At 46.8% G+C, this 71,591-nt stretch overlaps 1 protein-coding gene and 1 long non-coding RNA gene across 2 annotated transcripts; both read left to right on the forward strand.

Moving 5' to 3' along the window:
• The first annotated feature begins 2,476 nt into the window (after window positions 1-2,476).
• Window positions 2,477-44,103, forward strand: BMP7 (bone morphogenetic protein 7). The gene is made up of 7 exons (XM_063172606.1): window positions 2,477-2,990; window positions 26,854-27,046; window positions 37,268-37,416; window positions 38,560-38,757; window positions 40,002-40,078; window positions 40,718-40,828; window positions 41,335-44,103. The coding sequence occupies exons 1-7, from the start codon at window positions 2,477-2,479 to the stop codon at window positions 41,482-41,484; spliced, it is 1,392 nt and encodes a 463-aa protein (XP_063028676.1). The 3' UTR covers window positions 41,485-44,103.
• Window positions 3,282-4,826, forward strand: LOC134426843 (uncharacterized). Its single transcript, XR_010030058.1, has 2 exons — window positions 3,282-3,367; window positions 3,889-4,826. It is a non-coding gene; the product is annotated as an uncharacterized LOC134426843 (long non-coding RNA).
• Window positions 44,104-71,591: the final 27,488 nt, after the last annotated feature.

A 71,591-nucleotide genomic window follows, 5' to 3' on the forward strand; every position in this document is an offset into this window, starting at 1 on the left:
CCATCCTTGCAGACTTTTTCATCTCATATCCATGCCAAAGGCGAGGCTCCTTGTCCTACTGCTGCTTGATGAAAGGCCAACACTCACAGCCCTGGAAAAACAGTCTACAAGGAGCAAAGAAGGCAGAGAAATCAAGTTGTCTGCAGCTGAAAGGGAGAGCAGGGAGATCCCAAATCCTCTGCCTGCCCTTCCTGCACAGCCTGACCCAGACACCCTCTCCTTGCCCCCAGCTGTGCATTCCTGTGGCCTCCCTCCTTCCACCACAACGTGGAGTCAGTCAGAACAAGGAGCTGATCCAGCAGAAAATTATTTCAGCAAAAGCAAGTACACAAATGGTTAAAAAAAAAATATTTTAAAAACAGAATCAGCTTTCTGACCTGTGTGTAAATGTTGGTACCAGCATTGCAGAGGGGTGGGGTTGCACAGCTGAAGGTCCAGGCTGGGGTGGGATGAGAAAACAAAGATCTTTCTCAGGGGGAGCCTGGCTTTAAATCAGTTTAAGTTGATCTAGAAACCACACCCTCGGCCAGGAAGAGATTTAGGCAAATTGCGTGGCGAAGAGCAGGTTAGTGCTGCTCCTCAGGAAGTACAAAAGATGCTGGAGAGTTTGATCTTGGCTGGGCAGCCAGAATTCAGCTGCTGGGCGCTGGTGTTTCCATCCGTGGGGAGCACTGGGAATGCAGCTGCAGGGGGATTTTTGAGCAGCTCCAGTGAGTGCAGCAAATGTTTCTTGTTACCTAAGGTGGATGGAGCTCCACAGCCTCTCTGCCCCCTCCATCCTCCCCGAGCTTGAGCCATTCCTAAACATGTGTTAGGTCTGAGCTGAGGGATTAAGGCCGGTTCCACCTCTATTTCAACAGTGCCATGAGTGAGTCATTTCTATGTGATGCCTCAGTTTCCCTGTTATTAAGAGGTGCACATGCATGCATACAAACACATTATATCATTCATCATGGCTCTCATGCAGTTTTTCACTGGCTACCTGCCATTCACACCAAGATTTGAAACATAAAGAACTTAAAGAAAAGCTGAATATTATTTTCCAGAAGAGTTGCAGGATCTGCTGCTGGATACTACCAGATGTTGCTTGTCTGAAAATATTAACAGAACAATCTATCAAAAAACACCTCCAAAAACACTGACCTGTTTTATATTCCACCCTTCTTCTTTCTCCTTTGCCCAAGGAAATAATGTCAGGATAAACTTAATGTATATATGCATGATTTCTGAGGTTATCTCAGGCTTAGTTTGGTGACCCAAATACACCATCCTGGCTTCCCCTTCTTTCCAAGTAAGATTTGGGAAGCATTAGTTTACATTTGTCATCTGATATTATTATTATTATTATTATTATTATTATTATTATTATTATTATTATTTACTGTTGCAGCAGACATCTACCTGGGCTAATTGGACTGTAACTCCATTACTGTAGATGTTGCACCCACTGAGTTAAGAAAGTCATTGTTTTAAGAAGCTGACAATCTATTTCAAGGCAAAATATCCCAAAATGGCACGTACCAGGAGCAGAAGGATGGGAAGGCAAGGGTGCAGGGTAATGGAATGGCATAAACCACCCATGTGCACAGGTTGATAGTTTCACTTCAAGTAAATGTTCCTGGTTTTACCATTCTTAGAGAATATCTCCCCCCTCGGATTTCTAACGCTTCTCCATTAACTCTCCCCACTGCCAGCTGGAAAAAGTGACCCGGGGCTCTGTGCACAGAGACACACATACGTGTCTATGTAGGTGAATATATAATCATCACGCTTTAAATTATTTAATGGAGTTTGTTGTGTCACGGGCAGGCTCTTCTAATCTGAACTTCTTAAAAAGAAAAGGGTAGGCAGGAAAAAGAAATGCGTACGCGTGCTTGTGAGACAGCCGATGCAGTCGCATCTATAAAGTCTGTGGGAGTTTGGGCCCCTTCCTTATACATAAACCGCCCTCTCTCCTGGGCTGTCTTCTCCTTAATGACGTTCGCGGCAATTTAGGCGCTGGGGACCGGCTCAGCCTCTCGCCGAGCCCGCAGCCTCCACAAACATCCTGAAAAGCAACCTGAGCAGACGTCCTCCCTCCTCGAGGCAGTTCCCGGGATTTTCTCTCCCGAGCGCTTTGGAGCGGGCGGGCGAGCGAGCGAGAGGGAGCGCTTGGGTTTATCCGCCTGCTCCTCCCACCAGAGCCACCCTCCCGCCGCTCCCCGCCGAGCGCGCCGCTCACACGGCTCCGCCGCGGCGTGCGGGACGCGGGCACCGCGCTCCGCTCCCGCCACCGCCGCCGCCGCCGCCGGGGGAAGCGCCTCGGGCCGCCGCCGCCGCCGCCGCCCCGTCCATGGGCCGGTGCCGCTGATCGGCCCCCGCCGCCGCCGCCTCGGGCCATGAGCGGGCTGCGGCGCCTCCGCGGGGGCTGAGCCCGTCCGCCCGCCCGCCCGCCCGTCCGTCCGTCCGTCGGTCCGTCCGTGCGCGCCCCCCGCGCATGCCGGTGGCGGGGCGCGTCCCGCGGCGGGGCAGCCCCGCGCCCCCCGCGCCGCCCCGCAGCCGCCGCCGCCGCGCCGCGATGCCGGTGGCGGGGCGCGGGCAGCCCGCCTCCTGGCTGCTGGTGCTGGGCGCCGCCGCGCCCGCCCTCTGGCTGCGCTGCGTGCTCGCCGACTTCACGGTGGACAACGAGGTGCACTCCAGCTTCATCCACCGGCGGCTGCGCGGCCCCGAGCGCCGCGAGATGCAGCGGGAGATCCTCTCCATCCTCGGCCTGCCGCACCGCCCGCGGCCGCACCTCCACGGCAAGCACAACTCGGCCCCCATGTTCATGCTGGACCTTTACAATGCCATGTCCGTGGAGGAGGGGGCGGCGGGGGCCGCCGCCGAGGACGGCGAGGGCTTCTCTTACCCCTACAAGCCCATCTTCAGCACCCAGGGGCCGCCTCTGGCCAGCCTGCAGGACAGCAACTTCCTCACCGAAGCTGACATGGTCATGAGCTTCGTCAACTTGGGTGAGTGCCGGGCTCGGCGGGGCTGGGTCGGGGGTAACCGGGCAGGGAACCGTGCCGGGGGGAGGCTGGAGAGGGGACCCGGCCACCGACGGGAGGACAGGGACTGGTGGCGCAGGTGGCCCCGGCTGGGAGATGTTTCCCAGCGGGGCAGGTGGGTGACAGCCCACCTGGGCAAGGAAGGGCAGGTAGCGGCCCTCGGCAGGGTGGCTGCTGTGCCAGGCGGTAATTGAGTGGCATCGGCGGGGAAAGAAAGAAAGGGCTCTGACTTCCCCTCGCAGCACCGGACAGCCACGAGCTCTCCGCACACGCCGGCACTCTGAGCTCTTTGTCGTCCGCTCCCTTTGATAGTGGCTGCGCGTCAGAAATGGGATTTGCAGGTAGGAGTTAAACGGGACGATGAGCAGGTCTGCCCCGCATCCCGCACCGCCGAGGAGGACACGAAAGGCAGGCGGAGCACGGCGCGGGTCCCGCACGGCTCCCGCGGGATGCGGTGGCACGGCCGAGACGGCTCCTGCGGCATCCCGGCCCGCGCTCCCTCGGCCGCGGGGGCTGAGCCGCTCGCACATGTTTTCCTAATGGCTTGGGAGGGATTCCGCAGTAAATCCTTATTTACTCCTGCAGCTTTTCCTGTTGACCCCAGTTTATGCCGCTAACTCGCCTCTTTTCGCAAGCACATGTGGATGGGTTTATGCAAACGATACGAGAGTTGGCACGCTTTGTATGCGACTCGCTAGGCCTCCCTAATTGGATGCCACGGCCCAATCTGATTTCTATTTGCTCGCTGTAGATTGCACACCCGTGTGGACTGACTTGGCCGGATTTGAGTAAAACATTGTCAGGGTGCGCATTCTATTTTAAATATATAATTATAGACCTGGCTCGCTCTCTCCGTTTTTAGAGCTCATCATGTGCGGCTCTCAAACCACACACGTACAGATTGGGTGCCTGCGAGTTCAAGGCAGAACCTGAATCGTGTTTCCAAAACAAGATCGGCTCAGACTTTGTCCCAAACAAAGGGAAACGCAAAGTGCAAGAGGAGCACACCTCTGGCACATAACCTGCCAGGAATTACAGACCCCCATCTCCAATAAATCCATTAACACCTTTATGGATGTCACTGTTCTGGACACTTCCACTGTCTGGAACTTCAGAGGCAGCAAAGATTAAATCACCACCTAAACCACCACCTCTCTAATCCTGCACTTTAACTAACTTGAAAAGCTCAGCAGCTGTAAAGGCTCTGTGACACACGTTAATAATTATTAGACACGGTAGCCATCCCGGCACAATTCCTGCATGATAAGGAGCCACGGGACGCTGTGGGAGAGCTTAGTTTGCATGAGCTGCGCCTCCTTATTAACTGCCATAAGCTTCACAGTGGGAAACTCGGAATTACATCTGGCCCGGGGGCTGTGCTCCATGAGGGCTGGTGCTTTCCATTTGGAATTACAGTGTTTGTCTAGTCACTGCTGGATACTTAAGCCGATGAGCAATGATACACTTAAAATCAAATATTTGAGCAGTCAAAAGTACCAATAGCAGTCAAATATTTGACTTTGAAGATAAGGGTGACCTTGCTAACACTGTTCTCCGTGGTTCTTGTGTCCTACACCGAGTGCAAGGAGAGCCCTGAGCAGAGGACAAAAGATGTTCAAATAACAATAGCGAAATTCACTCTTTGCTTTCCATTTCAGTAGAGAGGAAAGAACCTTATGAAACATGTAAGTACATAATGGCAGGGAGTTTAGCTCTGCTCCTCAGGTGTAGTAATTTACTGAATCACCAGTGAAACTGCAGCGCTCCCATCCCACATTGCCGATGCAAGTCTCTTGTCACCTCATGTAAGAGTTATAAGAAAAAGTTAATATTTAGGCCATTGATGGGTTTGAATACAAAGGAATGAAATCAATCCATAAATGTGAAATAAAAGTTACATTTTGGATATGTCTGTGTCTATGTGAGAACTTTGTATGGAGCAGGTTTCACCTGGATGAGCCATAACGCCCAATAATCAACATCCTGATGCAGTTTGGTGACTGCAGTGGATTTATTCATTCATTTCAACCCACCAGGGTTTGTTGTCAGCTTAGAAATGCAAGAGTGTTCTCCATGCAAAATCCTAAATGATTATTTTATTTAATTGCTGTCAGCATGGTCAGGGAGCAGTAAGAGCACAAGCACAAGCAAAGCCCAGCAGTTTTAAGGACAGGTGGAATTACGACCAGCAAGGCACATTTTGGAGGTTTATCTGTGCTGTTTTGTTCCCTTGTCAACAGAGCATGCCAGGACGAGTTTAAAAAGGACACAGATCTATAAGAGCTTTCTTCATCGCTCTGCACACCTTTCATCCCATTATAGTCATTGCTCTTTCATCTTTATAGGACAAAGGCAGGCTTGTTTATGGAGGTTTTAATGAATTAGAGCAGCCACTCACTCCGTATATAATCAAACACAACACCTGCTTTGAGACATACAGTTTTCTATGACATCCAGGGAAAATTAGAAGATCAGTTGTAGAACTGAATTTTTGTGGAGACTTTCTACAATGATCCCTTTTAAAGCAGAGCTGAATTCCTAAATGCAGACTGTAGTAAACTGTGTCCTACTTTTGTAAGAGATACTCTGTGAGCATTGCATTTCACAGGTAGGCTTTTATTACTATAGCAGAGCCATCACAATGAGGAAGTGTCACAGCATAATAAAGTTTCATTTTAGCATGGAGGAAGTAAAAGCGAGCAGAGAAATAATACTTTGAAATTTCAGTCAATAAAAAACGGTAATTCCAGGCTTCCAAATGCTAATCTACATAAGCACTTTTTTTGCCTTATTCATATTCCTCATCCATCTAGTTGTACAACTTTAGAGGGAATAATACTTTTTAAAAAACTACATTGCAGGATTTACTGGGCTTCATAGTAAAAACCCCAACAGCAAACCCCACACACATTGATTTCTATGGAGATACTGTGTATATTTAATGCAGAAAATTTATGCTGGGTATTGGTAGGGAGGAACCAGAATACAGGTGCTCCGTTTTAGGGAGCTTTGTACTAAGCACAGTTTTACTTACTGTAAAATCCTGACAACTAATTAGATTTAGATTTATAACCAGTTAATTTACAGGCTACATTTTGTCTTAGCTTACACCTGTGCTAAGATGGATGGGGAATGGAGTTGTGTCAAGAATGAAGTTATTTGTAAATTAAAAGAGAATTTAGCCACAGTGGTCTGACTAAGTTAGCCAGTTAATTACTGACTAATTTTGTAAAATTTATTACTATAATTTTAACATTTAGAATTTAATTTCAGATCCTGTCCAATACAGTTTACAAACTGATCCATTTTAGGAACTGAAAAAACGCAAAGGATTTTCTGCACAAGTTTAATTTCAGTTTATAAACAGCAGCTGAGGAGTAAACATCCTCTAGATGACTTAGGCCTTCCCTTCTAAAAATAATTGCGTTGCCCTTATGCTGGTAAACTTGCCTTGGTAAACAGACTTGCTTAGAATATTTTTAAAAGAGTCGGCACAAGTGATACGCAATTTGTTAATTTGTCTCGTGGTTGATTATAAAATGAACAACGTTGTTTAATCCTGGCAAAAAAGAAGTTGGGGGGGGGGGAATTAGTCATTCTTGGAAGGAGCACTTGAAAGTGGCTTTTGTTAATATAAATCAAGAAGCTGAAGAGCCCCCAAGTTTCCTTTTATTTCATACCATCTGGCTGTCCTTTTTGTTGACAAGTGTTTGGCATAGAGAACCATCTCTTTGCCCTTTAATAACAGGCTTTAACACTGTAGGGTATTAGAAAAAGATTCTATAACAGTTAAAAAATTTCCTTCGGGGAATACTTTATAAAGTGAGCACGGGCTGCAGGCATTTGCAGCTGTAACCTGGCTTGTGTTAAAATTTGGAAGGGGCTGCCTTGCATTCCAGCTCACTACAGGCCTTCATTGGTGTACAGCCAAAGGTTAATATAGATGTCACACAGTTTTTCTTTGGAGAGCCTCAGATATAAGAGTACGAGTACAGCTGTGTTTTTAGTAACCCTTTCATAATCACTTCTTTTAAACCTCATTTTCCTGCTTGTATAAATCAAAGATTTTCAAGGATATTTGACCTGGATTTGAACTTATTTGATCTTCACATATTTCCCACTTGAAACAAAGCAGATTAAAAGTTAGCCCTGGATGCCTGGTCCCCATCACATGGTTTGTCCATACATTAGGCCAAGCGCTTTGGTTTTTTTTCCTTCTCTTCCACCTCACGCTGTTAAAAGCTCTCAAGCCTGAACAGGTACATCCCATAATTGTTTTGGGCAGTGTGGATATGTGCAGCCCTTGGTGGTGTAACACTGGCTTAAGGCAGAAAGCTTGCAGCCAAGTCAGGGTATGAAGGAGCATGCAGCAAGTGACCAAGCAGGTATTCTCTGAATGTGCAGACCTATCCAGAGAAAACTTAATTAATTTTCTAATTTCCAGGGGTAAAACAGCAGAGCAGGACGGGAACCATTTACCTCTGCCATGGGGGTATGCTGGCAGAACAGAAAGGAGCCGCCAAGGACAGATGTCCTTACGCAAGGAGAAAGGAGCTGGAAATTGTCCCCATCCGCTGGCACACAGCAGATTTATCCCAGAGCAGGGTCTGTGCTCTGTTCCCACACAGGCTGCCCTGGGGGGGCGAATCCCCCTCTGTGAGCTGCAGTTTAGAAGCCAAAACACAGCAGCTCTGAAAGGGCTTTGAAGGAGACGAGCCTTGATGGCCAGGCCCTGTGATGCCGGTAACAGGAGCTGGGCACCAGTGGAGCGTGCAGGACCTGCTCCCAGTGCCCCCAGTGCCCCCAGTGCCCCCAGTTGTGCCATGCCTGCGTCTCTGTGTGTGTCCCAGCTCTCCCCCTGCAAAGGAGCTTTAATGGCCTCTGGACAGGCAGCACAAAACCAGGCACTGCGCTCCCTGGAAATCAGCCTGAAACACATTTTCGGGTCGGCGGGGAGAGACGTGTGAGGGAAGGTTACACAAGTGGTTGGAAACATTAATTAAAAAAGAGATTATAACTATTAAAGCCCAGTCAGAGCCGTTGACAGGCTCCTTTTAAATAGGACACTGTGATGTTTTAGTTTAATACTTTCTGGCAGTGTCACTGGGGTTAAGGCTAATACTGGGATGTGTGGATCCTGTCATGTTATTGTCAGGAGGAATGCAGGGATTAGGTTGGAGAGTGGCGGTGGGTGAGTGCTGCAGCTGTGTACACTTATTATAAAAGATTTAAGTCCCACTGGTAAAATCAATATATTAAATTGCAAGAGCCCCTGTTTTTAATTAGTTTAAATCAAATATACAGTTAGTGCCATTAGGGCTGCTATCCTTGAACCAAGTGAGGAAATGCTATTTATGTGGAAACTGTTAATTTGTAGTTAAAATGATAACACATTTAGTTTTATGCCTCTAAATTATCCTAACTGGATGAATACCAGTGAGAAGTTGCAATGATGGATGAAGTCATCTGAGCAAGAACACAAGTAAGCAAATTTTGATAGCATGCCAGATAAGGAGACTACCTGTTGATATACAGCATTAAGAGACCATGATATTTTAAACCTTTCCAGTCCTCCTCTCTAGGGCCTACATCAAAGTACTTTTATGAATTTACTACATATATATATATAAAAATATATACCATTACTATATATAAATAAAATATGCTATTTTATATATGTATATTTCTTCTCTTAATGGAAGAAACTTCTAAAGAAATGACAGAGCTGTTTAAGTTAGTTTCAGGATGAAGATTTTCCTTTTCAACTCTTTGAAATAAACGAGACTACACACAAGGACTAATCACATGGATAAAGTTCTGCACATGCTTAAGGTTGGAAAAATGGAAACCCAAGAGAAAATTCTTGGCTAGGTCTTCATTGGTGTAAATTGTCAAATTTCTACTGAAGCTGGCCCTGTGGTCTCATTTATACAACTCTACGTCCAAAGTAATTCCCATAAACTCCCTCTTGATTTACACGAGCAGCACTGAGAGCAGAATTGGGCCAAAGAAGTGCCCCTGTGTTGGAACAATGAGCATGCAGTAGTTTCTGCTTGAGCTTCACAGAGTTTCCTCTCCTAATCTTGAAATTGTTTCTGAGGGAAGTTTCCTTTGCTGCAAACAGTCAAAACATGAACCAGCTCCTATTAGTCACTGCTTATCATTATTATTAGCCCGATCCATGTTGTTGAACTACAGCTGAATTCCCATCCTTGCAACAAACAGAATTTAGCAAATAATGTTTGACAAAAATGTGAAACTGATATTTCTTAATACAAGACATATTTCATATGGAGAAACTTCAGTGCTGAAAGATTCCTGGTATCAAAATATCTGAATCATAGTACAAATAAACAGCGCCTTGTAAAGGCTGCGGGGCCAAATTCCGTGCTGGAGTAATTCCACTGAAGTTAGTGGAATTGTGCCAGGAGATAAACTGCCATCTAGATTTTTTTGGTGTTGAGGATTTTGTCAGTAAAAATCTTTGCTGCAGAAAAGGTTGCAGGTAGCAAAGATCACACTGGTTCTGATTCAAAAAGCCCTTTTGGAAATCTTTGTTTCATTGATGAGGACCACAAAGCTTGCTGAGCCCGCCCCCCGTATTTGGGTGTATGTTCTACAATTCCATTATTTATACATAAATATACCTGATTTACAGCAGGTAACAGAGAGGCCATGGTGGGTGTAATCCCCACCACACTGTGCCTTACACCTTTTAAAAACATTTGTGCCATCTACATCTGAGAGTCAGTGAAAATCCAGACTGAGTGGATTGAATTAATGGCAACTTTGAGACTACAAGTTTTAGTGTAATTGCTTTATTGTTTGGGAACCAAGATGCTTACAGTCCAGTTCCTGTGCAAACATGTTTAACGTGTGTTAATGTGTTTCAAAACCAGACCCTCTCCGCAGAATTCTGCTTTTCATTAATTGACATCAGTAGCATGGTACAGTATTTCAAAGCACTGGCCAAATATAAACTGTGTTTCTAATTTCCTTACTTTCCTGTGTTTGGAATGCCAATGTTAATTTGTTCCCATGGAAGAGTGAGAGCTGCCAACCACAGTTTTATATAAATGGCTTTACAGTGCAGGGCTGCCAACATTAAATGATACTTAGGAATTTTCATGACATTTTGTATTTAATGCTGTGTGTGTGTGAGAGAGAAATTGAGGGAGATGTATGGCATGTTGAACAGCACAAGCTCTGATGATCAAGGCAAATGTTTGAAGAAATTTATCCTTTGAGGAGCTGTTACTCAATGTTTCTTCTTATTTAGGATTTTTTAATAACCTGTCAGATACTACACAGCATATTCCTTATGCCTAGAAAAAAGCTGTTTTCAGGGAACTTTGTTGCTAACGATCCAAACAATTCCCCCCCCACACCCCCCAATAATTTTAGTTATTTATTAATAGATGAGCAGATGGACTTTAGTTTATGTTGTTCCTCTGATCATTCTGAACTGGATTGTAAGAATGTGATATTACTCAACGTGAGAAAATGCAAAAGCAGAAAAAGCTGCCGCTGCTAAGGAAGAGGGGAATTAACTGATTTTAGTTTAACTGCCAACAGGTAATTTTTCTTTAGCAGAATAGTAGCAGCTAGATAAAATCATTTGCCCCTCTTAAAGAAAAAATCAAGCATTATCATAGCTTCTTTAGTGGTATGTCTGCCTTTGTACATAAACCAAATGTGAAGCTCCCTTTAAACAAAGTTTATTTTAAACTGATAATGGTAAAAACAAAGTCTGTTTATGTATTTCTCCCTTAATTCCTGGAAGATATTCAAAATACAAATTGTTCACGTTTCAGTAGATTCCCCTTAATGAGTGCTATGGTTTATCTCTCCATTTCCCCAGTTTATTGGAACAGGTGCAGTGTCTGCCATCTGTGCCAGCCCCGTGCTATACCAACAAACAAAGTGTTGTTTTGGTTCACTGGATTTAAAAGTCTCCTGAGAGTAAAGAAATGAAAGAGAAAGAATTTAGAAAGTGCCTAGTGAAGGAAAGGCACTTCAAGTAATGTGCTTTGTCACTCAAGTCTTCCCGTAAATTACCTTAAACTATTTCTAAACTGTTTGAAAAATATTATCTGCAGAGGATTAGGTTTCTGTTGCATCTCAGAGGTTCCACACTATTCTTATCATCCTTATCCTACCACAGTAGCTTCCAAGTTAGAGTATTTTGTTGTCAGGTTGAATTAAATTGTACAGGAGTAAAAAACTCCTTTTTTCCTTCTCTTAAAGTGGAAGAACTGTGAATTTTCTTTTTTTTTTTTTCCCCCCAGTGTTTCTGCTTCCACCTCATTTAAGAGATACTGCAAATAGCCATCCAAGTTTAAACAAGATTATGTTGTAATTAGACAGACAAACTCATAATTATTTAAGGGCTAAACCAACAACAACAACCCTTTCAGGTTCATTTTGACAGTGTTTATCCAGTGTATCTGGAAAGGCTTACAATTAAAGTGCCTGAAGGGTGGGGATGAGATTTTTCAGCATGCAGTCAGTGCTATCGGGTCCACCTGGCCTGGGAAACTATGCAGGCTTTGTAGTGGAGAAAATCCCTTAACTTAGATCTTCATGGCAAGCTCTTAAAAGCTACCTTCCTTTAAAAAAACCAACAAAAAACAAGGAAAAGGAGGGCAGAGGGAAGGCAGCTTCCCCCTAAGCAATAATTAAAGCGAGCAGGAGCTCCCTCAGTGCTGGGGGAGCAGCAGATGAGCTGATAACCACACAGAGCATCACCCTGCAAGGTTTGCTGTGCTGGATGGATAACCACACAGAGCATCACCCTGCAAGGTTCTCCCTGCTGGATAATCACACAGAGCATCACCCTGCAAGGTTTGCTGTGCTGGATAACCACACAGAGCATCACCCTGCAAGGTTCTCCCTGCTGGATAACCACACAGAGCATCCCCCTGCAAGGTTCTCCCTGCTGGATAACCACACAGAGCATCACCCTGCAAGGTTTGCCCTGCTGCACACAGGAGCTTTCCAAAGGAGCACTGAGTTTGCTGTGCTTCTGCAGCAGGCTCCCCATGCTGGGCTGAATCAGAGCTCCTCACAGCCCCACTGATGTCACCCCAGCATCCTCACAGCCCCACCGATGTCACGCAGCCCCACTGATGTCACCCCAGCTCCTCACAGCCCCACTGATGTCACCCCAGCCTCAGTGATGTCACCACAGCCCCACTGATGTCACCTGAGGTCCTTCACAGCCCCACTGATGTCACCCCAGCCTGCTCAGGCCCACTGATGTCACCCCAGCTCCTCAGAGCCCCACTGGTGTCACCTCAGCCTCAGTGATGTTACCCCAGCCCCATTGATGTCACCACAGCCCCACTGATGTCACCACAGCCCTGCACAGCCCCACACAGCCCCACTGATGTCACCATAGCCCACTGATGTCACCTAAGTTCTTCAGAGCCCCACTGATGTCATCCAGGCCCACTAATGTCATACAGCCCCACTGATGTCACCCCAGCCCCAGTGATGTCACCCCAGCATCCTCCCTCAGCTGCAGCAGCCTGGCCCCAGGCCACCCTGGCAGTGAAGTCGCCAGCCCTGGCACCCTCTGAGGAGCTGGCACTGTGTGCTGTGCCCAGCCTGGGGCTGCAATTCACCCTGAGCCCTGGCCCTGGGGCCCCTGGGCCAATCCTGCCCCTGGCCCCTGCCTTGCCTTGGCACTGGGGGGGCTCCATCGGCTTTGCCAATTGTTCTTCCCACAGCTCAGCGGCTGTAAAACTTTTTAAAAGAGAGCAGAAGAGCTCTGGGAGAGGTACTAAAAAATGCTCACAAAATAATGCAGTGTTGGAGGTTGGGAGTTTTAATTCTGATGGAGAGGAGGGTTTCCTCCTGGGCGAGCACTGGGGATGGGGCTGGGTGGGTTTCCCTTGTCAGTGCCTGGAACACCCAGTGCCTGTACCCTGGTCCCTTTGGCACCACCAGGGAAAGCAAATTCAGCATTTAAACACAAAATTAAAAATTACTGTAATTTAGAAATTCTGAATTCCGGTGCTTACATTTGCTCTTTTGTATCCATATTTTAACAATTTTATTTCCATAAGACAATTGTCTGTAATGCCATGAATGATAACCAGTCATCACTAAGAGGAATCCATTCCTAATTGTATTTGTTCTACCCACAAGCTGCTCTTCCCTTGGTTCTCAAGGTTAATACTTACTGCTTTTTCCATCACTAAAAATATTCTGAACAATTTAATCTTGCTATTTTTATTTGTTTATTACTCTGCAGTCATTATAACCCCACAGGGACTTTTTAGATGTTAATAAAGAGCACTGCACATCACTTTTCCTGAGGCTTGTGTGGCACTATAAACATTATGCTGAGTTTAAGTTCCCCTTTCTGACCAAATCCTTAAAAAATCCAGCATTTGCTAAGAGAATGGAGGGGATTTTTTTCTTTTCTTTTTAACAAAAAGAAATAAAGGCAGGGGGGAAGAAGTAACTTTAGCCTCAATCTGCTAGCTACATAAAACAGTAAATGTTCAGCTGAGGCAGGGAAAAACCAGAACTGCTAGAGACTGCTTGTTTCCTTTTGGAGGAAACAATAAATGTGCCCACTTGTATTTTAACAACATTACTACTGGGCCCCCTAATTACACGAATATACTTGTAATAAACTGCAGGAGAGAAGAACTGAAAAAGATCTGTGATGAATAATTCTTTTTCCTCAGCTCAAAAAGAAACTTTTGGGTAACTACTCTTAAATCTTGGCCCAAATCAGGAGATGAAGATATTTCAGCACTATGTGATGAATCATTTGTCTCCTGAGACAGATGAAAAGGAGAAGCAAATCAGACATGTGGTGTAAAACTTCTCTCATTGGTGTGGACACAACTTTGACCTCTGAGTACAATAGTTCCTGCAATCCATGGCATGCAGTGTAATGAAATTACCAGAATATTAGAAAATAGGAAATCCCTGACATTTCTGCTGCGTTAAAGCCTGACACAGGGAATACAGAAACACACAAAAGAACCCAGAACGAGGCAGGGACTCATCCAAGCAAACCCCAAATATTTCTCCAGCAAACAGAAAACTGTCATTTTGCTCATTAGTCCACAGCTGTGAGATGAGAGGTGCTTCACTGAAAATCCTGCAGAGGAGGGAGGTGAACGCAAACCAGTGTGTGTGACAGACTGAGAGCGAGGTGAATCTACGCCAGTGTGTGTGACACACTGAGAGGGATGTGAATGCAAACCAGTGTGTGACACCCTGAGAATCTCCTCCCTGGGCTGGAGCTGCGAACCGAGCAGCGAGCAGAGCCTGGCAGGGATCTGGAAAAGGGATGAGCTGGAAAAGGGATGCTCTGTGCTCCTGCTCCTTCAGAGATGCTCTCACAAACTCCCACACTCACTCCTGTGCTGTTTTTGCAGTTGCACACCACAGGACTGAGCTGTGCTCCCTCCATTCATGCCAGACCCATGCAGGACACCAGGGTGTATTTCAACAGCTGATCTTTTACCCCAGAGCTGCAGTTGCAAAATTGTGCTTGAAGACACACAAAAACCAAAACAAAGCAGCAAATGCTGTTGTTAGGGGCTGACTCAGGAGGCCTGCGTGGCCCAGCCCTGGTGAGAGGCTCAGTGTCAGGAATCCAGCGGGGCTGTGGTATGCAGGGCTAGGTGCTGCTGATGTCACTGATGGGCTTATCTTGTACCAAAAGAAAATTCCTCTTGTATAAAAGGGATCGTGGGTGGGAATTAAACTGCAAATAAATCTCTGCCTCACCCTCAGATGCCGTTATGCCTGGGGCATGGGCCACCAACGTTTGGGGTGTGAAGAGGACAGACACGTGCCCGTGCCCTACACGTGAATATTTCATGTTTGTTTTCCTGAGGACATTCCTGAAATAGCAGTTTAACCTTGCCATCGCTCTGAGACACTAACATTTTACATCTGCAAACAGGAGTACATGTGGATGTCTGCAGCCCCCAGGTCCTCAATACTCATAGCTCTCAGGGCTGTGTAGAGTTAATAAAGAACAAACAGCTGCCTGCCTATTTCTCAATAAAATAAATGTGTTGCACAGCAAATGTTCCTAGAAAGCAAAAGCTGTGAGTCCCATCCCAGGGTGAAGGACGTGTGGTGCTGGCAGGGAGGGTCATGCCAGGCAGTGACTCCTCTCCAGGTCCCCTGTCCCAATCCCAGTGCCCCACCTGAGCTCGCCTCTCTTGGCAGCACAGAGCAAACATGATGATCTCAAAGAAAAATGTGAACTAGGTCATCAAGTCACACTTGCATGAGGAAGGGCACTCCACAGCCTCTCTGTAAGCAGCAACTGAAGTTTCTAAGGGTTATTTTCCAAAACATCCCCTCCAAACACTTCATTTCTGTCTAATAATTATAAACTGTGTTAATACCACTGGACCTCCCACATGCAGAACACCTGAGAAAGAGGCAATGGCTGCAGCAGATTTGGTGCAAGGAGAGCAGGGATCTGGCAGGGATTCCCCTCTGGGGCAGCAGGACCTTTCCCCTCCGCAGTTTGCTGTCCCCTAATCTCCCAGCTCTGCTGCCCGGAGCTGCAGATGTTTGTCAGAGCACAGACAAGCTCCAAAGGCCCAGCTGGTCGTGGGGCACAGCTCAGTGTGTACATTCCAAGCTGAGGTTTTGCTGATCACAATCAAAGGCTGAGATCCTTATCTGATGGCCTGTGCCTGATATCTGCTGCTTATTTTGTAATATCCCACAAACTGCTCTCTCAACAGCACCAGAACCTGGGATTTCAGCTGAGAAATCCAGCAAGCTGCATGGCTTCAAACCTGGGAAACTGGTTTTTAATTATTTTCCTTTTATCCCAGCAAACCACAAGAAAGGCTGGATTCCCTGCAAATCCTGCTGTGCTCCTCCCAGGGAGCCTGTGCAGGTGTAGGCCCACACTCCTGCAGCGTTTGGGGGGATGCTGGAGCTGTTGTGGCAATACAATATTAAAGGAGGATTAATTAGATTTGTGCCATTTATTTGGGCAGCTGTTCAGTAGATGAAAGGAAGTCTAATGCAAATTAAATGAATAAGCCTGAAGAGGCCAATGTCCAGTCACAGCTCCACTCGTGTCCCTCAGCACAGCTGGGGCAGAAATGGGCACATTCCTTTGGCAAAAATGAGGCATTTGAAGATTCCATCAGCTGAGCTTTCCCTTTCAAGTGTTGCCAGTAGATGCACAACATATACATGTGCTTTTAAAAGACTTTTATTTTGAACTCAAGATGTGAATCTATGGCATTAAGAAAAGCAGAACAATCCTTTATTTAGCTGCACCTGCACCTTAATGCCTAATGAGTTTAGTCTGATGGAATCCAGACCTCAGGAAGGATTATAAATTCTCATTTGATTTCATTTACTTCTAAAATACCTTAAACCAGCTGTACCAGCCCAGAATCCAGCCCTTCTTTCTCTATCAGTTTTCCAAGTGTTGAATCTTTGCTGTCTTAAGTAACTTTATGCTATATAATGATACTGCAATATTAAAAAAACAGAGAGCAGCTTGAAAAAAAATCATGCAGTAGAAGATAATTAACATATAAGCTTAAAAGCATCAGATTATGAGCACAAGTTTCATAAAGTTCTTTTGGCCCTGGAGGGAAGGTTTGGAACTCACTCTCCAGACACCAGAGGTACCTTTGGCCATTTCTGTCTGTTTTGTGTAAACACATCAGAGATGCTCAGGCAGTGACCATCCCAAAATTACTGACTCAGGCTGTTTAATATGAATAGTAGCTAATTTATTTAAAAACTTATTACTTTGCCCCAGTGTAGATACTGGAATGCAAGGGAAAAAATTTTGATCCTGTTACATCTCTGCATGATCAAATCATTGCATTGAAGAAAAAGTATTAACAAGATTTGATTTTAATTTGTGTGCCCTCTGCACGTGCCAATTGCAGATGGAGGTGCCTGTGCCCCCAGCAAGCTCTCATTTTCCTCTAAGTCCTTCCCTTGTGGGCTTTTCTCCCCATTTTGTTTGCCTGTGGCAGTCTCACAGCGCCTCTTATCTCCCCTGGCTGAATCCACTTTATTTCTGACCAGATCTGCGCAGCTCTCTCTCCTTCCTTGGGGATGTTTCCATTTGCTCAGGGTGTGCAAGCAGTCAGGGCAGGCTGCTGGTTTTTGCATCAGTGATATTTGGAGACCTGCTCAGTCTCAGAGCAGGTTGCAGGAAGCACCTTGGGCCCCATTTGTCAAGTGTCTGGACTGGGGGATTATTTCTCTCAATAAACCTTATTGCCACTTAACTTTTCTCCCTCTTTGTGCTCTGCAACCTCTTCCCCCCCTGAGACACCCATTACCCTCCTGCTTTCTCCTCCTCCCTTTTCTGTGCTGTGGCTGCCACCCCAGCCTGATCCTCATCAGGAATTCTCCCCAGATTGCCACTATCTCCGTGACCCTTGGATGCCCTGGCAAAACGTGTGACTTGCAATTCACACCTAAGGCTGGCACAGCTTTCCTGGGAAGCTGGCCTGGCCAGATGCAGCTCCCCGGTTCCTCAGCCTTGCTGTCCCCTGAATGACAGTCAGCGAGCAGTGTGGTGTAGCCATCATCTCTGCTCAAAGAGGGAAGAGAAAAATGTGCTCCTGCATCTTCACACGCCTCCCACAGCTGCGCCCAGAGGGTTTGGGGGATGTGTTAGCATGCCTCTGCTCTCAGGCTGTGTCGTTCCACACTGTGCAGACAGAGAAAAGAAAGCAGGAGCAGTGAGGAGCTTCTGCCTGTCCTTCTGCTCAGTGCTCAGTTTGCTGCAGGGACATTTCCAGGGCAGGGTGTGGAGCAGAGCTGAGGCGCTGTGCATTCACCCCAGCCTGCCCTGGTTCCCTGCAGGAGCTGCTGCCCAGGTGCATCCCATCCTCAGCTACACAGAGACACAACAGCCCTGCTGTGCTCTGTCAGGGATGAGCACCAGCCTGGCTTAACCCAGATCCCAGAGCCAGCACCAGAGCTTGAGACATCTGTGATGGCCACAGCACTGCCCAGCTGGGGGGACACAGGATTTACAGCATCGGCACAGTCCCCGGCTTGCCCCTCTGGAAAACAGCCACCCACGAGGCTTTGGGAATGGGAGAGCACAGTCCTGGGCTTTGGTCAGCACTGTCCTGGCTTCCCCCTTTGCTGTGAAAGGAGGAAGGGAAACAGGATCTGAGAGCCTGGAGAGGGAGGCCCTGCAGGAGATTTCCGTATAGGGGATTCCAGGAGGATGAAGGTAGAAATAGAGGCAGTCTGTCAAAAGGAATAAGTTCATGGACTCCCATTTTTTTTTCTTTTCGCTGTCACCCCTCCCTGAATTCTCCATTCCCTCACACGCTGAAATCCCACAGCAATCCTCAGAGCATTGCAGCAGCTGCAGCTGGATTGCAGCTCCATGTGCTGCTGTGTTTCACGTGACAGGGCTGTGAATTAGGAATTCTGTAGAAACACAACTCTTCCCTGCTTATTTAACTTTGCTTTCCCCAGATACACACGCAGACACAGCAAACAGCACCAGGAGTCACACCACCATGGGTCTGTTTACTATTAGGAGAGTTTTGTGTTCTCAGAGCAGTCCCAGGTGTAAATTTTTCACAATACCTTTCATCTCGTCTGGCTCTGCTTTCAGCAGAGAAAGCACAGCCTGAGCGGGCACCCATCAGGGCACACTCGGGAAGGAAAATGGATTACCTGTGCTTAACCTGCCCAGAAACTCCATGGATGTTCTTGAAAATGAAATGGTTTTACCATCCAGCATTGCTCAGAGTGTCTGCAGAGAAATCCCAGCAGGGAATGTCTCTGAATCCAGACAGCAGCATGCACGATTCCCTCTGTCATTTCCTCCCCAGTGGCTGTTTCCCCCTTTGCCATCTACCACACTTGGGAATTTTAACTTAAAGGGCTCCTGGGTGACACATGGGGTGAGGAGAGGATGTGGTGGCTCTCAGCATCCTCTGGTCCCCACACACATTCCCTGGTGGCTCCTGGGGCAGCAGGTGGCTCCTGCCTGGCCTGGGTACCACACTGACCCCAGCACTGGGGGAACACCCATTTAGGAACACCAGGAAGGGAGAAACACCCATTTCTGTCCTGAGCAGCCCTTGCTAGCTGAAGTTTGACTGAGTCAGGAAGAACTTGCTGCTGTTTGGGAGATAATTAAACCCATCTTCCCTCGCCTGGCTGTTTGCACACGCACAATGATACCATTGTTCAGAGTCATGCAACACACATGCTGACATTAAAGTGTTTAATCTTGTACTACAGTATTCCATTATTTTTTGGACATCTGTACATGATAGAAAGGCTTCGTATTAAGGGATTTGTTGACAAAGAAATGGCTAATGCTGATACATGTGTGGACTGAAAGGATCTTTCCAAGTTGTGTTCTGCAGTAGGGAGGCTGCTGCTTCCCAGGCCTGAGCCTGGCACAGATGTGATATGCACTGTTGCTATTACTACTTTTCAATTTATAACAAGGAGTCAGTGTTCAGAAGAATTTTGGAAGCTCCCTGCTGGGTTTGTGGCTAGGTGGTCTCGCTGGCAATACCAGCTCCATGCTGAAAGCTGAACAAATGAAGTGATGGCTAAAGGGAGAATATTAACTCCAGAGGGCTTTTTTTCCCCTTTCGAAGCAAAAATGCTCACCCCAGATCACTTTGCAGAGTGAGCACTAAAGAATTTCCAACTTCTGGGTTTGGGGATAGGGATTTATGGAGCCTGGTTTTCATCTTCTTGGAAATTAGTGCATTAGTGCTTCTCTCCACCCACGGATGGGGCAGGACTTTGCCCTGGCACACGCTGAATTGACCATGCAAGAAAGAGTTTATCACCTTCTCCTCCCTGTCCCTGGCTGTAAAATGGGTCCCTGAGCAGGGAGCAGCTGGGTGCAGGTTCCCTTCTGCTGAGCCCTGCCCTGGCTCAGAGCAGCCCCTTCAGCAAAGGGCACATGGGGACAGAGCACCAGGGCAGGGCTTGGGCACACGGGGACAGAGCACCAGGGCAGGGCTTGGGCACATGGGGACAGAGCACCAGGGCAGGGCTTGGGCACATAAACCCAGACCACCAGGGCAGGGCTTGGGCACATGAGCCCAGAGCATCAGGGCAGGGCTTGGGCACATCTGGGGGTGCTGAGCCTGTGGCTCAAGGACAGGCTGTGGTTTCAGAAGTGGCAGGATGGCAGCAATCCCCGGTGATGGGATGCATTAATGGGTTATAGAAAAACCACAGACTATTTTTCTAGTAAGCTTATGTCACAGGTCAGAATCTAGGCTGTATTTGTTTTTCCTTGGGTTTCTCCAAAAACCTGCACTAGCTTCTAGATGACTTGGAGAGCTCCAGCTATTCCATGTAAAAGGCCTGCCAAATACTGTTTTTATCACTCTTTAAAAAAAATTTTAAAATATATCCCATCACACATCCCAGGACATTTGCTCTACTCCATTTATAGAACTCCCAATTTATATTCTTCAACTATTTCTCCAATTATTTCTGTAACTGCTGCTTTAGCTGCCTAATGTCAGCATGTAAATCACGAAGCCAAGAGAATGAAACAGATGAAAACCAATCACAGAACTTTGCATTCCCAAATTCTTGCCATTATAAATTTCCTGCCACTGCCCCTGTAACTCTTGCTGTCAAGGACAATGAGGAGGGAAACATTCCCTTTGCTGGCTGTGGCCTGGCATGACATTATTGCAATAATCTTTATTATAGTCCCCCTTCTCCTCAGAAAAATATAAGGACTGGCCTCGCATTTCTTGCTCAACCAGGCGCCCTGCTGAGCCCAGTGGGCTCTTTCAGCTGCACAGACCGCTGGATCCTGCCCCTAATTGGTTTCCTCCTTCTTGAACCCCAGCAACATAAGGAGAAAAGGCCTATATTTCATAAGTGCCATGGTTTTATCCACCAATTTAGAGACAAAGAAGTGCAATTTATAGAGGGAACATTTAATGCCTGTTAATTAGGAGCCCATCGAGAGGTCTCGAATTTGGCATCCCGAAAATTTACAGCTCCATTTCACAAGCACCACCAGCAGGCCCGAGCCCCAGGGGTGAGCCTGGCCTCCCTCCCTCCGTGCTGGGAGGTCCCTGCTGCTCCTGCCATGCTGCTCTGGGGGCTGGCACAGGCCAGGAGCCACCCCAAGGATCATCCTTTGGGAAAGGGGACATTTCTTTCCAGCTGGATGCACTCCCAAGGGAGGCAGGAGATAGGAGTAGTGGGGCTCAGGTGGAGCTGGTTTCTGGGATTCTATTTTCTGGGAATTTCTGCACTGAAATGATGCAACAGAGCTCCTGAAGCTTTGGCTTCAGTCTAAGGTAGTGACAATGAAGGGAAAGAAAGGTAAATTTTCTTGGAAAATCCAAACAAGACTTTGCACTGCTGGATGCAAATGTGTCAGTCAGAGTTTAGAGATCCAGCCTGGATCTCGGGACAGTCCAGTCTCAGCCACCTCTGAAGAAACAGTGCCCATTTTCTGTAGCTCTGCAGCTGCTGGAGAGAAAGCAAATAAAGACTCTCCTACCCTCTAAACTCACCACACAGGTAGACTCTGAAAACCTGTGAGACCTTAATGCCAGAGCCTGGCAGATTCTTTTTGGCATTTGAATTTCTGTGGGGTTTCTCAGGCAGCTGCTGGTGGCTCAGCAGCAGCCTGGCTGAGAGGCTGAGGCAGGGGGTGTTGTCTTTTGGAATCTATTTTCCTTTGACTTATCTTTCAGTCTCTGGAATTCAGGACCTTTAATCTATTTGAGATTAAAGTCCTTAACAAATCCCTTCTGGCCTTTTTTGGGAGTGAAGAAGTTACAGACACCCTACTGCACATTCCTTCTGGAGCCTTTTTCCATTGTAAATGAGAAACAAGTAGCTCTAATTGTTGTAAGCACTACAATAAATGAGACAACTGCTCTCAAAGTGCCTTATAAAAACAATTAACATATTATCAGGTGAAAGCGTTAACAAGAAAATTTAAGTTTTTACTTGTTTATATATTCAAAGTGTGTTCTAAGTGCATCACCCAAATGTGCCAGGGAGGAAGAGCTGTGGAATTACCAAAGCTTTCCCAGTTTGGCAACCTGAGAACAGAGACTATTCGTCTGATGTTGAGTTTCTTTCTGAAAAGCAGTTTTTTGGCATCTTCAGAAAACAAGAGAGTAAAAATACCTAAGCAGGGAGATTGGCCTCCTGTGAAATCCATTGAAATTAGTGAAAATATTTCTATTGACTTGCCTGGCATCTAGATAAGCTCTTTAATTCTTCAATAATAATTATTTTTAACACTGTCATTCAAAAACACTGCAAGCTGTGCCTCGCCATAATCCCTGTGTCACGAGGCAGGCCTGGCCACCAGCAATCCCTGACACCACCCCAAAGTCCAACCAGGTTTGCAGAATTAGCTCAGGGTGGCTTTGCCCTTGCCAGCAGAGATTCACAAAGGGGCTTCAAAGAGTTGGAGTTGGTTTATTTCTAACCTCAACATACTTTGCTGTGAAAATGACCAAACGTGGGATCAGCTGAAGTTTCCAGTTTTATGCTGATGGGGTGCTAAACCAGGACCTCAAGGTTTTCTGTCCAACATTATTTATTTGGTACAGGCTTTAACTGTATTGCTGCAAGTTCCAAATTTCAGCAGCCACACTGTTTCATCCCTGTCTGCTGATGTTTTTAAGTTCTGTATCTTCAGCACACGCCACGACAAGCACCCAGTATTTGTTGACATTTTATCTCCAGCTTTCCCATATTTTTGGATCTGATACCTGGCTGCCTCACACCTGAGCACATGTGCCCATCCTGTTTGCTTTAACCATCCCTGGAGTTGCACAACTCTGTCCTGCCCCCTCTTGCATCACCACCAGGCCACAACAGAGCCTTGGAGACACAAAGGACTTCAGAGGGCTGGGAGCCCTCTCAGTGTCAGATAGAGCAGCACTCAGATCCTGCTCAGATAGCAAGGCCAGGCTTTCAGAGGTGCTGATCTGACTTGCATGTTTGTGACAGGTGTGGCCAAGCCACTGATAACCACCAGCCTGAGATATTCCTTGTTTTGGCTGCATCTCCTTAATTGTTCCCCCACGATTTTTGGTGTCTTACTTATTTTCTCGTGCATCTGATGTCCTCCCCCATCCCACAGCTCCCACTGTCTCCACCTTTCCCAAGGACTGTGCCAGGGGGAGTGCCTGGTGATCCTCATCCACCATAGCCCCAATTGGCTGCCACACTCACCATGCCAAGGGTTATTTCACAACAGCAATTTTAGAGCCCTGTGTTAAATTAGACCTTTTAGTTAGGCCAGATTAAGCCCTGTGTTAAATTAGGCCAAATTGAGTTAGAATTTGTCTGCAGTGGCTGTGCCTCCAGAATGCAATGCTGCTTCTAAGAATGAGGAGAGGCTCACACGCATCACCTGTGAGTGACTTGGGATTGTTTTTTAGGGAGAGGAAATGCCCTGTTTTCCCACAGTCAGGGCACACAGTCTGTTTCATAGCAGAATTATTTTTCAAGGGTGTTCTTCCTTTTCCTATTTTACAACCTTTGATTGCACATCCAGAGCTTTGGCTTCCTCTCCAAGCAGCTGCCTTGCCAAGGCATTTGAATTGTGAGCTGGAATTTCCAATGTTTGAAATTAGCATCTGAGCTAAAACCATTCACCAAAGCCTTTGGGTAGTAGATTTGTGAGAACTATGAGCCTGGGACAAAGATGAGTTGAAGTTCTGTGGGCAGAAGGGCTATGAAGCATATCCAGCAAATATTCAAAATGCTTGATGTGTTTTAAGGGAGCATTTAACATTAATTTAATGGTGAACAAACAGCTGAGATTAAGTCCTTCAAGGATGACCAAAAAGTTCTTCTTATGGTCATTGTGTCAATAGGGATCATGGATTTTATAAATCTAATGGAGGACCTACAAAATCACATCCAAAGATGCAAAGAATTGCAACTTTGCAAGATGCAAAACTACAGTCACATCCAAAGAATTGCTGCAGCAATTCTCTTGAACTGTTTCAATGAACACTTAAAATACCACTATTCCCCCTTGTCTTTTTTCTTAAGCTCTCCCCCCACTCCCCCCCTTGCAACTCCTCAGGTAATTAACTGGAAATGACCCAGTGGCAGCATTGTCAGAGGTCTAACACCCATCAAACCCAGGAAACTCAGGCTCCTTGAATGCTCCCCTGCTTACCCCGTGCTGTTGTGCTTAGGGTATTACAGGGGTCTGCAGAAAGTGCTTGATCAGATATACTGTACCACATGTTCCCAAATACCAGCACACAGCAGCAGCACTTGGGGATAGGATTTCAGCCTTCATAATGAAGAGTCTTGCTTTTATGAGTTCGAGTCAGACCCTTAACGTTATTTTAACATAGATTTTGGTGTTTAATTATGTAATAAGATTTACTGCAGTCATCTAACAGATGTTGATTCAGGGTCAGTGTTTCTCATAAATTAGTTCTGAAAGGATTTGTTACTTCTGGGTCAGCAGATAGGTCCAGAGTGCAAAGAAAAAGGGGAAAAACAATAAACACTGAGTTGAAGGGTTTCTTGGGATTCTTTCTTCAGTTACATATCCACATATTTTCATGATCTTAATGACTATAGCCACAGGAATGTTTGCTTTAACACTAAAGATGGCTCAGGCCAAAACCCTATATCCAAACATCTGCAAAGCATGGGAAAGTTCAAACTTTGGGGCTCTTTATTTTATGACCCTGGCTGTTAATTTTTCATACTAACACGACACATTTTTTCTAGGGCTCAGCAGTAGGAATTGCTGTGACCTTTAGCAGCACCCCAAAAAGTTTCATCTTCATGTGCTTGTTGTCAGACCTTGTGTATAAAGTGCAGCTAAAGGCCAGTGTTGGTTGATGTAGTTGTCATCACACACGTATTGAAAAGCTGCACCCACCTTCCTCTGGAAATTCAGCCTTCCCATGTCTTTGGAAGCAAATCATGTTTGTACATCCTACTGCTAACAGCTGCAACTAAACCCACCCTGCATTATACTCATTCTTCTACATTTGTGGTTAAAGGAGGGATTCCATATTAAAGTATTTTTCATTCCATTATAATTTAGTTGCAGATAAATTCCTTTAAAGCTGAAATTATGCTCTTGATATTTTTTTCTGCTAGGAGTACTTTGGAGGAAAGGGATTGAGGCTCGTTTAATAGTGTTGCTAGCACGTCCAGGGCAGTTGCAGCCTGCCAAGTCTTTCACAAACACTGGTGAATATTCACAATATTCCTCCACATCAGGGTATGAGACACTAAATGTTGCCCCTGAGATGTTTTAGCAGAGGTGCAACAGAGAGCGCTCAACACATAAAACCATTTGCTAAACTTAACCACCTTTGCCTTGGAAAGTGCAGAGGTTTCATACCTAAAAAGCTCCTCTAAGATGAATCCCAGCTATGAGTAAGAGCTCTGAAGCATTTCCCTGAGCAGCAATCACACAGTGGCAAACTGGACTCCTCACAGAAGGGATGTGAGAGAGGAGGAAGAGTCCATGGCCAGGGGCTGAGCCTCAGCCAGCAAAGCAGCACTGAACCTGCTCCGTGCTTGGACACAGCCCCGCTCCCAGAGCCTCCCCAGCTCTGTCCCTGCCATGGGGACACCCTGACCATGGACTCACAAACCCTGAGCTGTGTTTGTGCCACGCAGAGCTGTCAATTTAAACAGCGCTGTCCAGAGCCACGCTTGGAACTCCTCTTTTTTCAGGAGTAATTCCCTTTAAGTCAATGGATTTACACAATGGATTTGCTGCTGCCAGAAGCAAATCAGGCCTGTAGGAAGACACACATTCCTGGCCAAGGAAATCTCAGAGCTAACTACTTGAATTGTGCACTTGAGCTGCAGAGAGGTCAAGTGGACAGACGACAGGACTGGGACTTATAGGAAGTCCCTGGTTCAAACCTCAACTCTTAAAATGTCATGCGTTGTGACCTTGGGCGAGTCAGTTCATCCCCTTACAGCTCCGTTTCCCCCTTCTCCTTTGTCTGACTTGTCTGTTTAATTTGGAATTTGTTCCAAGAAGGGTGCCTAGCCTCATGTGCTGGGCTGGGGCACTGACACCTCTCCTCCCCCTTGCTGCAGGACTGGATTGAAGTCTTTGTTTCCTCCCAACACTGACCCCTGCTTCCGTGCCACAAGCAGGGTTACAGGGGACCACCAGCTTCCATCAGGGGACAGGCAGGCCTGTCACCCCGTGGGACAGCACACATCCCAACACCAGCACTTGTTATTTCACAGTGAGGGTTGGGAGGTGGAGGGAAGCCCTCACTTTGAACAGTTTCTTCACAGCCCTGACCACTACAGATCCTTTAAAATGAAAGCTTTGACCCTACAGAGAGGAGCCGTGAGCTCGCGGTGAGTTCAGCTGGCACCAAATGTGGGTCACTGGCATGAAAAGCCTCGAGGGCTGGAATTTGTGTCTATAGAGTGTGGGTGTGCGTGTGTGTGACTGTCAGGAGCAGAGCCAGGCCAAGAACCAGCACTCCTGAAAAGCCCCATCTGTTTGTCTCAGCTCCTTCCCACAGCAGCTCGGTCGCTATCGGTGGCAAATGTCCAGAGTCACTTGTCAGGCACAAAGCTGCCAAAAATCATTAAAACACAATGGCCCCCTGTGCCAGCCAACTGTGAAACTGTTCCAAAGGGAGCCTGATAAACACATATATGCCCATAATAGCCCAGATAGAGGCAGGTATTTCCTCTGTGCTTTGGTGATCTGAGCAGCCCCCGAGGTGCTGCCATCAGATATTCCCGCCCTTGTCTGTTGTGGCAGCTCTGAGGGTGTTTGCTGGCGAGGGAAGGGGAACAAAGCAGGTGCCTAATGGGCTGTTTTCTGTTCCAGTGGAGCATGACAGGGAGTTCCACCACCAGCGCTGCCACTACCGAGAGTTCAGGTTCGACCTCTCGCGGATCCCCGAGGGGGAGGCGGTGACGGCGGCCGAGTTCAGGATCTACAAGGATTTCATCCGCGAGCGCTTCGACAACGAAACCTTCCAGATCAGCGTCTACCAGGTCCTGCAGGAGCACCCGGGGAGGTGAGGCACCCACGGGGACACCCTGCCGAGGGCACAGCTCCCTGTTCCTGCAGGGAATCACAGCCAGGGCTCTCAGAGAGCCTGGGGCCATCAGCACAAGGGGCTGCGTTTGGCTTTGGGGCGTGCAGGGGATCCCAGAGATCCTGCTGCAGCAGCTCCTGAGTGTTGTGATGTGGGCACAAGTGCCCTGGGAGCCTCCCCATAGCCCAGGGAGCATCCCCAGCACTCCTGCTCTGCCCTCTGGGAGTGCTGGATGTGTGTTAGTGCAGAAAAACTATCATAAGCCAGGAATATCTCCAGATTTCTGGAAGAAATCCCCTCCTTCATCCTGCCCCTGATGGATCCTGAGGTGGCAAACCCAAGGAGAAATGCCCTGGGAGCCTCCCTGTGTTCCAGGCGGCAACCCCACCATTCCTGCTCTGCCCTCTGTGAGCACTCAGTAGCCTGGTTGTGTGCTAGTGCAGAATAAGTATCATAAACCAGGAATATCTCAAGATTTCTGCAAGAAATCCCTCCCTTCGTCCTGCCCCTATGGATCCTGAGGTGGCAAACCCAAATGCTTCCTTTGGAATTGTAGCTTAATTGGCAAACCCAAGGAGAGATGGCCTGAGAGCCTCTCTGTGCCCCAGGGAGCATCCCCAGCACTCCTGCTCTGCCCTCTGGGAGCACTGTGCCATGTGCTAGTGCAGAAAAACTATCATAAACAGGAATATCTCAAGATTTCTGGAAGTACTCCCCCTTTCCTCCTGCCCCTGATGGATCCTGAGGTGGCAAACCCAAATGCTTCCTTTGGAATTGTAGCTTAATTACCAGCCCTTATTATCAAAGGCATTCAAGCTCCCTAATTAACAAAGACAGATGACACCATGCTTTTTATATTGACTGATTGTTTTGTATGTGCAAAACTACAAGATGAGCTATTAAATCCCTTCCAAGCAATTATTAATGTATGCCAAGCTCCCTGACAAATCCTCCAGGGAACTTGAATAAGAACATATGTTCAATTTTCTCATCTGGTTTTAGTTCCAATTAATCAGCAATCGCAAACCACTTATCAAAGGCACTTAGTTTCATTTGCACAGATTTCTTTCACATACAAATCCTACCAAAAGTGAGATTGCATTTATTTATGTGAAAAGTATTTACAATCACATTCTTGTCAGAAGTTATTCTTTAGGACTACTAAATATGGGCTAATAATACTACAGCTCTAATTTAGGTTTATGAAAAGAGAAACACAAGGGATTCAAAAAGTGGAAAGTCCAAAAGGGTAAGAAAAAAAAAGTATAATCAGGACTCTGGCTTTATAGTTTTATAAGAGCTAATAAAAATGCAGAAAAAATTGAAATATGTCAGGAAACCTTGTCAACTTTTTCTTAATAGTGAGAATTTCTGCCGGCTTTGCTGGATAGTAAAAATATTTAACCACTGGTGTGTTTTCTTCCACATCTGAAATTCTGATTTTATAGCTTAAAACTCATGGTTCTCCTGGCATTTCTAATGATGCAATTATTTGCAGTGTTTGGCGACTGTGCTAAAATGAATCTATTTTTATCAAACAGTGGTAATTCAAACTGTGCATTTTAACCAGGTCTTCCTTAAAGGAGAAGGCACCAAGCCAGAGCTGTGCACAGGCCCCATCAGATGTCCTGCTCACCCTAAGCATTTCAGTTTATTCCCTCTCAGGCCACGCCAGAGGCAGCAGCCTCCCTTTGCTGCATTTCTTGAGAGGGTTATTTAGGTGCCAGCCTGCAGGGATGGCCTTCCAGTCTTGGGAAGAGCAGGAACTGTAGATGTGCTGGCAGAGGAGGCACCAACACGAGTGCCAGGGCACTGGGGAGCTGCCAGGAACCTGTTCTGGGGTAAATGACCTTCCTCCCTCATCAGATGCCAGGGCAGTTCCCCCTCAGGTCCTGATGAGTGAGGTGCCCACTAGGAATCCTACTGACAGAGATCTGATATCTTAATTTTACCATGGTGCATCCAAAATGTTGTTACAACTTTGTTTAGAGAGGATGGGGAGGCACTGCTGGGGAGCAGCAAATGCTTCTGCAAACTCTCTCCTCCACTAATTCCTGCTCCTAAGGGAAAATAAATGTATGCAAAGGGTGGGCATATACATCAACCACTGTCTGGAAGAGGTGAGGAATCTTGCTAATTATACAGATGTTCCAGCCACAGGACTAGATGCAATTTTACTGCATCATATTCACCACAGCAACGCTATTTTTAATGAGTGCTCATGCATATTCCCCTTTTGCATACATTTTGGCACAGGCTGTGGCGAGTTTTGAACAGTTTGTCCTGAAAAAATATTCCTGTTGGTTTGGATTGACCAAAGGTAAAAATATTGTCCCTACCATTTGTAAAAATATTTGCTCTTTTTCTGCATTTTTCCACTGACATTTTCCACCCGGCTCTGTCACAGCCCAGTCATCCAAGTCAGTGTGTCATTGGGCAAGTGCAGAAAGAAAACAAACCCTCTCCAGTGTTGATCAAAAAACACCCATTGACTTTGATGCTTCCTTGGCTGTTTGTCTCATCCTGAGCTCTGGAAAGTCAGCCCCATCTGACGTTGTTAGCAACAAGAGCAAAACAAAGCCAAGCCCTCCGCCCCACGCAGGCAGGGAAATCTCTGCTGCCTTCGGGTTTCCTCCTGCCAGGGCTCTCCTGACACAGAGAATTGCCTTTTGAGAGCTGACCCTGCAGTTCTGCAGGCTGTGCAGCGCCCGAGGCACGGCAGATCCTGCCAGGGGCAGCTCAGCATCCTCACAGAGCCCAGAGCAGAACAGCTCCCAGAGCACAGGGAAAGCTCGGGCTGAGGGGAACTGGAGAGATTTTCCTCTGTGGGATGAGCTGCAGGCAGGGTTTTCAGTTAAACCACACAAGAGCCTCCAGTTTGGAGGGTGTGATGGTGCCCTCAGCTCACAGAAAGCAGAGGCATGAGCAGCTCAGCAGTTAATGGCTTCACGAGTTCAGAGAGGTTGGAGGGATCTAACCAGCAACATCTCCTGTGTGCGCTTCATTGTCAGTGAAAAACACAGGCTTAGGTGTTTCCAGAGCAACAGCTGCACCCCCAGCAGGCTGCTCCTGAAATCCTGCCCCTCAGCAGCTCAGTGTTTGCAGGGTAGAGCCTCTCCCCCATCCACCTGCTCAGCCTAACAACCCTGGCAGCAAAAATGAGGGCCCAGCCCTCCCTTTGCTGCAGAGGAGATGCCACTCATGACTTTGCACTGCCAGGAATTACATCTCTGTCAGACTGAAGATATTGTTACAGGTGTTTGTAGGAAATCAGGCTAAATGATCAAATATTCTTTTTCACTTTTCCAAATCTTTCCTTGCAAGGCAAGCTCTTCAAACTGGCAGCATCTCCTCGATGGAAAGGCGTGCACAGCATTCTTTAGGCACACAGCATCAGCTATTCACTTCAGGCAAACAAGTACATTCATGAACAAAAATGTCCCAAATATCACAAACACTGATGGTGTTTTAACTGGTATAACATGCCTCAAAGCTCTCAAGTGCATAGCTCAAAGTCCAGTGAGTCATGTCCAACTCCTGTTTGGACGTCATGGCTCACTCACCCAAAAGCTTGGGAAGGTGTTGGACAAAGCCAGTGCCTGGCTTGAGAGCAGCAGGACATGCAGTCCAGGTTTGAGGTGACAAACTCCTCAGTGGGAAGGAGGCCATGGGGAGCCTGGGGCTGCTCAAATCTCCTCCCCCAGAAAAGGAGGGAGAGCAAAGCAGATCCCAGTGCTCAGTCAGGGCATCCCCCTCAGTTAATTACCCTGCAGAAAAAATGCAGACTGTAGAGATGCCCTAAAGCTCAGAGCTCCATCCTGCTTTTCTGTCTGCACCTTTTGAAGCTGAAATACCTCATCCCAGAGTTACATCTCCTATTTCGTTGGACCCAGCTCTTGCACTGCAGAGTGAATCCCAGCCCCTTTGAAGTCGATGGGAGTTTTGTTACTGGAGAGAATAAAACCAGGTACTTGACCAGCCTTTGGTAATTGAAATGTAGTTGTTACATGTTCACTTTGTGGCCATTATGGATTCCAGGGCTTCAAAGGCAGTGATTTGAATGCTCATGTTACCAGCCCTACAGAAAAATCAGATCTTGCAGGATGCATTCCTGGGTTTGACTTGCAGCTGGAACCCTTTAGCCTGAGCTTCAAACTACAGCACTGCTGCAGCAGATCAAACCTGAGCCCCTCTCCAGACCCCTTTCTGCCATTCCCTGGAGTCTGGTTCCATGCTGTGGGTTGAAACATGTAATTCTAGTACCTAAGAAAGGCTTGGGCCCACCCAGCCCATAAAGCAGATGTGCCTTCTTTTTGGGGCTTTTTTAAGTGCCAGTGTGATGCCTGTCCTTTTTCCCATTTTTTTAAGTGCCACTGTGATGCCTGTCCTTTTTCCCACTTTTTCAAGTGCCAGTGTGGGCATTCTGAGGATGGTGCAGCACAGCACAGTTGGATTTAATGATGTGCCCCAGCACCATGACAATACCTACAAATACCAACAATTAATTTGATTGTAATTTTTGGTGATTTATCTGCAATTCAGTCATTTATCTCTCAGCAAGTAACAAGGGAATGTGAGCACAGAGATCCTGCAGCTCTCCAAGAAGAGACTGTATCTGGTTTTCTCATTCAAACCAGTCCTAAAAGCCACTGCAGCCTGCAAAACCTTTGAAAAATCTTGAACTCAGCAAGGCACAACTCTTCACAGGCACCTGAGGAGCTGCAGGAGGCATTCTGCATACCCCAGTGGGTCCTTGCTGGGGAAGTGATGCACTGAAGAACAGCCCCTCAATGCTGAGGAGAAACAGCTGTACAGAAAGTGTCAGGGATATGTGTAAAACCTCATTTCTCCCAGCACTGTTTTTACAACAGGCTTCATGTTTAGGAAAGATGTTGCTTCTCAGTAACAAACTCCCATTGCCACTTTTAATCAGCCTCTGAGATGGAGATCTTACCCTTCACCAACACTGTCTAAGAAAGGCAGCACAGCTACTTGAATCACAGAAAGCAGAATTAAGAATCTGCTGCAATTTTAAAGTGAATTTAATTTTCCCCCTAGATTCAGCAGAATTTACACAGATCTGTTTCACTACCAGTACAGCCAGTTTTCAGGCCAACCCTTGGAAAACACCTCCAGCAAACTGAATTCCTGCTGTGGACATCCCTTCACCTGGCAGAGCCCCTGGGCTGTGCTTGGCTGCTGGCTCCTGCCTGGGGGCACGGGGAGAGCTGTTATCATCAGTGGGGAGAGCTGTTATCAGTGGGGAGAGCCGTTATCAGTGGGGAGAGCTGTTATCAGTGGGGAGGGAGGGGGGAGGATAAGCAGGGGATCCCAGGCCCAGGGCAGGGAAGGTGTGGGAGGAGGGCTGCACCAGGTCTGTGTACAGAGGGTGTTGCAAACGTGCCAGGGAGAGGCCCAGGGAGATCCTGGGGCCCTCTCAAAGTAGGAAAGTCTGAAAAATATTTTCCTAAGCTTGTCTTTGGACAGCTGCAGCTGACTTTAAGCAATGACACCAAGCAAGCTGGAATCTGGATAGGGCAGGTTTTTAATCCAAACAGATGTCTTCTAGCCCCACATCTCCTCTCACCCTGCCAGGATGTCCTTTTTGCCTTCTCCTCCCTCCACCTGCTCAAACTTGAATGTGAATAACCCATTTCCCCATGCCAGCTCTGTCCTTGCCCTGTGCCTGTGACCCAAACAGCCCCTCTAGGGTCAGAATATGAGTTGAGAGGAGAGGATTGTGCTCCTGCCTTAGACACTGTGGTTTGCATGCTGAATCAAAGAGAATTCAACATATCCATGCCTCAAGTGTTTCCTACTTTAAAGCAGAAGCAGGAGGGTTAAGCCACATTTGTAAAGCCATCCCAAGGCTGTTGCAAGGTGCCTCTGTATGGTTTCTGTTTAAAGCACTGATGTTGGAATTCCTGCAGGTAGAGGGGGGGATCAGGGCAGCCCAGGGATGCTCTTTGGGCTGAGGAATCCCCTGTCCCTGATGCTGCCAGGATAGAGCCAGGGGAGCCTGGGGGCTGCTCCCAGCACAGCCTGGTCACAGGAATCACCTTGTCTTACAGTGTGATGGAAATTGCCAAGAGTCACCCTCACTGTCCTTTTTCCCATTTATTTTTATCCCTCTTGGAAGTGCTCATTCGTGTTTACTGCCACTTGTAAGCAGCAGCTTGAAATGACAGGGGGGACGATGGGGACAGTGAGGGAAGAAAACAGATGTAAAAGCAGGGACTGTTTGGCAGGACTGGCCTAAAATAGTGCAGACCTTACAACATTATAGTCTATAAATGCAGAGTTTTATCTCCTGTTCCCTTGCCAATGCAGAATTTCTGTCTCTCATGTTTTCATTCATGTTCTCCTCATGCCCCAGCTCACCAAGGTAGGTGACTGGGGCAGATGCAGCACTTCTCATTTTAGGGTATATTTTTAGTGTTTATGGCGTCAAACCAAGCTGCATCCCAGGGACTGAAAAAGTACCCCAGCAAAAAGCAAAGAAGCCATAAATACTATTTTCACAAAGCTTCATGGTTGTTAATCCTTTCTCTTATTTCAGAATTGCCATGTTGCAACAATTCCCTTTATCCCACACCTTCCCTTCCCTGCCTTATTCTCTTATTTCTGTGCTCACCCCCACAATCCTCACTTCTTCCAGCCCTTTTCTCTTCACTAAATATTTGTGATCCCTCTCCTTACCACCGTCAGCCCTTCCACCTCCATAGCTGCAGCTGCTTCCCAGACACGACCTCACATGCATCCTGCCCAGCCACCCTCACGCTGCAGCGCTGGTTACTCAGCCCTAGCCCAGAAAACAAGTTCACTCAGGAAGTTTCACAGACCACACAGCACTTGCATGACCTGTAGACAAATTTTTTTGGGAGTGCTTTCTAACAGGAGGTGACTCTCCTGTCTGGCATCCAGTGTGAGACGCTACCAAAGACATCAGCAGGCAAATGCCAACCTCCTGTCTTCATCTCAGGCTCCACTGAGAGCCTGGTGCTGGAGACAGGCGAGCAGAAAGCCCCAAATTTTATCATTGCTCAAAGCTCTGACACTCCCGCTGATGTCAGTTCTTTGAAGGCTGAGCCATTTTGATGTGGTCTCAACAGAACATACTTGTGGTCTGGACCCAGACTTTGTAATTTATGTAACTCTAATCTAGACATTAACATTTCCATGTCCCAGCCTAATTTTTCTGTAAAAGGAGGATCATGTGCCTTTCCTATCTCTTGCTCTGGAAAAAGAGCAAGTACAGTTTCTTGCATGCACTGAAATTCTAAAATTAAGGAGCTGAATGCAGGGCCAAGGAACCAAAGGGGTTTTTTGCCTCCTTGCTGCAGAGCCATCACTCACACTGCTCCAGGAACATGCTCTGTGAGTACACAGCGTGAAATTGAGGTACAGCAGTGAGATGTGCAGAGAAACCTTTTCTCTTTGGGCTCAGATCTTTATCTCTCAGCTAAAACCCAAAGCAGCCCTATTAGTTAGACTGAACCAGCACAACCTTCTGTGACAAGCCATTAGATGGGAGCCCTCAGAATAAATGATGTTTAATTCTTAGCAGAACAACATTTCTCTGCTCTGTTTACTGTGTCTTGTCCAACAAGGATATCTCGAGGGCTGGCTGCCTATTAGCTGGTGATTTAATGCTGTTTGCCTGTCTTTGGAGAGCAGGACATTCCACTTAAAGGAGGTTTTCTTTTTGAAAAGAACGAGAGGTTTCTTTTCATCTGAACAGGAGCCACATCTCAGGAGCCTCTGTTTGCAGCCCCAGTGTGGTTCTGCATCCCACCCAGAAAACACTAACCCAGGAGTGCTTGACCTCTTCCAAAGGGCATCCAACATGGGGCTTTTTGGGGTCCAAATGTTCCAAGTGTGTGTGGGAAGGACATTTCCCTTCAGTGGCTCCCTTTGATCTCTCTCACTTCGGGCTTCCCCTCCAGGCCTATTGTTTGCACATTGCTGTAACTACAGGAAAACAAATGTATTATACAATTTCCCAGACTGACTCACCCTGGTACTTGATGCCTCTTGTAGTCTGCTTACCCCTGATTGCATCATGTCAGCATGGGAAGCTTAAAATCTGTTTTTTCTGAGTAATAATACTGCAGTTGAGCAGTAGCTAAAAACAAAAAAAATTATTATGATTGCTACTATCATCAACCTGCAAACTACAAGGGGAGAAAACCAAGCAAGCCAAATCCCTGTTAAACCAAACCTTGTGTGAATCATGAGTTCCAGTCAGGGGCCAAGCTGAAATAATGGACTATGTGAATAAAACACCCTTTACTCCTGGAAACTTGGCCTCAGCCACTGGGACGGGCCCATCCATGCAACGGCCCGGTCCCTGGCTCCTGTGGGATGTGTTTGGGTCAGTGTGGTGTAAACAGGGCAGGGTGGGAGGTGTCCTGCGCTGTGAAAATGGGGCCACCGCTCCTGGGTGGGGATGGAACCCCGGGAGAATTGTCCCCTGGTTGGAGTTCAAGCTTCTTGCACTGCTGTAACTAATGTGAGTTAAACCCGTCCTGTTTAACTGCAGATTTCCTGGGAGCAGAGCTGACCGAGCTCCCAACACCTGCCTTGAGCACTGCTGCCCCACAGCCCCTCCTGATCACCCACCATGGCCCCAAACATCCCCTGAACGCTCCCACAGGATCCCCTCTGCCTTGGCAAGGAGGTGGTGCAGCAAGTCTGGTGTAGGGCTTCTTCCACAAACCAGAGCTTTGCTTGAAAGCAAGCACTGATTGCACCCTCAGCAGCGCTGGCTCTATATTCAGCCATGGGGTACCCAAATCTCCCCTGCTTTAGGGAGGAAACACAGAATTTTCTTCCTGAGCCTTGTGCCCACGTGCTCTGCAGGAACTCACTTCAGAAATTTAATTTCATGCAAGCCAGCACAGTCAGAGGTGGGTGGTGACACCCCTTAGCCCTCAGAAGAAAGCATCACCTCTTACACATTCTGGCCCACTAAGGATGAGAGGAAAGATAAACAATAAAAGCATTGCAAAAAAAAAACCCCCTCCATTCCTGTTCTGTGTGGGACAAAAGCTTCTAATTTCTTGGTATGCCAAAGGGGAAAGAATCACTAAAAGCTGTGAGTCAAAAGCCCTTATACCAACAGCTCTCCTCAGATTCATTTCTGATCGCCTGATGTTTCATGCAAACAAGAGGCACTGTGTAAACCAAGCTGAATATACATATTTGCACTGACAAATCTATAGTGACCGAATTCATAAGGCCTTTTAAAGCTTTGAGGATGTGATTAAAGGGTTTTTCAAGGATAGTTCTTCATTCAAAAGGATATAATTACACTTGAACAAGTTATCGTGTTTGTTCACTGCAGGCACAAAAGAGGCTCTTACAGGACTTGTCTAGACACTTCCACCTTATGTCTTTGTTCTTCTTTTAAAGTAATTTTTTATAAAAGTCTTGCAACAGCATCCATTTTTAAATCTGAGTTTTATCTCCTTTTCTGATAAAACTCCTTCTTTTACAGAACCTCTATTTTCTCAAATTTTAATTTTTCAGAAATATGCCAGGAAATGTCTTGTAAGTCTGGAATAATTCCACCTTTTTCAAAAGAACAGAATCTCTCTATTTAGGATCTTTTCCATTTTCTGATATTATTTCTTCAGCTAGAGTAAGCCAGCAGTGGCCTTTAAAAAAAAAAACACCCAAGCAATGAATTGAAGAAAGATTGTGACCCACAGCAGTGCAGAAGGTTATTGCCTCAAACAGTTATCTGTAACCTCAGATGAGCCAATTTAAAAAAACCTATTACATATGATAATATATGCACACCATTGTTCCAGCTGCCTTGCGCCAACACTACAGTTATGCATAAAAGTCAGGAAATTATGTGTGGAAAGGCTAATGAGCAGCATTGTCTGCCCAATTACCGGATTTGCATATGCAAACAGTAATTCTGCAGATCTGGGCCTGCCAAAACTTTTTTTGAAGTTTCACCAGGAGCTCAAGGTTAACAGCAAAGTAACCCCAAACCAGCTCAGCTCTGCTTCAACCCATCCTCCCTTTTTTGAAGAGGATAGAGGAGAAGTTCCACCTGAGGGTGATGGGAGGGGAACACAAACCAGCCCAGCTATTGCTGAAATCCCAACCCCTTGTGCTGCCTAAAGGATGTTTGTGGGGACTCCAGTGGAAATCCTGGCTAAGTGGGAATTCTGCTCTTTGCTTCAGGGATTCAGATCTGTTCCTGCTGGACTCCAGGACGATCTGGGCTGCAGAGGAAGGGTGGCTGGTGTTCGACATCACCGCCACCAGCAACCACTGGGTGGTGAATCCCCAGCACAACCTGGGCCTGCAGCTCTCCGTGGAGGGCATTGATGGTGAGTGTCACACCCCAGCAGAAACCAGGGGCTGTTCCATGATTCACAGACAGGGGAGGCAGTAAATGTCATAGGCTGTAAATACAGCAGGATTTTGATGCAACACTTTAAGCTCGGGCAATCCTCAAGGCTTTAAGTGAAGTAAAATAAATATCAAAGTAAATCAACCTCCATCCTTTCATTGTATCTGCTGCTACATGACCTATAATCATGAAGCAAATACAGTCTATTAAAAATATAATCATCCAAAATAAATGAACTGAGAGCCCTTTCCCCCCTCTCTCTGGTCAGGCTGCCTTGCAGGGCTTCTCCAGGAAAGTGTCAGCTGTCCTTTGGCATTTTGATTTGTGCCTGACAAGGCACAGCTCTGACCTTGGCTAAAGGATCACAAAACCATAACTTGGATTTAGCAGCAGCACTCAGTAGCTTGGGACAGAATAATCCTGGATATCACCTCTGCATTGCACAGCAGCACCCAGACATCCCTCAACAGCAACAAGGAGAAACATGAAATTTCCCACTGACACCCTGTCCTTACCTTTTTTGTAAATAATTTATTTAATTCTACAGAGAAACCTACTAATTCTACCAAAAACCAAATTATTCTAGAGCACAAGGATGATGATGAAATCATGATGATTATCATGGATGATAATCAGAGTTTTGTACAGAGTTATCAGGTATGGCGATGGCAAGATGCAGCAATAAGCAAAATGCCTCTAAACATTTGTTTCTCTCAGCTGAGCTATATCTGGAACTCTGTCAGCATTTCATACAAGGCATTTTTATTTTAAGCTAATAACCTTCCAGTGGGAATTTAGCGTTCCTATGGGTTGAGTTTTACGGCTCCTTTTATAGGATCACTTCAAATTATAGGTTGGTGAACTTGAAGAAACCCCTCTAAAGAATGCAGGAAAAGCTAATGCTGAGCGGATTTGGGCTAAAACAATTATGTGCAGGACTAGTTAATGTAACTTTTACACACGTGAAGTTAGCTGTGCTGAGCTGCTCGTGTCAGAAGCAGCTTTGCCCGTTAAGGTCTTTAGAGGGTGGAGGGCATTCACAGGAGTTATCCTGGGTGCTGCCAGGATGAAACCAGGATAAAACCAGGCCAAAACCCTCACCGGTCTGTCATTCTTGCAGGACAAAGCATCAACCCCAAGCTGGCGGGGCTCATTGGGAGGCAGGGCCCCCAGAACAAGCAGCCCTTCACCGTGGCCTTCTTCAAGGCCACCGAGGTGCACCTGCGCAGCATCCGCTCCACGGGCGGCAAGCAGAGGAGCCAGAACAGATCCAAAACACCAAAGAACCAGGAGGCATTCCGGGTCTCCAACATTGCAGGTACAGCACAGCTGCCTGCGAGCACGGTTCTGGCTCTGGGATGGTGTGGGAATGGTTTCTCCCATGCTATTTGTTTGTTGTCCCTCTGGTCACTGGTTTGAAAGGGTGTGGGGTTAGGGTTGTTCCAAAAATGGCAGGTTGTTCCAAAAACATTCTTTTCCCTGTGTTAGATTGAGGAATCTCTTAATTCAAATTTTAAAAAATACCTCAAGAACCTAACCAGAAAAACTCCTTTTCTCCCATATGAAATAAATTCTCATTTTGAAATGGAAGATAATTACGTTAAAACAATCAGTGATCAGTATATCTGAATCCAAATGCTGTTCATTTTCCAGAGCTCGTGATTTTAAGTTTAGCCCCTAAAAAGCACAGTAGTCCCAAAATTCTTGCATAGAAAAGGAAAACCAATTCATTCTCAGGATAACCACGGCTATTCTGTGGGGAGCTGTGCTTCCTAATTTGGAAGAAAACTCCATCAGGCATTTGAAATAGAAATGTGGCTTAATTATGTGATACCTCAGAGGTTCTGGCCCTTGATGAGGGTCCCAGCAGGAGCCACAGCTCGAGGCTGGCTCTGCTGAGGCAGCAGCAAATTCCAGCTGCTTCTGGGAGTGCCTCACTGAGCGCAAGGAGAGCTTGTGAGGAGCAGAAGGAAAAGCAAAACAGAGCTTACAATCACATTTCTATAGAATCATTAAGGTTGGAAAAACCTCCAAGATCATCAAGTCCAACTTTTGACCAACTCCCACCTTGTCAAGCAGCCCAGAGCACTGAGTGCCACATCCAGTCCCTTGAACACCTCCAGAGAGGGGGACTCCACTGCATTCCTGGCAGCTCCTTCCAGTGCCTGACCACCCTGTCAGAGATTAAATTCTTCCTGAGCCATTCTTTCTACCTGGGCCTTCAGCTCAGGCTATGTGTTCAGGATGGACAAAACTTTAAAACTGCACTGATTCTCCTTTCATGTATAGGCAATAACCAGAGTGATCTGTGTGTTGCTATTAGGAGGTCAGAGGAAGTCCAGGGGGAAAAAATTAAGATAAAACCCCTACTTTCCCAGGTCTTTTTTGGCCTTGCACTAAAAAGCCAGAAGTGCATTTCATATATGTTGAACCCAGCCATTATTATATTACCAAAACACCTAAAAAGCCAGCTGTAAGTGCACCAGATGAGCAGCAGTGCCTCACTCCCTGCTGAGGGAGCTGGGGCAGCCCGGGCTCATGGCCACCATTGTCCCCTCACAGAGAACAGCAGCAGTGACCAGCGACAGGCCTGCAAGAAACACGAGCTCTACGTCAGCTTCAGGGACCTGGGGTGGCAGGTAAGGCCTGGGGTGCCCTGGCACATCATTTATCAACTGCAGAACTGAGATACAGCCACCGACAGGTTTTTTATTTTGAATCCTGAAGGGGAAAAATATTGTTTACAGCCTTTAGCGTGCTTAAGTGCTTCTGCTAAGTTGGGTATACAGATATTTAGTGTGAGGCTGGCTGGAAGCTCAGCACAGTCAGGTCCTTTTGAGGGGCTGTAGGCCTGCAGGTCCTCTGGCAGTGCTGGAGGCATGACTCTCCATTTTCATCTACATGTTTTTTTAGACCTGGTTAAAGCTATTTTCCTTTCTGGATGCTTGTGTCTGCATTGTGCTGCTGGGTGAAGTGATCCTCGTGGGCAGGCAGGGCACTGCTGAATGGATAAACAACTGAACCCAGATGTGCAGCTGCTCTGTGGGCACATTTGCAATGTGGGGTGTGTCCCTGCAGGAAGGGCAGGCACTTCAGAGGCCTCTAAGAGAGCTGCAGAAAGGCCAGGGGGGCAGATTGTTATTTATTTTGCAGGCCACTGTAACTGTGTGTATTAATGCTTAGATTTATATGCTTGGTTTATATGTTTAACTGGTTGGCTTTTTGTTTCACTGCATTTCTGTCCTTCCCCACAATCCAATGGCTTCCATTGACTCAAGGACTGGATCATTGCTCCGGAGGGCTACGCTGCCTATTACTGTGAAGGAGAATGTGCTTTCCCCCTGAATTCCTACATGAATGCTACAAACCATGCCATTGTACAGACACTGGTAGGTGCCCCCTGTCTGCTAGCACAGCCTTACACCTGACAGAAATAAATTTATAGAATCATACTCAGAAATAAATTCATACACAGCAGGGTCTCTGAGCTGACAGGGACAGGAGGGTCTGCCTCAGCTCTCAAGGTGCCTGTACCACATGTCTGGCCTGGATTAGAACCTGGCCAGAAATGACCCTGTCTCTGTTGCAGGCAGTGGCAGGCTCTCTCTGGTTGGAAAGGGCCCTGTGATAGATATTGCAATGGGGGTTTGGGCCCACTGCATGGGAAGGAGGGAAGGAGCAAGACACCAGACCCACTGTCAGCACCTCTTGGGGAAGCTCTGTAAGGAGCCACAACGTGCTGCCACCAAAAGTGAGAATCAGTGAATCCCAAAGTTACACAGCTCAGCTACTGAGTGAGGATATAGGACAAGCAGAAGGTTGCCCAGGAAAGAAGGATATGGGGGGAGGAGAGGGGAGAATTAAATCTTAACATTGCTCTATTTTCCTTCCCCAGGTTCACTTTATAAACCCAGAGACTGTGCCGAAGCCCTGCTGTGCCCCTACACAACTCAACGCCATCTCAGTGCTCTATTTTGATGACAGCTCCAATGTTATCTTAAAAAAATACAGGAACATGGTGGTACGAGCATGTGGCTGCCACTAGGCTTGTAGGACAGAGGAAGAAAAAGGAAAAAGAAGTTATTTGTAAAGAGTGGGTTTGTGTGGCTGTGTGGGGTTGGGGGAAAGGTTGGTGCTCCAGCCATGGGTTTAAAAAAGTCCCAAACCATTTTAGGACCAGGCCTCTGAAAGTTCAGACAATGGAGCAGTTTCTGGATCTGAAGAGGCATTTGAACACATTTTGTTTTAGTTTATTACAGACAATGAGCTTGTAAACTGAAACAAGCCAGAGAAACCGTTTAAAACCAAATCTGCTTACAAAATTGGCTCCTACAGTACATACTTTTGCAAATGAGTCTTTCTGGAGATTGCAAACTCACCAGTGTTGATTGTGAGTAAAACAGTTATAATCTATCCAAGGTGAGACTGTGCTGTGACTAATAAGTGTGTGTAGTTCCTGTAACACGGTTTGCAATAAAATAAGTGAACAAAATATACCTGGAGTGAACAGGTATTTTGTTAGAGAATTATTGCTTCCATCCCCCTGCTTCAATTTCATAGGCAAAACCAAGGATGAATTACATGCAACTTCCAGTTTTAAGCTACAGTAACAAAAGCTGGATGTGGATTGACACAAATTCAAAGGACAGATTAGGCTAAGGAAAAACAAATCAACTGGCAAGCAAAAAAGCTGAAGAAAAGTACTTCAAAGAGTGAGAGTTTTAGGGTGTACTTTTTTCTGTCAACAAGGAAGGAGATTTCCTCTGGCAGCCAGAAGGTATTTCAGTTTGCTATGAACTTGAAACAGGAAAGCAGCAAAATGCTGAGAAGCAGGGATTAATCCTGACGTGCAGCTGGGGTGCCCTGAGCAGTCACTGTAAGAGCTGTAACTAAAGATCCTGCTGCTGTGTGGAAAATGTCCATTGACCTCCCAGAGGGAACAAGTTCTTCCCTTTTCCAAGAACATGGAGACTCAAGTGAGAAGGTGCTGTGAGCTGGGATGCACACCCAGCCCCACACAGACTGGGAACAAGCTGGGAAACCTTCCTGGGGCCAGTGCCTCTGATAAAACCCCCTGCTCTCCTGGCTTCACCTCAAAAAACCCCACAACAATCCCCTTCAAGGGCCACCAAGAAGCTGGAACCAGAAGCAAGGAAATGTCCCCTCAAGGCTTTTCTTTTTCCTTCTTTTAAAGTCACAGGTTACACAAACATCACACTTAAGTAATTAAGGACCAATTAAAGTTGTTGCAAAGAAGAATAAAGAGTTGCAGTAACCAATCACAAACCGATTCCCCACTTTGGCACGCACCAAAGTGGGATTGGTATAAATTTCACCAGGGAGATAAAAAGAAAATAATGCCCAATAAAACACCACGCCCAGCACACCCAGCTCTAAATCTCAGCTTCAGAGAGCTAAACCTCCCACAGATTGGTCCAGGACAGCACAAATCCCTGGAGATGGGTCTCTGCTCAGTGAGCAGATGGGGCCATGCAGCCACAGTAGGGACTTGGCTCCATGTCCTGCCTTAGAGGAGAGTTAGAGAAAGAAGATAAATGAAATTCTGGACTTCACTCGCTGCTCTTCTCCCTTTAAGTCACAGATCAAATCCAGACCAGATGCCTCACTTAAAAAAGAATAAGCGAAGGAAGAAAAAAAACCCCTACTGTCTATGAAATAAATTGGAAACTTGTTTCTGATGGCCTAATTCTCATCTCATTTCAGTCAATTGGTGTTTTCCCAGCAGTTTTATCAGTAGCAGGATTAGGCTGATGGGAAAGAGGAAAAACCTACAACACTGGTGGGTTTTGGACGGGGTCCTTGGTGAGCAGCTGCCACCTTGCCAGATGTGCCTGGCATCCCCCTAGATCTCCCCAACATCTGCAGGAGCAGCCTGGCTGCAGCAGGGAGGACTGCAGCAACCTCCCCATGGGCAAACACAGCCAGAAACACGGCAGGACAACAGCTGAAGCCAAAAATCCACCTCTCATGGAGCCTGCAGACAGCACCATCCACCACAACCAGCCAAATCTGCCCTCAGTGCATCCCTGGTTAGGGTGAGGAATGAAATCACAAGGGAGGAAGCATCTTTTGACATTGCATACATATACATCAGTGTTTCTGTAAACCTCCTAAAGGAAGTGAAGGTGCTGCCTAGAAAGTGAAAAGCTAATCATGCCTGAGCTTCCACTATTTAGTAGTCAAGGATTAGTTTTCTCTTGGGTGTTTCAGTGTTGGTGGTCACTGCATTGGTATATTGTGTTTTTAACTTGGACCACGGGGTCTTGCTGTATGGGACTCATATATTAAATATTATGTGGGGATTGTTTCTGTTTTGGTTTTTTGTTGTTGTTTTTAAGCATAATAACAGGATTTCTGTTGCTAGGCTCAACATCAGCTTCACTGTTTGTACATTTTTGTGTAAATAGTTGTCACAAGCGGAAGAAGAATTATTTATTTCCATCTCTGAATTCCTTTTCAATCACATGCAGGAAAAATGATTCTGGGTTCCTAAACACATTTGTTTCCTTATTTAAGAAGATATTTATTAACAGTTGGCAAAAATGCATACACATTTCTGGTTCTTTTCATAGAGCAGTTGTCAGAAGCCTTTTTGTACAAACTAGTAAAATAAATCATTGCAACTTTACAAAAGATATCCCGACGACATTGTGTATCTGTGTGGTTATTCTCCTTTTATTCAAAGAACCTTTCTGGCTGGATAATGTTTCATCTTGGGCCTCTGTTTTCATGAAGCTCAGTCTCTATGTACGGGCAAAACTGTCACATGTCATTATTTGGGGCAGCTCCTTTGGTCCAAATACAACAGGGAGGGAAGAATAGCAAAAATATGGATGTGTTTTGCAGTCTGTGCTGCAAAGATCCATGATTGAATTATAGTGCAGCTGTCAGCAGCTGTTTCAAAGAAGCAGGGGGTAAATTAGTTCTGTTTACTGCTAACATAGTTCAGAGATTTAGTCATCCCAATAAAATTATAGAGGCACAAGAAAGGAAGAAAGAAACTCCAAAGAAACATCAGCCAAGAAGCTGACATTTTCTAATTTAGATTGTTTTAGCATATTTGAGAGATGCTGCTGGCATGAGGTTTCCTACTGTGGATACCACACTGCATTGCTATGAAGGCAGCTGAAAAAAATAATGCTCTAAATCCCTCTATTAACTGAGCATTATATCTTCAGGGCACAGCAGCAATTTTGGGGTTCTTGTTTTCTTTGAACTGTGAGCAGAGTTATGCCAGCTTACATAGATATATTTGCTGGGCCAGAGGATTCAATCATCAGCATTTGGGAGTTAATCTGCCATCTTCCACAAGCAAGTACAAATTCATAAGTAGATTTGCTTTGAGCACTGCTCTGAGAGTGCAGTAAAGCATCAGTGGAAAGACCTTTGTTGATGTAAAATGGGACCTACTCAGCTTTTGTAGGCCTGGACTAAATTTAGAAGGAGGATCCTCTGGTATTTCTCATTATGGTCCCAATTCTCTTCATTTAGGTTAAGGCAGGGGTGGTGCCAGCAAGGAGAGCAAGAATAAAATAAATATTTTTGCTTTGCAGGGTCAGTCCTGCAGCCAACAGCAGCTTCACCACTGAGTTCAACACATCCAGCCATGAAATATCTGCTGGTTTCCAGCTCTGCCACAAATACACACAACTTGCTGGATGTGCTTTGGAGCAGCTTTCCCAGCCCAGGAGCCAAAGCTCCATTCCCAAGCTGGTTGCAGCCTCCCCTTGGTCTGCAGCACTCCCGTGGCTTCGTCTCCTCATCTACTGTTCTGGAAGAGGAATTCTTGACATGAATGCATCCACTGCCATAAACTGGCAGGGCCATAAAACCCTGGTGGATGAGCTTCCAAACAGCTAGATTTATCTGAGTAATGACATTTTAAAGCACATTTAAAACATTTTATAGAACAGTTATTCTAGCTTCCTTTCAGGCCAAGCTTTGAGGATGTTGTGTTTGCTTAATTGAGCTGTTTCAGATCCATTCCAGTACTGACAAAAAAAATCCTTTTGTCCCTATGCAGGAAACTGCCTCTGCTGCTGCCAGTGTTCTTGTAATAAAAAATAATGATTTAAATAAGCCTTGGTGCAAGTTTAAATTCCTGATTGTTATGGAAGTGTCAGCTGTAAAGCCCAAACCAGAGAGGGCCAGCAGGGCTTGCACAAGCCCATGGCCAGGGGCTGCAGGATTCCCTCTGCTGCTGGATTCAGTCCCTCAGCAATGGGAACAGACACTGCTGGATAAAAATCCCCTCAGATTCATCTTCTGAGTTCAGAGTTCACATCCTCTGCCTGCTTCCACCCAAACACCCTGCTTGCTGACTTCCACTGCTGCCACAAACACATTATTCTTGGTATCCAACCTTCCTTCAGAGAGAAATTCTGCCCAATTAAGCTAAAAGGAACCAGTTTGAAGTTTTTATTTATCAGGTAATGATTGACAAGACCTCGAGGCAAAAACTATGAGCGCTTTATACTGCAGTCACTCATTATCCAAGTACAAAAGCAACAGAAATGGGTTATTATGGCCACTTTGAGTTGCTCTGTTTTAAATAAAAATATCTATTCCCTTTTCCTGCTTAATGCTGAGGAATTTGTATTCCTAAATCAGCAGCTGAGAAAGACCAGAAGTTTAGGATAGCAGGTTTAACACACTGATTTGTTTCCTAGCTGGTTTTCCAAGGGTCCATTTGCCAGGCAATGGGAACAGACTTTTTAATTTTGAAATTTGGAAAGTTGTTTCTGGGTACTGTGAGGTTTACCACTTTGGGATAAATCTGCTGCTTTCTCCAACAGAATCCTTGTGTATGAATTAATTCCATAAATGAAGACAGCACAAAGTTTAAACAGCTGAAGTTTGGCTTTGCATTTAAAAGGAAAATGGGACAAGCCATAGACAGATTCATCAGCTTCAGACATTTTTTCCCTTAGTGAAAGGTATTGGGGAATGTTGGGGGGAAAAGGGGTCTCAGCCTCAGCCCCACAAACCCTTAGAAAGCCAACTTTGCACTTGAGCAGCTTTTGCAGGCATGGTGAAGCATTTAACCATTTGCAGGCTAAAGCTCTACATGGGGCTGCTTGAATTAACCTCACTCTCAAAGAATTGCCTGGCTTGTCTGCAATAACCCCCGTCCCAGGACAGGCAGCAGTGGTTTGGGGAGTGGAGCAGTCGTGTCTGGGGTGAGTGCTGCACCCAGGGCCTGTCATTAAAACCACTCTCAGAGCTGAGGTGGCTCCTGAGTGAGCCGCTGATAACTTGGGCCTAATGGGCTTATTTTAAGAAGCTCTTAAGAAGCAAGGAGGGGATGCCAGGAGCTCAGTGGATCTGTTGTGCTTTAGTGTGTCAGCACCTGGGGCTGTGCTCAGTTCCCAGAGCAGCACTGCAGGTTTGTCACTCTGGTTGTGCAGTGCACAAAGGGCCACAGAGGCTCTTTTGGCCTGGCTCCCCACCTTCCCTGCCCTGGCATGATCTCTCCACTTAATCCAGAGTGGACAGCAGCCCCAGGAGTGGCCAGCCCCTGATGGTGACACCAGCCAGGTGACCTCTGGCGTGGCTAATGAAGGAGAATTCTTGCAGCCTGCTGGATTTACCCCCATTTATCCCCATTTGCTGCTGCTCTGTCAGGTGCTTCATATCAAGTAGGTGGAAGCAGAGACATGAGTGTCTGGATTCAGTTATGAGGGGTCAGAGCTCAAAGATATCCTTTCTCAGGTCCCAACAATTTAAGTCACTTTGCTCGGTGTTTAAAACGAGCTGTAGACAAGAGCAGAGCAGTCAGTGCCTCTACATCTTCTGCCTCAGACTCTTTAAAAAGAGAGATTTGGGCAGCTGCTTAATGAGAACAAGTTCCTCATTTTAGCTTCTATCTTAGGGTACCTATAAGCACACAAGAAAGGAGAACAAACCAAAATATTAGCTGATCCAAAACTGGCATGAGAGGAGCTTTGCTTTCGATTTGTTTATCCATTTCTCACAGTGATCTACTGCCACTGCTGACCTGGATTTAGCTCCTGAATTGAGAAACCAGCTCTTAAATCCACTGAAATCAGTTGTTCTTCCTTAACAGGGAGTGACCTGGCTGAACTGCAGTTTTAGGAGTTGATTACTCCAAGGTTAATTACTCCAAAATGGATTTTGTGACACCTCAGGGGTAAATTTTAGAGGAGACAGCAAGTAGAGGTAGGGCCAGGCCTTTGTGAGAAGAAAGAATGCAGATACTGCATTTTAAATTGTACAACCAAGTTCTGAAATCCACCTTGCAGGGCTCCCTGGAAACCCAGCCAGTGGTTCTGGGGAGAAGGAACACAACACTCACAGAGATTGAGCCACCATCAGCTTGGAGCAACTTTAACCAGGAGATCTTTTTTCCCTAACACCAAGGCAGACTTTTTTTTTTTTTTTTTTTTATTCTAAATCAGAAAAATGCACAAGTGATTCCAAGTTCAGCCCATGAGTTGTTTTGGTTTCACATGACTACTGAGAAATCAACTGTAAAAGCTGGTGCAGTTACACAGACACATACCATGCACAGAATGTGAACTGTAAATACTGGCAGGGAGTCTGCTTTAAGAAGCTGCAGTTAATGTTGTGTCAGAACAGCCCTTGGAACCCCCATTTCCAGAGACTTACAGTGCAGGGGGTGGGGAGGGAATAAATCTGATTTTGCTGGAGCTCTGCCTACAACTTCTCAGCCATAAAGCCTTTATTTATGGCTGTTACACAGCATGAAGGATTCAATTTGTTCTTTGTTATGAATTTCAGTGGATCATGTAACTGTTTATTTCCAGATATTAAAAAAACAACAAAAAAAAAATTGGTATTTTTGGTTTGCAGGAAAAAACAAAGCTCCTCATAGTCTACATCAGTGGGGATGTGCTTGATAGAGACAGGGGGTCCCAAAGCCCTGAAATTTCTCCCTTGGCCAGGAAGAAATTTCCTTCCTCCAGCCCCCTCAGAGAGCTGCTGGAGGCACTTCTTCATGGGAGTAGGTGGGAAAGCATAACCAATTCAAGGCACAAACTGCATCAGCTCCTCACAGCTTTGAGAGATTTCCTGCTTCTAGTAGCAGCTGAGAACAAGATGCTCAATAAAAGAAAAAAATCACAGCCAAAAGGAGCCTCCTGTGTGTCTCAGCGACTCAGTGCACTTTGCAGTGGCAATGTGCAGTCACAGTGACAGTCCTATTAATTAACACTTGCTCGGCATCCCCTCTTCAAAGAGCTTTTATTGATGGCAGTCAAAAAGGAAGATGCCTGTGTTTTGCATCAGTTATTTCATGTTTCTCATCTGGCTCAGGAATGAGCCTTGAGAAACCTGTTTTTTGGGCAAGAGGTAGCAGCCTCAAGTTAAAAGGAGATGGAGGCTCCTTCCTGGGAGCTGTGGGAGATTGACAGCAAATAAAGCCCACGGGTCAAATATTCTGTTCTCCAGATGGGAGTGACAGTCTTTGAGGAAGCAGATCTGGCTTTCTGCTGCAGCACCTCTCAGAAAATGAAAAGGAAAACATCTCTGCTGGCACCGCAGGATATGGAGTGGCTTTAGCTTCCTTTCCAGACCATGTGTCAGACACACCCTGGTGTCCCCTCAAGTGTCCTCCTTCCCTTTATCAGGGATGGCAGAGCAGGGGTGCCTCAGGTCTGTCCTTCCCCTGCCTCCTCCTGAAATGCTCCCAGCACATGGAGAGGGGGGACAGATCCCAAGGATTGTCGCCACCGGGTCACACCCTGGCATGCCCCAGACTGCATTTACTGCTCCTACAGCTTAAAAAACAAATTATCCGGGGTGATTTACTGCCAGTATGAGAATAGGGACCTCAAGAGCTCTTCCAGGCTCAGGATGCCCCAGCTTTGTCAGCCTCTGGTTGAAAGCACACGGGTTAATTGGACAGAGGAATGGAAAACCCTCCCCAGCTCTGTTCCCTGCCTCTGAAGGGAGTGTGAATGAACAACACGCCAGAGGTCACACACGCATTTGCAGAGAAGTTTACATTTAATCAACAGCTGTCCCTCCCACCCGGCACATATGAGAATCTTCTGGGAAAAATAACAGTTAATCAATTCACAAAAATATTGAGCTGCAGCTCTTCCCTCCCTCCTCAGTCAAATTAAAGGCCTTTCCTGTGCAGTGACAGCTGATAAACACTGTGCCCTGTACTTCAGGCCCTCATTGCTGGTGTCTGCCTTAATTGCTGCTCCCCATTTGCCTTGGCCCCCTCTCAAAGGAGGCAGCACATCTGATTGCACACGGAGGGAGATGTCTGCCTCTGATCTGTCTGAGCAGCCTCTCCCTCAAGTCATTCACAAGTGTCTCTGTTACTCTAAACCAGTAAATGAGAGCAGCTTTGGGATGCAGCCATCTCCCCCAAACTAAAGGATTTTCCCTGTTCTGTAGGATGTTGTCACATTTGGCTGCCAAAACTGCTTATTGTGCTGTGAGCTGTCAGCCAAAATGAAGCTCCACTGCTGCCTGAAGTTGTTTTTGTTGAGGCCTCCTCATCTTTGAGAGGAAACTTCCATATCCCCCCTCCCCACTCCATTTTCTTCTGCCATTTACTCAATTGCATTAACAGCAGCAGCCACACCAGAAAGCTTGTGGTGATGGGACTGGAATTCCTCAGTGGAGTTTGTCTTAACACATCCAGAATACCAGATATCTACTGAGCTATATATAGAGATAGGGCTACATCTCTGAAAAATTAAAGAAAAAAAAAAGCCTATACTTCTGAAAGCCACAAGGCCACAAAGATAGATTATGTGAATTACTGTCATTACCAAAATTGCTGGTTGGAGAAGAACTTCTAAGCACCCTGCATTGCTCTAGAAGCTTGACTATAGGAACCACTGTAATTACAAAGTATTTTAAATCATGCCAGTACAAACACGATCTGGAAATGGAAAATACCGTGCTAGTCATTGCATCTGGAAATTAATGGTTGGCATGGAAATCATGGAACTGGTTACTCATGCCGAGCAGTGGGCACGGTGAAGTCATGTCCAGCACCACTCCTGAGCACCTCTGACTGCAGGCAGAGGTTATTTCCAGCCTCACCCACACCTTGGCAGCCCCAGGTCTGAGGGCTGCTGCTCACAGAGAGCTGGAACCGCTGACTGGGGACTGAGCTGTCAGCTCACAGCATCCCCAGGTGACCAGAAAGGTGTGACACATCTCTGTGAGTCACCTTTGTGTCACACACAAAGGCCAAAGGGCCACACCAGCCACATCACCCTCTCCCACAAGATCAAATCAACATTCAAGTCAAAAAAGCGTTACAGTGAGTCTATTTAGAATAATAAATGTCAGGAACTTGCAAAAAACCTGTGAGAGACGAGTTTGTAACCAAGCAAAAGAAGGGGAAAAACCAACCAACCAACCAAAAAAATCTTTACAGCAGCTTCCAGAGTCAGCTCACACATTTTACTGCAAGAACAGCTTTTGTCCCAGCCTCTGCCCAAGGAAGGAGGTGTGGGGGCACAGCAGAGAAGGACAAAGCAGAAACTCCTCCATTTACATCACACCCGAGCCCTGAGCACTGCACACAGGTTCCCCTGTCCCAGCTGCAGGCGGGAGAGCTCCTGTTGCACAACATGCTGGGGATAATCTCCAGCACCATCAGCCTGCAGTGCCTGCCCTCATCCCCTGCTCAGCAGCTGCTGTGGCTCCTGTTTGCCAGATCAAAGCAGAGCTTATTCCATCCATTCCAACCCTCAGGAAGCTGGGATCAGCCTGCTCTGGGATGGAGCTCAGAGTCCCTCCAGCCAGAGCTGCAGCTGAGCCCTGCTGGCCTCAGGACAAGAGCAAACCAACTTCCAAAGGCAGAGCATCTCCTCATTCTTTGTTTCTGCACCCCTGGTTCCAAGCAATGCTTTTGGTCCCCTACACAGAGAGAGCAACATCCACTCCTCCCTGCAGATCAAGCTACAGCAGCAAAATTCACAATTTCAAGAGCTCACCCCTGGCAGTGAGTGGAGCAGGGTGGGCAGCACAGAATAGGGCACAGCACACACAGAGCCTGCAGGCAAATCCTGCACAGCACACACAGAGAGCCTGCAGGCAAATCCTGCACAGCACACAGAGAGAGCTGCAGGCAAATCCTGCACAGCACACAGAGAGCTGCAGACAAACCCTGCACAGCACACACAGAGAGCCTGCAGGCAAATCCTGCACAGCACACACAGAGAGCCTGCAGGCAAATCCTGCACAGCACACAGAGAGCCTGCAGGCAAATCCTGCACAGCACACAGAGAGCCTGCAGGCAAATCCTGCACAGCACACAGAGAGCCTGCAGGCAAATCCTGCACAGCACACAGAGAGAGCTGCAGGCAAATCCTGCACAGCACACACAGAGAGCCTGCAGGCAAATCCTGCACAGCACACAGAGAGCCTGCAGACAAATCCTGCACAGCACACACAGAGAGCCTGCAGACAAATCCTGCACAGCACACAGAGCCTGCAGGCAAATCCTGCCCAACACACAGAGAGCCTGCAGGCAAATCCTGCACAGCACACAGAGAGCCTGCAGGCAAATCCTGCACAGCACACAGAGAGCCTGCAGGCAAATCCTGCACAGCACACACAGAGCCTGCAGGCAAATCCTGCACAGCACACACAGAGCCTGCAGGCAAATCCTGCACAGCACACAGAGAGCCTGCAGGCAAATCCTGCACAGCACACAGAGAGCCTGCAGGCAAATCCTGCACAGCACACACAGAGAGCCTGCAGACAAATCCTGCACAGCACACAGAGAGCTGCAGGCAAATCCTGCACAGCACACAGAGAGCCTGCAGACAAATCCTGCACAGCACACAGAGAGCCTGCAGGCAAATCCTGCCAGCTCCAACAAGTGAGGCCACTGCCTGAATTGCTCCTGTGACAATCAACCCCAGTCCTGGTCAGGACCGAAAAGAAGGTGAAACCAGAGCAAATAAATCACTGGAATAATAATTAAAATAACATAGCTCTAAAAACAATGCACAGAATCTCCTCTACCAGGATTCACACACTATTTCGAGCTGCAGCCTGTTCAGTGGTCAATTCAAACACCTGTTTCTCTGACACTGCAAACCACTGCATCATTTTATCTAGGACAACAAAAGATAACTCTTACCTCTCCAGTACCAGAGGTCACCTTTGTCCTTTCCTCCATGCACTCTTCTCAAGAGAAGCAGGCTGTGACATCAAGGTAGCACCAGCATTTTGTCCTTCCAGGGAAAAGAGAACTTGCTCCTTTCTGAAGTCACCAAAACACCAAAGGCCACAAGACCTTTCCCTTCCTTAGGACAAACCCTAACCAAGCCCCAGAACAAGCTCCCAGCTCAGTCTCAGTGACTGGTTTAAAGTCAGCTCAGCCTCTCAGTGACTGGTTTAAAACCCTACAACCCAGTCCTTTCTGGGAACTTCTGATTTTCACCTCATTTGGTGATAATTTACCCATCAGTTTTTCAATTAGGAGGCACAATTGTGTTGTCTCTCCCCCATGTGCTCTGGCTCAAGCATGGAGCAGCCTCTCCCTGCCCCTCTCCCAGGCTCCAGCCCTAAGGACATCACTAATTAGCAATCACCCATGGTGCTGATCACCTTCACCTCGTGGATTTTGGTCTCACACAGCTTGTCTGGCCACCAGAAGCCACCCACACACCTGGCCCCTCTGCAAGGGGACTTTCTGCCCTCCATCACTGTGAGGACCAGGCAGAACCTGCTCCTGCCCTGCCTCCCTCTCCCTGCCCACAGAATCAGGGGCTCCAAGCAGCTTCTGGGCTGGTTTATGAGTCCAGCTGGGCAGTGGAGAGGGAGTTCCCAATGAAATCACTGCTTCCATGGAAAGCCTGGGGTGACAAAGGTAGATTTTTCACATCTCATGGCCCATTTTAGCAAGGATTGCTCCCAAAACAATCCTTGGGGGGCCCCACATCTGCAGAGGGGTTGGGAGCCCTGCCACGTGTGTGGGTGTGCAGGCATGGTCTCAATGGCCAAGGCTGCACACAAGGAGGTTTGGGGGAGGCACAGAAACCTTTTGCCCCTCACATGTGCCTTACAAAAGCCATTTCTGGCTGTGCTGGCTGTCCCCAGCCTGTGTCAGCCTCCCAAGCACTGCTGCATCTTGCTCAGAGCCACAGCTCGGGTGATCAGCACCCCTTTCATGTGGTCTTTGTTCCCTCTGCATCTGGGTCCCACATTTAGGAATCCAGCCCTTGGCAGTGCAGCAGGGATTGGGTGACAGTGCCACAGTCACTTAACTGGTTGTTTACCAGTGCCCCTTCTCTGCAGAGAGATTTTCCTCCAGGTCAGATGGGTGGACAGCACATCCCATACCTGCACAGGGGGTATTTAACAGGGGGCTGTGAGTCTAAGGATTGCAGCAAAACACACCCTGTATTAACACAACTCTTACTGTAAATTAACTGATTTACACATCAGAGAATTTCAGAGCCTACTCTGGCAAAAGTTTCTATATTGAATATTGATAATTTCCACTCTCATTTCTGTCCTTTAACAAGACATAACTCAGTATGACTGGAATGAGCTGGACCTGGAGTCCTGATTTCTGTTTCACATCATCCACTGCATAGCTCTGTGCAGGAGGCCTCGCCCATCATTGCCACAGTTTCCCCGCCTGTAAAATTTGAATTTTACAGGATTTTGGAAGGCATGGCTATGATGGGGTGGGCTGTGAAGGACAGAAAGCACTGCATGCAGGGGGCAGGGGTTGTGCTGAGGAGTCTGGAGTGAGCACAGTGAGCAGGACAGGAATGAGGGCAGCCAGACTGCCTGGAATGGGTCACCTCCAAAGCTGGGAATTCTCACACCAAGCCAAAAAAATCGGGAAGAGTTTGGCCCCCATCCACCTGTCCTCATGCAGGCAGTGCAGGGGCCTCTCTGATGCTTTGTCCAATGGAAAATTTATCCTCTGCAGATATTTGTGATGTGTCACATCTCTCAGGCTGCTGCACACACAGATCTGCCAGCTGAGGGTTTTATGGGCCCCGCAGGGAGGGCAGCAGAGTGAGCTGATCCCATCGCCATGGAGAAATAATTAAGAGGTTTTGTTGAGTAAGGCTTGGAAAACAAAAAGTGGAAATGACTAAGGGTCTTAATTGAAATGTATTTCAAATTTACAGTTTCATCAATAATTTCCTTTTTCTCCACTGAGAAACACCTCTGGAATAATAATTAAAAAACCTCTATGAAAAAAGGTGTTGTATAAATAACGTACAGATGTCAGACATGGGGGAGAATTATTTTAGGTTTAAACTTGCAGCACAGTTTGAAGGAAGGCTGTGTGAAGAATTTTTAAAAATACATACATTTTTATTAGAACTTTATGTTTGCCATTTTTCAGCCTGTTCCTCATAAAAAGAGCAAATTTGAGCTTCTCCGGGGCTGTGGTTTCCATAAGCCAGGTTTAAGTGTAGGCACAAGACAATCCCTACAAGGGGAGGGAGCTGGATCTGGGAAAGGCTCTTGCAAACTAGTTTAAAAACAAAATGTGTATTTGTCTGACTGTAGGGATGGAAGAAGATTTTGGCTCACTCATGAGCTGTTTAATTCATCCACAGAAAATAGTGGATCTGCATGGCCCAGAAAGTTGGGAATTGCGGGGATCCCTGCTGGCACAGCCCTGAGGATGGAGCTGGAGTATATGGCAGATTCAGGATAGCTAAAGGATGGCTAAAGAGGTTGTGGGGTGCTGCTGGGGGCACCTGGGGACCCATGGGACTTCTCTGTTCCTCCTTCCTGAGTTTGCACTTGGGCAGACCCAGCCCATCCACGTGGATCCTCTGCAGCTCACGTGTCTCAAGGAAAGTTGAGGCTCCTTTGAAAGCTCATCTTGTTTTCCCTAATTCAATCCGGAAAAGAGTCGTATTAATACCAACAGATACTGCCCACACACAAATCAGAAAAATTAAAGGGCATTGCAAAAGTGCCTGTTTCCAGTGGTCAGATTAGCTGCAGACGGAAGCAATTGGGGCTGCATTAAAACTAACAGGCTGTAATTGTCCAGAGGCATTGTCTCACAGTGCAACACTTCTCTTTGGCTCTTCACAGAGATTTCTTGGAATTTTTTCAATCGCTTTTCTGCTTGAAGTATATGCTGCATTTCAGATCTTTCCTTTCCATGTCACAAGAGAATGAGCTAAAAGTTCATCAACAGCCTATGGCAACATCTCAGTGGAGAAAGTTGAAGTCATTTCTTAATGCCATTTCTTATTAGCTATCATCATTGTGTAAATGCTGCAAGTACAAGAGCGCAGGAGGTCTGCTGTTAATCATTATGAACCTTGGTTTCTCCCTGCCTAGCAGTTAAACCTTCAGAATAATTTCATTTCTTTAAAATATACAGAAAACTGGCTTCTCCCAGACCCTTGGGTGTTCCAGTGAATAATACCGTGGACTCAGTTCCCAACCAGCTTTCTGTAGTTAGTTAGTCAGATAGATCTTCTATTTAAAGATAAGTTCCATCCCACCCCTCTGCAATCTGGTTATGATTACTGGTTACTGCCACCCGCAGACTGATAAACTTATAACAGCTGCATTGCAGGAAATCACCTCCAATTCAACCCTGATGTTGTAGGGATGTCTTTAGTTAGCTTAAATAGGCTTTTAACATTCATTTTTTTTGTGTGCAAAACACCTATCATTAATTTTGACTTGAGAGATCAAACAGTTAACAATGTGTTGATCCTAGCTTACTTTTAAGTGATGTATTGTATCATTTCTGAGAGTTATGAGGGGTTGATATTTTCTTTTACTAATGCATCAAAGTCGATAAGTGAGCGGGGCAAACCCGCGTCCTGGGAAAGGAAGCTATTAACAGCTCTGCTCGGAAGGTTCTGAGGGCCACATTGCGTCATAGCCCTCCAGTTTATTGAATGTTAACTCTTTTTTTTTCCCCCCCTAACCAAAGGAAATGAGTTTCTATAATCCTCTGCTTTGAGCTGCATCCTCAGTGGGGTAATGAAAAATGACCCACGCCATCCGATAGCGCGCTGCTTTGCACACAATAGATCTTCACAGGGGCAGGCACAATGCTGCTCCAGCTCCAGCTCTTTCTCCTTGTTGAAACACACAATGAATTTATTTATTGCTGATCTAAAAGGCACTCGAACAGAACGGGCACAGCGGGGGAATCGCCCGAGTTTAACTTGGCATGGTAAGAAAGCAGCCCCGGAGAAAATGACCAATGTGCAGGCTTGGGAGAGCAGAACGTTTTTATAAGGAGGTCCTTGAAATGGTGGGTTCGTGCGCATGCAGAGAGCAAGGCAAATTGGTTCCACCAACAAGGCATCTGCTTCCTTGAAAAGTTTTTTTTTTTTGGCAGAATTTGTATGCGAGTTGGGCATGTTGAGTGATTTATGGGGCCATTAAACATACACTAAATCAATCTCTATTAGGGGGAAAAAAAAAAAAAAAAAGTCACCATGTACTTAAAAAAGACCCCGGAGCGAGATTGTTGAACCCAAGGTCTGATGTTGTGAGGCAGAATGGTCACTGGCAATTTGGAGATGTAACATGAACTCAGTCAGTCAATTTGGGTATGATAGTTTTTAATGTTCCACGAATCCAGCAAAATGTGTATCCAATTAACTACTACTAAAGGACCTTACTTATAAAATAATACTTTCGTGGTCAGGTTGCACTTTTTCCACTCACTTCTGCACACAGTTCAGGTTGCACATTTTGTGTGTTGGATTAATACAGACAAACACCCATTTTGGGCTGGCTGCTCCTGGCAGGGCTGGGCAGAGAAGAGGCTTTGTCCCCATCATCACAGATTTAGGGAAGGATTTTCTGCTGGAACTAAGCAGCAAGAATTTAAGCAAGAAGTTGTCCTTTGCTGAGGGATCTCTTCAACAGGAAGACCCAAGCGCTGGAAACACTGAGCTGGCAAAGCCCTCAGCTGTTTACTCAGTGCTGTTTTGAAGCTGAAGAAATTCGTAGGTGGCATAAACATGGCCTTCAGTGCATAGGAAAAACATTCTCCTTAGAAAACACATCTGAGTTATTTAAAGGACATGTGCAAAATGTATGCATCCCAAAACAGCCCCTTTTCCAATGTAATTTCATTTTAAGACCGTGCAGTGGGCAGACTTTCACAAATTCAGGCAAAACAAGGTTTTATGAACTCCCCTCTGAATTGCCTATGCAAACAAGCATAACGTTCACATGGAAGCAGGCCAAAAGTGTTTTGTGAATAGAGCATTAAGATATTTTCTTCTTGACTTGGTAAGGGATGGAAAATCTGTAGCAAAGCCCTACAGCTTGTCAGAGGAAATTCTCCTGTGCACGTGTGTGCACACATACGTAAGGGCAGGAGAGTGACATGTAAAGTTTCTGACATGCCACAAGATGGGATGGGGGAATCAGGAATGCTCTGTGAATCCAAGAGCATTTCTCACCCAAGTTCAGCATTTTTACCCAGCTTTTCTTCAGTATTGTTTTCAGTTTTTTGGGGTTTTTTTTCTGATTTCAAAATGAAAATATTTTAAGTGCGAAATGTTTGAGTTTCAAAAATGAATAAATGACTTTGTTTAAAAATTAAAGAAAAAGAAGCAATCCAAAGTTCTCAGGAAAAACAGAATGAAAAGGCAAAGGAATGAGATTGTGACAGAAGCTGACACGAAAACAAGAGAGGACATGGAAGTGATGAGGCTTTGACTTGCACTAGAGCCCTGTTCCTCCACAAGGAACCCTTGAGCTCCATCACAGCCCAGCAGCTTAGGGATCATCTGGGAGAGGTGTCTGGAACACAGAATAATTTTTTTTTGTGGAAAAGAGGCAATGGGATTTGAGTTCTGGATCCCACTCTCATGGCTCTGGGGTTCAAGGGCAGTGACGGCTGAAAACACAATTAATGTAACAAATGTAAACCAGGTAATTACTTTGGTGATACAGCCTAATTGCAAGGAGAACTGGATTTCTCTGAGTACAGAGAGATCATATGCAGTGTTTTCTAGTATACTGGCAATCAAGTGCACACTCACGAGTCTCACATTTCCAGAAAATCCAGAAGCAGATCTCTCTAAAGCCCAGGAAAACTGCCACAGCAACAAGATTTGATGAAAGACACCCCAGACAGGTCAGTGGATCATAGGGATGTATGAGGGGGTTCTCCCCAGACTGCAGCATTTTGCAGCAGCCCTTGCTCAGAGCACACCCTGGATGGGGACAGAAGCCCTGGGCTGTCCTTGTCTCGGGGACCCTGCCCTGCTTGGAGCCACCATCTCCAGCTCCAGGGTCTCCTTGCACCCCAGCTTTGCTCCCACTGCATTCAGCTGTCCTGGGGCATTGCTCATCAAACCATAATTTTTCCCTCTCCTGCTTGCACAGTCAGTGAAATACCCAAACCTGCCTCGCACATTCTCCTTGGCTTTTCTCCTCTTTTTTTCATTTGCATTAAAAAGAAGCAAAACAAAGCTTCTCCCCCCCTCAAACCAAAACAAACCCCTTTTCTTCCTTTCTTTCACTGCAAAAGAAAAACCAAAATAAACAAAGAAACAACTGCCTTCCCTCCTCCCTCCTCAAACCCTCGGGGGCAGTGTGGAGGTAGAATGCCCTTTCTAATTTCATTGACAGTGCTGTTGATATATAGGGTAATTTTATCTTAACAACCTGTAACAAAGGATAAGACAGTAGTCGTCTTGCATTCCAGACAGTAGGAGATGTTTACTCACTCTCCCAGCAGACTCTCTCATCATTCATCCAGACTTTATTGGGATGCCAGGAAATGGGAAGCCTATAATTTGAGAAAATGTATCACACAGAGAAACTTCTTCTGTTTGGTAAATAAAAGGTAGCTGAGGATAATCTGCTTTTTAAAAAACTCTTCTCGCCGGTTTTCTCATTTCTTCCCAAAACTTTACTTTGGGCGAAACCTTTACAGAGGGTGGTACTGAGGAAAAACATCAGTGGGCACCTCAGGAAGGACTGGGATGTGTCCTAACCCCAGGGCTCTGGAATCCTGTGCAGTTTTTCGAGGCCGTGCTGCCAGCAGTGGCTCAGAGCATGGGATGTGTCTGTGGCAGGGATGGTTTTGTCTTTATCTTTGGAGGCATCACACTGTCCATGCTGGAAACACTCTGAGCAATCTCCTGTGGGGCCAAGAGCAGGGGAAGGGAGAGAGAAGAAAGCACATATTTTGCAGCAAACATTCTTAGGGGTTTTTGCTCCTTAAGTGACTTTCACATGAGTGTTTATTCCTGTTTACGTAGCTCGACATGAATGCCTGGCTTTGATTTGAGGACAAACTGCCCCATAAACCCATGAATGTCTGAATTTAACCTTCACCTTTCCCCCCTAACCTTCACTCTTGCTTTCCCCTTCATAATTGGTGACATTCTCACAGCCAAATTTAATAAAATATGTGTTACTGAGAGTGAACTAGACTGTGAGCACAGATGGAGGGGGGCATGGATGGTGTGTGATGCTGCTCAGTGCAGGGCAGAAAACTCCTGCTAAAACCAAGGGCCAGGACAGAATTCCTGCTGTTCAGGACCAAGATTCCCAGTGGCCAGAAAACCATTAGCAAATGAAGGAGCCCAGTCCTCCTCTAGCCATCAACCACAGCTTGGCCTCTCCCTCTGACAAGTCAAACAAATGACCAAATTCATCAATTCCAGGTTCCCCAAGTGCCATTGCTATGGATCAGGGCTCCACCCCAATTCATCAATTCCAGGTTCCCCAAGTGCCATTGCCTATGGATCAGGGCTCCACCCCAATTCATCAATTCCAGGTTCCCCAAGTGCCATTGCCTATGGATCAGGGCTCCACCCCAATTCATCAATTCCAGGTTCCCCAAGTGTCGTTCCTATGGATCAGGGCTCCACCCAAATTCATCAATGCCATGTTCTCTAAGTGCCATTGCTATGGATCAGGACTCCATCCAAATTCATCAATTCCAGGCTCCCCAAGTGCCATTCCTATGGATCAGGGCTCCACCCAAATTCATCAGTTCCAGGTTCCCCAAGCACCATTGCCCATGGATCAGGGTCCTGCCATGCCTCCCATCCATGCTGGCTGTGTGGGAGCTGATCAGCCTCTCCCGGCACAGCAGGCTGGTCTGGAAGGAAGCAGTCACCCCTCCTGGATGCCCATCAAAGAAAGCTCTCTCCTTCAGCTGTGCTCAGCCCCTGTGCCCTGCAGTTGTCAGCCAGGAGCAGGGCTGGCTCTGGCATCCCCTGGCAGCAGCTGAGCTGTGTGGGCTGCACAGGCTGCAGCGCCGCTCACATTTGGGCCCTGTGGTTTTGAGGCTTCTCACCCCACGACACATTCCCAAGGAGTGTGGTCGCTGTCATCTTCCAAGTAGCCATTAAAAGCAGAGTTGAAGTCAGGGTTATGTTGTACCACAAGCCTTTGAAGAGCTCTGTGTGCTCTGCAGAGCAAACCCAAAGGCCGCTGATGTTCTCTCCTGGGTCCAATCCACCCCTGTTGGAGCTCCACCTCATCCTGGGGAGGGACTGCAGGGTGAATCTGCTCAGCCCTGTGGTCATTAAAGGCCTCTCACACTTGGTCATATCTGATCATAGCTGTTAACTGCATGGCACAGAAAAGAGATTTTTTCTCTCACTTTATACACATGAAGTCCACTTGGAAATGGACTCAGCAGCTGCAGCTTGCTGGAGGCAGAAATGGATGGAGGTAATTTACCCTGTGTTTTTTTTTTTACCCTGAAAGGAAATTTAGTTTTTAAATGCAGTCATTGTGGGGTAAGAAGAGAAGGAGGAGGAAGAGGATAAGAGGCGTGCCTTTAATGACAGGAAAAGAAAAAATCTGTGAGCTCAAACTAATGCAGCTTCCAAACTCAAATAGATGTCACCATGGTGACAAAGCCTCAGACTTCATAAATTTTTTCCTCTTCCCGTTTGTGGTGAGCTCTGGTACCCTGTTAAATACATCCAAAGCCTTTTAAAGACTCATTGGAAGCATCTGATCCAGTAGAAGATTTCCTCATAATAACATTCATTAGATATGGGGAGAAACCACATCTCAAGCTGCCTTCCTGTCTCTGAACACCAAAGACATGAACTTTGGAGTTAAAACTCAATGCCTGTATGAGGCTCACTTGCATAAATATGATTTCCAGCCCAAAGATTCCAGGGGGGAGGCCTGTGGTAGGGTAAAAATCCCAAAAATCCCCTTCACCTCAAGATCTGTTAATCAAAACCCAGGGACTATACATGTGTCTGTAAATAATATTTGATTTAATTCCAATCCGATGATGAACTGGAACCTGAATCAGGCTGGTTTGCACAGGCCCAGCCCATTTAGCCTTCCCAGACAGATTTAACTCATCACACACATGTCCTTACAGCTCAGGCAAAGCACATCCAGAGCCACCACCAGCTCAGGACTGTTTGGAGACCAGTGTGAAACCTCCTGGCAATCCTTGCAGACAGCAGCAAATAAAAAAATAAAACCAGCATTTCATCACCTGACCTGAAAGATCTCTGAATGCATCTGATGCCCCCCAAACCTGAGACTCACAGCAGGTTCTTCTGTGAAACCCAACCAGTTTTGGGCCCCAGTGTTGACCAGATATGCCTCACTCAGCATTTGCCAGCTACAAAAATGTCACGGGCCTGAATATTTCAGGATTTACAGCTGCAGAAAACTCTCCAGTGTCACCTTTCTCCCCTTTTATGGCTCAGCCATAATCTTAAATTCAGCTGAATACAAAGAGCTGCCTGTAGACAGCTAATCCTAAAGACAGAGCTTTGTGTGAAACTTGGAGGGAGGAAAAGGAGGAAAAAGAAATCACTGAGAGGGATTGGCAGGAAGGACAAATATTTTTGGCTAATTTTTGCTGGTATTCTCCTACCCTGGTGTGGGGCTGAAGTGAGAGGCTCGTCTTTGGCCCATTCCACATCATTGCTCAGCAAAGCAGCAAATTCAGCACCCAGCAAAGCCCGGAGGGTGGGAGGGGATGGCGGGGCTGGGGAGGAGCAGCAGCCTCTGCTGTCACACGGGTGAGGATTATCCTGGGATCAGCCCTGAAACCCGGCCGATAATGCTGAGCTAATGCTGATAATTACACAGCAAAGCCAGCCTGTAACCCAAGTCCTAATTGCATTTAAAGAGCTCTTCTGGCCTGCAGGGAGGTGCTGGATTTGGGTATTCCTTGGGAAGATGAGTGGTCCTGGCTGTCCCAGGCACGGGGCACCTGCTCCCATCTCAGAGCAATATCTGTCTCTGCCCAAGCTGCTCACGTTTTGCAGAATTCCCAGCTGTGCTGACCTTTATTTGCACAGGCTGTGATCCCATTCTTTGGCAGAGCAGCCTGAGAGACATCAGGTCCCTCCACCTTTTGGCCCTGGTCGTTCCACCAGGGTCAGCAGAGTGATTCCAAGTACTTGGAAGTCACCTCACATTTTCCCTGCTGTGCCTTTCCTAAACACAGAAATGTGTCCTCAGGCACCAATGGATTCCCACAGGGATTGGGAGGCAGAGGAATAAATTTAACCTTAAAAAATAATTCTGTAACCACCACTGAATTTCACACAGCGGCAAAGCCCCTCCCTAAACAGAGACCATCCTGCACATGGGGAAGTCAGTGACCCCCATTCCAGCTTGGGAAACCACCAAACAAGGGGAATCTCCATAAAAGATTCACTGCATATTCTTCCTGCCTGCATGGAACTGTCTCCCCACATTGCTGCTCACCTACATCAGGAATGAAAATTAAAATGAAGGATCCTGAAAACAAGCTAAAACAGTTGAAAGCTAGATAAATACTTAAACAATAAATAGCATTTTTCTCTCCTATTGTATTACTACATAAACAAATTGGGGTTTATAGGGTTTTTTTTTCACTTCATGTGTTAACCACTTGGCAATAGGCCTAATTTTTGGTATTATTTTGGGAATTAGTATTATTAGGAGAATTAGGAATGTCACCCACATTAAGGATGCTGAGGAGAAAGCAGAACTGCCCTGGTGCTGCCTGGCTTTGCCTCACAGTGTGTGCAGGAGCTCTGGATGGGCAGCCAGGGAGAATTGCCCTGGGAGCAGGAATCCCTCCCTGCCCTGCACTCACACTCTCCTGGACCCCAGGGACACCCAGGATCAGCTCCAGGATGCTCCAGTCTCCTTTTGATGCTCACAGCTCCATTCTGCAACTGCCGCCCAGGACAGCTTGTGAAACCAAAGAGGGATGATCCAGCTTTTACTGGGAGAGGTTTTACCCTCTGCCAGCTGCAGGATGCTGTTTTACAGTCTGTGCAGCCTCTTTGATATCTGACACAAGCTGCTGTGTGGCTGCTTACCTGCTGAAACTGTTGGGATTTGTCCTGGTTCTTTCTTGTCCGCATATGGTTTGTGTCTAGGTATACTTTGCTAATCTCCCATGGCATTTTTTTAAGTAGCCCAACTGTTTTTGCCCATGCTATTTTTGGTATGCTGAGTCTAATTGGTACCTTGCACTGAAAAGAATCTAAGTGAAAAATATATTCCCTACTTTAGTTATGATCAGCTCTTTAACACAGAATTTAAAATATTAACATCACACCACACTCTCTACAATCATTATAAAAGTGCTTCTCAAAGCGCAAATGAGTGTTTTGTTACAATATTTATCTAAATGTATCAAAGTAATGCACAAATCTGAGATTAAAACCTTTGAGGCAGAATCTGCAAATTTTATAATATCATATAATTGGATAATATTAAATTAATAACAAAAACCAGCACATTTCAATATCCTTTCACAAAAAAAGTAATTGTATCTCCATGCTAAATACGAGGACCTAAGACACAGCACCAGATTCCCAGGAAATAAATGCTTTACCCAGGAGGCAGCTGAGCTGGGCTCATTTCTATCCCCTGGGAATGGGCACTGATTAAAACACTTGGTCAATGCTACAGGACAGAGAGGAAACAGGAAAAGCTGTTCAGTGCTGCTTTTGTGATTTATCCATCACACAACATTTCCTCACTCTGCATGGAGATGAGCAATGACCTCAGGAGTGAAGTATCATCAATTTTTAGGTGTGGCTTCAGTTTCTCTGAAGGGATCAGCCCTGCCTGCACACAGGTGCCAAAAGAGCCTCACTCCCCTCATCCCACCCGTGCCCAGGTGGGATCTGGTGCAGAGGACGTTCATTCTGGCTGAGGAGAGGCTGTGGAATGGCCTCAGCCAGGGGGACGGGCTGGGGACAGCTCACCCCAGCGCCACTGCAGGAGCCCTGGCCTCAGGAAATCCTGATCTCCAGGAATAAAACTCTCTTTCATCTTATGGGCCACTGGTTTAAACTGAGGGCACCACGTAATCCTGTTTTTCTGTGGGGATGTTTGCAGCCCAGGGACAACGTGTAATCCTGCTGCAATCAGTCCAGAACTCCTGGAGGAGAATCAAGGGATGCTGTTATTTGTTATTCCACTGTTCCTCCTTACATCACCTTTTATTTCAGAAATCAAGCAGGAATAAGTGTTCAGACTCCTTGTTGTGATCTAAGTTTCTTCCTCAGTCTTTATCTCTGTTGAACACTTCCAAACCAAAATTGCCTATTCTGATTGCCAGAGCTAGACCTAAATTAGAGACAGAGAAAATTTGGGGCACCAGGATTCCGCTCTTGATGAGGAATCATTGTGAGTGGAAGGAGGAAGAAGCTGCCATTTCTGCCACTCACATGGACCATCTCACTGGGCAATGCCAGAAGCTGCTCTGCTGAGGTAAAATCATCTCACCCATTAGGCTAAACATGTTTTTACTGATTATCTTAACAAACAGCACTGAGCCAAACTGTTCTTACCTCCTGGAGATGTGACTGGAATGGAATCATTCCACACTGCTCACAGGGTGAAGCTGCAGCAGCTGAAGATCCATCATTTCAGTCCAATTTAGGCAGCTTTTGTATGATACATAATAATTAATAACTGAAGTCTTGGCCAGAAGAATTTGTCACCCGTGGACAGGAGTAAAGTGCCCTGGAATGGATGAGAATTTTATATTGGGTAAAATATAATTTTTTATATTTTTGCGCATTAAGTTTATCACTTAAAAAGAAGAGGAAGAGGAAATTAAATGTGCTCTCTCAAATAAAAAAAGGGCTCTAAAGAGCGGTACCAGAGGGACCCCGGCAGCACCGAGGATGCTCCGGAGGGGTCCCGACGGTACCTGGATGTACCAGGACGTACCGGGCTGTCCCGATGGCATCGGGATTGTCCCGGGGAGGACTCCGGGTGCTGCAGGGATGTCCTGGGATATCCCAGGATATCGGGATGGTCCCGGGTGGATGGAAATGCCCGTCCGCTCTCTGGCGGCCGAGCAGCGGAACGGCAGCGCCGCAGCATCCCCGGGACGCAGAATCCAGTCCTGGGAGCCGAGACACGGACAGCGGGGAGCGGCACCGAGCGGGGGCTCCCGGCTCCCGTTCCTGCTCTGCGGGAGCCGCTGGAAAGCCAGGAGCTCCTGGGGAGAGCCAGCAAAGTACAGGTGTTACGGGGAAGGGTGAGAAATGGAGAGAGCAGGGCACAGCAGAAACAGCAGATCGGGGCATCTCTGCTGACCCCTCCTGCAGCACTGCCTCCATCCCCTGGCTCCGGGCTCCTCCATCCCCTGGCTCCGGGCTCCTCCATCCCCTGGCTCCGGGCTCCTCCATCCCCTGGCTCCTCCATCCCCTGGCTCCGGGCTCCTCCATCCCCTGGCTCCGGGCTGCTCCATCCCCTCCCTCAGCCCGCACACGCTGCTCTCCAAACAAACCAAGCCCAGCATTCCTGTACAGGTGCTCACCGAGCTCTGCAGCAGCTCCAGGCTGGGTCTGTTTGCAGCAGCAGGGCTCTGTAGGGCACCCTACAACACAAAGCCACCCCAAATCATGCTCTGTGTGGGGTGGACTGGGGCCACTCGAGGAGATGAGGGCTGGGGGCTCAGATCTCAGCGCTCTGAGTGTGAACCAGCTGTGCAGGTCAGCCCAGCTCCTGGAAGGCCAAACCCCGTGAGCACAGCAGGAGCAGACACTGTCAGGGCCTTGGCTCACCCTCTGCACCAGGGCTGGTGTGGGGCACAAGGCAGAGCAGCACCCAGGCTGCCAGGGAGGGAGCCTGCTCCAGCACTGCCACACTGGCAGCTGTTTAGCCAAGGGTGTTTGTTACCTTGCTTATAACAACATTTTCCAACTACTCCACTTTGCCAGCCCGAGTTAACTTCTGTGGCATTTCTATATTGCACACAAGATGGAGAGAAAGAAATGACTGTGCTCCTAAACTGGACAGGAGCTGCATATGCCAGCTGCATCCCATGGAAATGCTCCTGCATTGATGGAGGACAGCCAGAAACAATTACAGAATCAAAAACTTACCTAGCCTCACCATAAATGGTCCTGCTTTAACTTAAAATACATATCTAATAACTTTTTATGTGGGTGCTGGATTTCTTTTACCTTACCATCCAACACAGTGTCTGACATCACTCAGGGCACCAATCTGATCCATAGGTCCTCACCTTTGGGCTGCTTGTCACTCCAGGTACATTATGTTTCCATTTACACATCCATCTATCTATCTATCTATCTATCTATCTATCTATCTATCTATCTATCTATCTATCTATCTATCTATCTATCTATCTATCTATCTATCTATCTATCTATCTATCTACAGATGTATATATTTCTCAATATCTCTGTATATGATTTTTCCTTGCTGTCAGCCCTCTTCCCTCCTCCCAGGAGCAGGAATCCCGAGCCACCCCTGAGCTGTGGCTTTGTCCTCACCCACCTTCCAGTGAGAACCCACAGCCCTTTCCCCTCACTGAAATGCCATTCCTGGGTAAATATTTTCCCGTGTGTACCGTGCAGATGCTCCAGATGCAGATCTCGCTTTCTGAAGGTTTCCTTGCTGGTGAGGGAGCGAGGGGCAGCAGCGGAGCAGCACCGGGAAGGATTGTCCTCACCCACCTGTGCCCTCCTCAGGGCGATCTGTGCTCGATGGATGTAAAAAAAACCCCAAACACCTGCGATTTTCCCGGGGTTTGCCGTGAGCGGGCGGCGAGTGCCGCGGGATGCCGGGAGGCGGCGCTGGAGCCGCGCCGGGAGCCGGGAACGGGAACGGGAACGGGGCTGGGAATGGGCTGGGAACGGGAACGGGGCTGGGATGGGGCTGGGAACGGGCTGGGAACGGGAACGGGGCTGGGACCGGGCTGGGAACGGGCTGGGAACGGGAACGGGGCTGGGATGGGGCTGGGAACGGGCTGCGATGGGGCTGGGAATAGGGCTGGCAATATGGCTGGGATGGGGCAGAGAATGGACCGGGAATGGGCTGAGAACGGGCTGGGATGGGGCAGGAACGGGGCTGGGAACGGGGCTGGGATAGGGATGGGAACGGGCTAGGAATGGGGATGGGAATGGGGCTGGGAATGGAGCTGGAATGAGGCAGGGAATAGGGCTGGAATGAGGCAGGGAATAGGGCTGGAATGGGACAGGGAATAGGGCTGGCATGGGCCAGGAATGGAGCTGGGAATAGGGCTGGGATGGGGCAGGGAATGGGACACGGAACGGGCTGGAACGGGGCTGGAATGCTTCGGGAATGGGGCTGGGAATGGGACAGGGAATGGGGCTGGAATGGGACAGGAAAGCGGATCCCGGTTCTCTCTGCAAACCCGAGCGAACGGGACGCGCAAACACCGAGAGCCCAGCCCGGGTGCGAGGCAGGAACCCCCTGGCCCCGTACTGTGAATTATTGCTATTTTGGGAGGGCAGACGGCTCCTGCAGCCGAGCTGGCCCCGCCATGCCCGGGGACACGGACCCCGTGTGCCGGCAGCGCCACCCGGGCTCTGGGCACTGCCCATAGCCCGCAGCAGCAGCAAGGATTCCCCCCCAGTGCATAATCCACCTTTACACTTTGCTCGAAGGTTTACGTGTCAGAACGAAATGAAAATTTAGTTTCAAAGACAAGCATCTCAAACTTTTCTTGGACCAAAGAGCATCCTCACAGTGACCTCTGAGCCATCTCTGCATCACTGTGAAAGGATTCTTCCCTGGCTTTTCTCTCAGAGTTTTTTAACAACTGGTTAGCACCTTCTCTGGGAGGACCACAGCCATGCTCACACAGAAATCATTCCTTGGGGTTGGCAGTTTTGTCAGATAAATACTTCAGAGGACTCTTCAAGCTTCTTCTGAGTCAATAAAACAATAGCAACAAGGCTGGGTTATGTCTCCTGATATCTTCCCAAACACATCCTTTAGAAGAGTAACTGCTATGGTGCTGATTTAGCATTCCCAAATTATTAACATTTCTATTTTAGCATCACAGAAGCTTAAATGCTGAGCATGTATAAGCAAGGAATTCCATTCAAAAAAATCTCTCATACTCACAGGATTCTTAATTTTGCAAATGGCAAAAATACAATGGCTCCCTTGGGAAGTTATGCACTGGAGTTTGCCACACGGAATATTTTGCAATAGATTTGGATAGATCTCTGATTTACTGCATGACAACTTGCCCTCACCTGTGGACCATCCTGGTCTCTCCATCCCTGGCAAAATAGCACCACAAAGCTCTCAAATATGCTCAGTTTTCCCTCCAAATCCAGCACATATTTATCAGAGCTTTCCCTCCTCATTTCCAAATCTCTGCATTCCAATCTCCTCATGTTCCAGTCTTATCCCTGCCTGCTGCTGCTGCCTCTGCTGACTGTTCTGCACTTCTCCCTGCTTTTACACTATTCCAGTTGCCTGGAATAACCTTCTTATCAAAATGCAACAAGCTGTCTCCAGCTTCTTTTCAGACCATATGAACATCCACCTGTTCCCCTGACAGTAACCATATGCCTCTGGATTTGTTCTGGAGCGTGGGAGGCTGCTTTGTGCAATTTGGGCAAGATCCAGCTCCCACTGAAATTAAAGAAAAAATTCCTATTGATTCCATGGCTCAGACTGGAAATTTCATGGGATGCTTTCCTCCTATTTTATTACTGCAGCACACTGGGCACGTTTGGGATTCTGAATGCCAGCAGTGATTATCCCTAAATTGTGATGATAGAACACCAGGCAAAGAGGTGAGGCTGGGCTTGCCATCTCAGAAGGGCAGCACAAAATCACTGTAAAGTGATTTATATAAAATTCCTTCACATGGTAGAGTTTAAAACACAGCACACAAGGAGATGGAGGCACCTAAAGAGCCAGACTCAGCTGGGGGCAAACCCCCCCAAGTGCAGCTCTCCTCGGTGATCTGAGCACACAAACTATCTCTGTATCAAAACAACTCTGTCAACACTATTTGTGCACAATCATAAACATAATAAATCTTGCCAACTCCTCCATGAACTGGCTATTTATTGCACTCGTCTCCGAGGCTTTCTGATGCCGGAGCTGGAGGCTGCAAACATAAATACTGAAATGATGTGTTGCATATGCCACGGCTTAATTTGCTCTGTTTGATTTGAGGCTTAGTTCTGGAAGCCCCTCAGTGTGTAGCCTGCAGTGCTCCCCGTCCAGGCTGGGAGATAACAGAGATAACAGAACAAACCTCATCAGCCTCCCTGACAGACGTGGGAGTCGGTGACGGTGTGAGTGTGGCAGCACAGCCAGACTGAACTCCCACAGCCACAACTGGACCAGCACGAAGGGCAAACACTGAAAATCCAACCCAGAGCCGCGTCCTGAGAGCAGAGAAGGTGGGCACAACACGTCTCACCCTCAGCACCTGCTGCTGGTGATGGTGGGAGACGCCCAGTGTGGGAGCCTGTCTGCATTACAGGTGTGGGCAGGACTTTTCCTCAACCCCAACACCAAACCTGGCAGCTGGTTTGATGTGCTAAGAACTAAATCCAGGCAACCCCTGTTTTTTTTTCATCAAAAATGCCATTTCTGCAGTTTCAAACAGAAGAAGTCTTGCCCAGATGGGTGTCCCCCAGCCAGGAGATGATTCCCTGTTCTGGAGGTCAGTGATCAGAGCAGGCACAGTGCAGGGGCAGATCCAGCCTCAGAGTATTGGGGGGATGTAGAAACTCACCCTTTATCATCTCCCCCTGATTCAGTGACCATCTAAGGAAGTGATTTAGTGGAACAGCTCCACTTTTGGAGCTTTTGGGACTCCTGGAAAAGACAGAAATAACCTGATGACAAGGGTGGCTTCTGAAGTCCAGGATCTTGCTTGCTCATTAGTTTCCAAAAGAGAGCAGCAGAGATGGAGCTGCATGCAGCTTCCCAACATCTCTCTTACTCTGAATTTTTTGGGGCAGACAAGAACACATTGGCACCTCCAGCTGCAGGCCAGTGATTCCTGGTGCTGGGCTTACATTTTGGACGTTTCTTTTCTTACAGAACATTCTGCATGAAAATTCTAGTCTAAGCTAACAAATTTCAGCAAGAACAGAAATACCAAATTCTTGGTTCCAGTGAGGAAATAAATATATTTACCCTGGTTTTATCTGAAAAAGCCCTTCTTTCTCCCTCCTTTCCCCACACATTTCAATTGCTGCTCGTAGCCTGAATAAAATACTATAAACCTGAAGCAATATTTCCTTATATATCTTATACTGCCCACAGGAATTCAAAGAAGGACTTTGTATGAAGTCTCTTGGACAGTTTTGTGTCTACTTACATGATGCATCCAACTGGAAGTTAAATGCCAGCTGAGGAAATGGAGAAGGATGATGCAAGTTGAACTTGTCCTTATAACCCTGGGATGCAGGAAGTGATGGTCTGTCTGATAAACCTGAAAGAAGAACAGATAAATCCATCCAGCATTCTGGGGGGATTGGTCTGCACACCTCTGTCACACACATGCAGGCAGGAACCTCCCCTCTATCTGCAATAAAATGGTTAAGCAGAATATAAACTGTCATTAGCATACCATGAGATCCTCTATAAAAACCTGGGAAAGGGTGTATAATACCTCAAATATATTTTTATTAGGTTTTTTTGAGTGAAATACCACATCCCTGATGTTTCCAAATCAGAACAAATTAAGATATTTGTTTTACATAATTGGTGTAATTGGTAACTTAAAACACAGCCTAGTGCAGAATTATCTACTTTTTATCTCTGGCAATTTCCATGTTACAAGAGCCCAGTCTGTATTTCACCTTTTCATAAAATCATTCATTGCTTCCTGATGTACATTAGATCTTCCTAAAAGTTCAAAATACTGGTTCTAAAATAATGAACCTTCCAAAGATTTTTTGTAATCAGTTCAATTCC

This window comes from Melospiza melodia, chromosome 19, assembly GCF_035770615.1.
Source record: "Melospiza melodia melodia isolate bMelMel2 chromosome 19, bMelMel2.pri, whole genome shotgun sequence".
In the NCBI taxonomy this organism is placed as follows: domain Eukaryota; kingdom Metazoa; phylum Chordata; class Aves; order Passeriformes; family Passerellidae; genus Melospiza; species Melospiza melodia.

Coding starts and splice junctions, on each gene's coding strand:
- BMP7 (XM_063172606.1), top strand. CDS start 2,477: ATGCCGGTGGCGGGGCGCGTCCCGCGGCGGGGCAGCCCCGCGCCCCCC. Junction 27,047..37,267: donor CTGCAGGAGCACCCGGGGAG/GTGAGGCACCCA, acceptor TCTTTGCTTCAG/GGATTCAGATCTGTTCCTGC. Junction 38,758..40,001: donor CCGGGTCTCCAACATTGCAG/GTACAGCACAGC, acceptor GTCCCCTCACAG/AGAACAGCAGCAGTGACCAG.